The sequence below is a fragment of the Leopardus geoffroyi genome, chromosome B4 (assembly GCF_018350155.1).
Source record: "Leopardus geoffroyi isolate Oge1 chromosome B4, O.geoffroyi_Oge1_pat1.0, whole genome shotgun sequence".
Lineage (NCBI taxonomy): Eukaryota > Metazoa > Chordata > Mammalia > Carnivora > Felidae > Leopardus > Leopardus geoffroyi.
The window spans coordinates 4,415,991-4,475,334 of record NC_059341.1 but is presented as its reverse complement, the minus strand read 5'-3'; the positions used below and the strand labels follow the sequence as shown (position 1 = coordinate 4,475,334).

The 59,344-nt window shown below is 49.9% G+C and overlaps 2 protein-coding genes and 2 long non-coding RNA genes across 7 annotated transcripts; 2 read left to right on the top strand and 2 right to left on the bottom strand.

Annotated features, from left to right (window-relative positions):
* Positions 1-577: 577 nt before the first annotated feature.
* AKR1E2 (aldo-keto reductase family 1 member E2) lies at positions 578-16,015 on the bottom strand. Of its 4 annotated transcripts, none has more exons than XM_045463020.1 (11): positions 15,672-15,768; positions 15,120-15,196; positions 11,779-11,946; positions 9,877-9,993; positions 9,662-9,739; positions 7,852-7,974; positions 5,825-5,922; positions 3,848-3,920; positions 3,282-3,365; positions 2,088-2,170; positions 578-1,826 (listed from the first exon to the last, which is right to left on the bottom strand). In XM_045463020.1, exons 2-11 carry the CDS (start codon positions 15,159-15,161, stop codon positions 1,784-1,786), a joined length of 909 nt encoding a protein of 302 aa, XP_045318976.1. In that variant the 5' UTR covers positions 15,162-15,196; positions 15,672-15,768; the 3' UTR covers positions 578-1,783. The 4 variants fall into 4 exon arrangements, with proteins under 4 accessions (XP_045318976.1, XP_045318979.1, XP_045318977.1 ...); XM_045463021.1 differs by lacking the exon at positions 578-1,826 and adding an exon at positions 1,847-1,994 and having other exon boundaries at positions 15,672-16,015; XM_045463023.1 differs by lacking the exon at positions 15,120-15,196 and having other exon boundaries at positions 3,276-3,365; positions 15,672-15,802.
* Positions 16,015-18,251, top strand: LOC123590150. Its single transcript, XR_006708629.1, has 2 exons — positions 16,015-16,505; positions 17,660-18,251. It is a non-coding gene; the product is annotated as an uncharacterized LOC123590150 (long non-coding RNA).
* Positions 18,252-30,815: 12,564 nt separating this feature from the next.
* LOC123590430 lies at positions 30,816-32,725 on the bottom strand. Its single transcript, XR_006708756.1, has 2 exons — positions 32,233-32,725; positions 30,816-31,469 (listed from the first exon to the last, which is right to left on the bottom strand). It is a non-coding gene; the product is annotated as an uncharacterized LOC123590430 (long non-coding RNA).
* Positions 32,726-32,816: 91 nt separating this feature from the next.
* LOC123590429 (malignant T-cell-amplified sequence 1) lies at positions 32,817-33,674 on the top strand. Its single transcript, XM_045463610.1, has one exon. The coding sequence runs from the start codon at positions 32,967-32,969 to the stop codon at positions 33,510-33,512; it is 546 nt and encodes a 181-aa protein (XP_045319566.1). The 5' UTR covers positions 32,817-32,966; the 3' UTR covers positions 33,513-33,674.
* Positions 33,675-59,344: the final 25,670 nt, after the last annotated feature.

Sequence of the window (59,344 nt, the reverse complement as noted above, 5' to 3'; positions counted from 1 at the left end):
CGCCCCGGTGCTTTCCTGATGTTTCTCGGAGACTCAACGGAGCCTTCTAGCCACCGGAGCTGGTTTGCAGCTGAAGGAGTTCTCATTGCGTGACCACGTCCTTGACCCAGTGATTTAGGACCAGGTGTCCCTCATCTTTGCCACACTTGCTGGTGCTCTTGCTATTTCAAGTGGCTCTCGTAAAACACGACATAAAAATCTGTATTCCATGTTTCTGTAGAAAACAGAAGTGTCGGGGCGCCTGGGTGGCGCAGTCGGTTAAGCGCCCGGCTTCAGCCAGGTCACGATCTCGCGGTCCGTGAGTTCGAGCCCGGCGTCGGGCTCTGGGCTGATGGCTCAGAGCCTGGAGCCTGTTTCCGATTCTGTGTCTCCCTCTCTCTCTGCCCCTCCCCCGTTCATGCTCTGTCTCTGTCCCAAAAATAAATAAAAACGTGGAAAAAAAAAATTTTTTTTAAAAAGAAAACAGAAGTGTCTCCACCAGGCTTGAATTACACTAAGGACTCTGTAAGATGTGGAAATCAGCAGCCGAGGGAGGAAGATCGGATCATCAGTTCAAGTCCGGTAGCTTTAAAGCTTGCGACTTAAATCTTCAGTATTTATTTACTTGCTGTCTTATCAAAATGTTAAGTGAACAGGTACATGGCTGTACATCCAGTATATAGTGCATGTGCCTTTTAAAAATCAAATCACACACCATGTGTGCTGTGGGACAGGTTTTGCGAAGTGTCCGTGCACATGTGTTATATGTGTGTATGGATCACGTATTTTATGTAATTTGTTGATCTACATGGGTCATAGACATGGGCATAGATTAGAAGGACCCACTAGAAAGAGGATTCTTCTTAGATATTGCTAGTTTAGGCCATTTTTACTTGTTATAATTGAGCTTTTCTCAGTTTTCTTTACATTCTGAATCCGGTAGAATTACTTCATTAAATAGCAAAATTCGGTAAATATTAGTAGAAAGCACTATTAGCCTATATGGTGAACTTTTCTTACGTTTAACATAAACAGGGAAGCATCCTGCCATTCATTCATGAAAATGAACCTTTTTTCGTGGACCATAATAACTTGTAGCAGATTTTTAAGACAATGGCCCAAAGCATGGTGCTCGAGTGCCATCCGGTGAGCAGAGAGGACACGAGTCACACACAGCCCTGAGCGAGCCCACTGGACGGACCCCGGACGCCGAGCGCAGGAGGGCAATGACCCACATGTCCTCTCTGCTTGGGGTTCCCACAGCCATATTTAAGTAAGAAAAGCCTCGGTGTTGAACCGAGACCCTCTCCCGCCTTCACCCAGCTTGTCTCTGCACGTGTGAACGTAAAGATTTTGCTTTAAAACCATCTGGGGGGATTGAGGGAACAGAGCCACACAGATGGCGGGAGGCCGGCCCAGGGTCTCAGGCGGGGCTGGGTGACACATGAAGAGACTCGTGCTATGGTCTCGAATCCTGTATTTAAGTATTTCCATAATACAAGCTTTTTTCCGAGGGTAGAGGCCCGCCACACAGCCTGTCTGGTCAAAATCCTGTCACACTGCGCTCAAAGGAGCCGTAGGACTGGGGGGGTTCTCCACAGAGAGCGAGCACCGCTCCCAGGGCGGCTCCCTTCCCCTCACCCACCACTGGAACTGTGTGGGCCTCTCAGGGAGCGCAGCTCTGTTCCAGGCAGGAATCCGCCCAAGTCAAAGCCGGTCGCCCCCACCTCCCCGGCACAGCCCTGCCTCGGCTCGGGCCTCATGGACCCGTTGGGCCGGGCAGGGGGGAAGAGGGAGGCCGTGCTCAGTATTCTATGTTGAAAGGATAGTCCTTGTGGTTTTTAGCTCTGAAAAACAGGAAAACAAATCAAAATGAAATGTTTATTACGTTTAAGAGAAACCTTCTAAAAGTCACTGCCGTGTGTTTTCAAGCTCCCGATGTATTCAGTTAGTCTCGGGACTCATTCAGAGGCCCATCCTCCGAGGGGAAAGCCTTATGAGAAGGTTTAATTAACCTAAAATGCATACGATCAACACCTATTCGGAATCGCCTCAACCCGAATACTGTTCCCTCCCCCCTGGAACAGAGGTAAAGGAGACGTATTTACGTGGGCAAGGTGCACATTCGGAAATTCCTGTCCAGGTCGAGGATGTCGTTCATGTCCCTTTCTGATAATTCAAAGTCAAACACCTGCACCCAACACAAAACGTTCACGGTGAAGTCAGTCCAGTGAGCATCTCGTTGAGCACCTGTCGCCTGCAAAGCGCTGCGCCAGACCTGCCGGGGACACAAGATGCGGAAGAAACACTGCACGCGGCACCTGCAACTTCCCCGGATCATCAGCCTTCCTCCGTGAACCGCGGCTGTGATCCTGTGCCTGACGCTGGCTGCCCCGGGCTGGGTGACAGCCCCTGCAAAGACAGGACGTGTACTGCAGTCCCCCCCCACCCCCCAGGGGAATAAGGGACGAGCCAGAATGAAGAGGTGGGAGGTGAGCAAAGAATTTTTCCCGTCGCTCAAAAACAAAACAAAACAAAAAACACAAAAAAAGAACCCCCCCCCCCAAAATGAAAAACACCAAAAAACCCCTCCAAAACCAAATGAAAGTGAAAAACCAAAAACATTCGTGCCCCACGCCCTCCCAGCTCGGACACTGGGTCCCCGGCACCACTGGCTCTGACAGTAGCCATAACACAGTGTAATTCTTGTTTCTTTCCTCATAAAGCAGAATTCTAAGCTGCACCCCCTTTGCTCCTAATACCCGTGAGGACTATGACCCCCACTCCTGAAACACGATCTGTTCTCACAGGAGAGCCAGCCCCGGTCCCCAGCTGAGGAGCCGGGAGGGAGGGTGCAGCGACTCCCGGGAGGGGACCGGCCGGGCCCGGCCTCTACCCACAGGAGACCCTCCACCCGATCTAGCAGAAACCAAGGGCTCGGTGTCAGCAGAGGCTCTGCCTGGAGGGCGGCCTTCGGTTCTGGAAGGGCCCCACGAACCCAGGTCCGGGCAGCCAGAGGCAGCGGTCCTGAGACTTGGGGAGCGGGCACCCGGCTCGGGGGCACAGCCCTGCGAGCCTCTGGCCGGCACCCCGGCTGTTCGGGACCTCCTGTTCGCCGGCTCCCGGGCTGGGTTCGTGCCTGTCACACTCTGGGGTTCCTCGTGCTGTGGCCGCAGCTCCACCCGGCCCCTCTGCTGCGTCAAAGCCACACAACACAGGGCCTGCTTGTGCGGTGATCAGACCCCCAGCTGACTACCGTGTGATCCCAAACCCTCCGAATAAAAGAAGAAAAGAACCCTTTCCTGGATATTCTCACGGATCCGTGTTGGGGTGACAGATTTGGGGATCACGATCACATTCCTCTGGATCTGAAATCGGATCACAATCTGCAGAAAAACGGTCTCGTATCAGACAAGGGGAATCACAGATTCACACTTTACTGTGCAAAGTCCCAAAGTCAGGAGAGCCGGAACTTTTATTACAGGCTCTTCTGTCCCAAAGCCCCTCAGAACCCCAACTGGCATTTTCTGCACAGTTCCTCCAATGTGTGTAATGGCCACGACTGGTCCATGGCAAAGCTCAGAGGACCCGCCAACGCCTTAATGACAGTTCACGGAGACGCCCAGTCCCCAAACACTGGACATGAGAGCAAGGAAGTCTTTTCTGTCCCACTCAGCCGGGGGGCCCCACATTTGGAGTCCCGCCCACGGGCCTCGCAGCCTTAGTGGGTGGGAGCGGGCACCCCTGTGCTGGTGAATTGGAAGCTTGGGGCCAGAGTGAGCGAACCCTTCCTCCGTCCAGTCCCCGGCTCCGAGAGGAAGCGGGGAGACCCCCCCCCCGCCCCGAGCCTGCGGGCAGCCCCTCCTACCTGGGCGGGAGACCTCTTGTACTTCTGTGCGATCCTCTGAATCACGGGGTCATCCAGGAGGGCCACCCCCTCACTAGAGAGAGCAGGACAGGGCAGGCGGTCAGGGGGGACAAGCCTGGGTGCCTCCTGCTTTCAGACACACAATACCTCCTCCAAAACCAAGACCTAGGTTTATTTGTGTCTGATCACAATACTTGCTCCGGGTAGGAAATTCAAATGATGTATAGGAGCTCATCACCCGCATCCCACCATCTAGAGAAGACATTTCGGTGGGGACAGCTGGGCACGTTGCTTTTCCATGGACATTTGGTGTTTTCTCGAGAGCCAGGGGGCAACGTGTTCTCTGCGCTTTGGAGAGGCCCTGGGCAGGTAGGGCTGACTTCTGAGCTCTTACTGCGGGGCCTGGGGCGGGGCCTCTAGCGCTGCCGGTAAATAATTGTCGATATTCACGATGGTAATTTCAGAACAGTTCAACTCAAATACCAAAACACGAGGGGAAGCTTCAGTGCAGAGAACTGGAAGGCTGTGGCCATGGCACTATCCCTCAGGGTTTGTCCAGCAGGGACAGGCCCTGGTCACCCTGGAGAGCCATTGCTTTGGCCCCTGCCACCCACTGTGGCTCCAGTGCCCCAAGTTCAGCCACAGAACAGGACCCCGCCTTCCAGCAGCTCCCCAGCCGCTAAGAAGTTCAAACACATGTGCCCCACTCCCCACAGGAGACACACAGGCCATAAGAGTCAAGTGCTTTCAGCCCTTCCTGGGCCCCTAGTCTGTCCAGGTCCTGAGCCAGGGGCTGTTGGAGAGCCACAAGTTACACGCGGCCCCTGTACTCACGCAGCTCTGACAAGTGGGAGACTGGAAAGAAAATAATGGCAAGACAGTGTAACGAGGGTTATGGACAAAACCTCGATAAGGGAAGTCAGGAGGGCTTCCTGGAGGAGGTGATGCTGACTTGAACTGGACATTAGAAATCAGAGTTAGCCAGACTTTAAAAACACAAGATGGTAACAAGAGCTCTAGAGGGACGCCTGGTGGCTCAGTCGGTGAAGCGTCCGACCTCGGCTCAGGTCATGATCTCACTGCTCGTGAGTTTGAGCCCCGCATCGGGCTCTGTGCGGACAGCTCAGAGCCTGGAGCCTGCTTCGGATTCTGTCTCCATCTCTCTTTGCTCCTCCCCTGCTCGCTGTCTCTGTCTCTCTCTCAAATATAAAATAAACCATTAAAATATATATATATAAACAAGATCTCTAGGTAAAGAGACCAACCTATGCAAAGGCACAGGCTAGAAACAGGGCGCTCTACTCCGGGAGCCCCGCGTGGGTTCAGGTGGTGGGTGCACACCGTTTGTGGGAAGACACGAGGCCAGAATTAGGCCGAGGCCAGACCGGCTGGGGCTCCTAGGTCCTGCCAAGAACCGAAGGATTTTCAAGCAGGAGAGTGACCTGATCAGACTGAGACGGCTCCCTCGGCTCCTGCGCGGACAACGGATTGGAACCGGGCAAATCGGAGCGGACAGGCTGCTCTAATTACAGGAGAGAACTCCCACTTAACTCGGGCCGTGATGGCGAGAGCAGAGATCAACAGACAGATCCCGGGTTCTCTGGCAGAATCAGAGTGGATTCTGGGGATGGGCTGGAAAGGCAGGATTGCCGGGTGTCTGGTCTGGGGGTGCCAAGCGGGTGGGGGCTCGTGAACGGACGCAGGGCGCACAGCACACGGTTCCGGTGCTGGGGAAAGAGGACGCGTGCAGATGGAGATATCTGTGACCCATCTCGACCGGAAGGCATAGCAGCGGGCCCGACGTGCTGGTCAAGAGCTCAGACCAGGCTGTTGCCCTCCTCTGGCCGCCGGCGCCGGCCCCTCCCCCAGCCCACACGCCCCGCCCACACCTGCCTGTGTTAGGCCCTCCGCTAACTATCCAGATCCAGCAGGAGGGGGCATCTCTCCCCCCCACCCCCACCACGGACACACCCCCACCTGGAACCGCCGAGGGGCCGGTAGGCTGTCACGGTCACATCTCTGGATTGGCAAAAGTTGATCAGATTCTTCTGGGTAAGATACGGGTGGCACTCGACCTAAAAGGAGAAGCACCGCTTACCGAGAAAATTCAGGTCACCGTACACGGGGGAAGGGCACACTCTTAATGTCTCGGCTGTCGCCGATGAGCTCCGGGACCCATTTCGAGGCTCAAGCGTCCCCACCTAAAGTGAAAGCCACTGAGAACGGGCAAGAGGAACACCCCGTCGCCTGGACACTCGGATGGCACCTGCTCCGGGAGGCCCTCCCTCTGACCCTTTACTTTCCGCTCTCGCCTGCGTCACCATCTGACATCTTCCACATGGTACTTATTGGCTGTCGTCTGTCTCCCGCCGCTTGATGCGAGCTCCACAGAGGCAGGGGTCTGGGCTGACTTTGTTTTGTTCCCAGACACGCCCCCAACATCCAGAATAAGCGGGCCAGAGAACCCTCTGTCAAGGCTCCGCAGGTGCATGGAGGACGCCGGGGAGTCATGTGGGACACACGTGCTCCAGGGGACTCCAGTGGACATTTTGAGAAACTTGAGAGCGGGATTTCTGCCTGCACATTCTGTAAATTCTCACGTACAATTCCAGGTCATCAGTGGGCTGAAAATACTCCTTTACAGTGAATTAAGAGCTGCAAACAGTGCCCTCGAGGGTCAGGAACGTGCTGGGCACAGCCACCAGAAATAGCAAGGAAAACTCTTCTGAGGGGACGTTGCTGGGGGCTCAGAACCCCAATTAGGAAACAGCCCCTCAGGCCCCTCCCACCCCACAGAGGAGGCAACAGCTCTCCGCCCTCCCCACCCCCCCAGTTAAAGTGCTGCTCAACAGGAACCCTGACAGAACGGGGGCGTATATCATGCACATGAACATTCTAGGCACGCCAGGGTTTAAAGCAGGGAAGCTAAGGCATGCCTCGCGTCGGGACAGGTGCCGCTCTGAGGAAGGCGGCTAGGAGAGCTTCCAGAAGGCAGACGCTGTTGGGCTTTGGGCTCCAGGCGCCGACCAGCACGCTCCCCTGTGGAACTCGCTGAGCGATGCCCGACCTCTCCTGCATCCACGCTACACCGTGTTTATAAAAAATGGAACGTGATGCTCTATTCTCAATATCCCCAAGCGGAAACTATGCAAGTGGCCGTCGATGCTAGAGTGGGTAACGATAGTGTGGTGTGTGTGCCCAGCGGAATCCCACGCAGAAATCAGAACGACGGACGATCGTACAGGAATACAGAGGAATCCAACAGACGCGATGTTGGAAGAAGCCAGACGGGAAAGAGTACGTAATGGGTCACTTTATCTACATAAAGTTCAAGAGCCAGTGTCCGCTGTTAGTAATCGGCACACGGGCTGCCCTTTGTCGGGGGGCGGTCAACAGGAGGAAGCGTGGTGGGGCTTCGGGTGCTGGTCACGCGCGGTTTCTCGATCTGGATGTAGGCACAGAGTGAGGCTCGGTTTACGAGAATTTACTGAGCTCTACTGTCATGGGTGCACTTTTTAAATGTACATGACACCTGAGCAAATGTTTAGGTAAAAGAATGTACTGCAAAAAGGCCCTTTCTGCAAGCGAAGCCCTCTCCTCACGAGCCAGCTCTCTGCACAAAAGTCCTGGCAGAGTCCGTGAACCTGGGGTCTTTCGGCTGCCCGCCCCCCAGGGGGAGGGACGGGGAGGGGCCCAGGTGCCTTCCGAGGAAGCCGCGAGCAGCAATGTCAGGGAGGGAGGAGGGCGAGACAGGAGTGTCACCACTTCTGCACAGAGAGGACCAAGCTCAGCCCGTGGCCGACCTCCCGAGGACCCCACCTAATCGAACAAGCCTTTCCAGAAGCTCTCCAGCCTCGGCACCCGTTACTTGCCTCACCGCTCCCTAAGTCACCATTTTTGCAGCCACGGGAGAAAAATGCCTACTCTGTGCCCTTGTTTCGTTTCCAGCGTAGCCAGGGGGAACGTGACGCCTGAAAAGCCAACTCCATCTGTTAAAGCCTCACCTGGTTCGTCACTGGCTTGAACCTCAGGTTGGGTTTATTCAAAAGCCTCTCGAGCTGCTGGTGGTTGAAGTTTGACACCCCGATGGCTCTCACCAGCCCCGTGACCACCAGGTCCTCCATGGCCTAAAGACAACAAACAGTCATTCTGCTTCCCCCTCCCCCACCATCGCCCACGCCCCTCCCTCCTCTGCACACGTCGCTAAACCGGCTCCACCCGGGCTTCTAAATATCCCACCCGATGCCCCACAGGCATTTCTGCCCCCAGCGCCTCTAGTGGCCAGGGACCCTGGGCACGTTGTGTGACCACATTGAGCCTCAGTATCATCACCTGCAAATTGGGGACGAGCTTGTTCATGTCACAGGGTTGTTTTAAGGATCCCATCAAGTAACACACACAAAGCATTCAGCGCAGGGCTAGAATGTGGCCAACACTCAACACTTCAGCTGTTACTTCTCCCCTTCCTCTGAACATGTGTGCCACAGGCTTCGGCAGGGATGCCCGTCGCTCGCCGCTCTTTCTACCTAGCGTATACGCTTCCTAAGCGCAGTGACGTGCCATCGTCCTCCTGCTGGCCGTGAACTTCAGGAGGTGTCGGGCTGGCGTGGGGCACCTCGTCAACAGTAGGTCCCGGGTCCTGAGCGGCCACGGGCCGGGGACCAGTCAGCGTGCACCAGCCGCTGCCTGGAGGCACCAGCATCACCCGGAGACGCACCCGGGCTGCACGCGGCCCGGACCCCAAGCCACAGCTCTCCCGAGGGGCCATGCCGTGGGACAGAAAGCGCTAGGGCCCCTGGACGCCGGTCCTGACAGCCCAGATCCCTCATCTAATCTGTTTCGCCAATTGCCCTGTTTGAGAAATGGGGGGAGGGAGAGGGTGGCCTGACCGGTGCGCCTGCCGACTCTGCCTGGTGCTCGAAGGCCTTCTCTCGCCCATCTCCCTGGACTCAGCAGGCTCCAGCGGGAGCTCACTGCTTCCCAGGCCTCACACCCGCCCTCCTCCGTCCCACACCGTTTGCAAGATTACACGTGCCAGGTCAGCGGGGCCCCATGGGAACACTGTCCCCTTCCACACCTGCACCCCTCACCCGCGATGCCGCTGCTCGCTACTTTATTCCAGGTCTCTTCCCCCTTTTTGCCTGGAAACTTGCCACTCGGCCTCCAGCCCCACACAGGCCTGGCTGGGCTGCCACACCTCGTTCCTAGATGCTCGAGGCCCAGCGGTCCGCAGCCACACGACAGCAGTGGTAGCTTCGGCCAGGTAATGGACGGGGGGATTCTTAAATGTTCTTTCTCACACTCTTCCGTATTTCGTAAAGACCAAGTGATACTCTCTCATCAACAAAGAAGTGGACACCGGGGTGCCTGGGTGGCTCAGTCGGTCAAGCGTCCGACTTCGGCTCAGGTCATGATCTCACGGTCCGTGAGTTCGGGCCCGCGTTGGGCTCTGTGCTGACAGCTCGGAGCCCGGAGCCTGCTTCAGATTCTGTGTCTCCCTCTCTCTCTGTTCCTCCCCCGCTTGTGTTTTCTCTCTCTCTCAAAAATAAATAAACATTAAAAACAACAAAAACAAAAAGGCGACACTGAGACTAAAACGGGGGGGGGGGGGGGGTCTGACTTAGTCATCCCTGGAACTGACGTCCTGGCAGAGGAACCAGCCGGAACTAGGGCGGCAGATGGGCGGCCGGGATCAGGCGCTGGTTTCCCGCTCACAGCGCACACGAGTGTGTCGGGGGACAACCGCACCCCCACCCCCCACGCATGCACAGGACCCGCCATCACCTCGCCCAAGGCCGGCGGGACGCGCCTCACCTCCCACGTGTCCAGGAAGTCCGTGTCGCTGGGCAGCACCATGCCGTTGCGGTCCAGGGGCAGGTCTTCCTCCCCAGGCTGGGAGGCGCAGAGGCGGGGGCGGACAAGGGACCGTGGGGTCCTTGAGGAGGCCTGGGGAGAGCTCCCCGCACCCCCCGCCAGGCCTGACCAGAGGGAAGGTGCTGCCCCTGGGCTCTGCGCCTCCCGGACGGTACCTTGAAGCCCATGGGCCAGTGCATGAGGTAGAGGTCCAGGTAATCCAGCTTCAAGGCCTTGAGACTCTTGGTGCAGGCCGCCTTCACCAAGGACTTCTCGTGTCTGGTGCACCAGAGCTATGGGGGGTGCGGGGGGGAGGAGGAAGCCAGCGTCAACTTCTGCCCCTCAGTCCCCCAAGTCCGGGCGGGAGCAGGAAAACAGACGGCATCCGGGACCAGACGGCAACGAATACAGCGGGGGCAGTGACATCACCCTCAGATGGTTCCGGAACTCTCTCGGGAAGGGGTCTCCAAAAGAGGGCTCCTTCTGCCTGACTCCCACTACAGGGAGACAGGGGCACTGTGAAACATTTGGGAGGGGGCGGTCTGGTTATTTGGATTCACTAGGACCAGAAGAAACAACCAGAACCAGACCAAAGCAAACGGCTGTAAGCAGAGAGGAGGAGAACTCTGGAGAACTTGTGCGTTGCTTCCCACCTACGTCTCCTCCACGTTCAAGGGCCTCTGTTCTCAGGGCCTCGTAATCGTGCAGGTTAAATTAAGGAAGTTAACACCCACTGTCTTGTATTGATTTAGAGATTTCAAGCCACACCCCCTGTGAAGTAGAAAATTTGCCATTTTCTCCCTCCCGTTACGTCCCCTGTTACACTATTTAGTTCTGTGACGGAAGCTAATCCGAAGACTCCGTCACAGCAAGAGAAAAACCAAAAATAAATAAGTACGAGAAAGAGAATTAAAAGATATAAAAACAGACTCTCACCATAGTGTATTGATGACAAAAGAGAAGAAAAAAAAACCCTAAAAATTATCATTCACAATGGTACTCTCGAAACAGCGAGTATAAAAAAAATTGTATTTCCGTGACTTTTCCGAATTGCGGGAAGAGTGAACACACTTCCCCTGCGGACTCAGAGGGCACCAGGAGCAGCGGGCCCCGGGTGACGGGGCCGACTGAGCCATCCCGTCACCCACCTCGCCTCGCCTCGCCCTCACCAGCCCTCTGCCCTCGCTCCACAGGCACTGATGACTTACAGAAATCATCCGGAAGTGGAACAGAAGGGCAAATCTACAGAAACCACACTGAGTCCTGCAATTGTGGAAATTAGTCCTGGAAACTCCTCAGGAGATGATCGAATCCGGACCCCTGTTTTATACACGGTGGAGCTGTGTCATCCAGGGACTCTCCTGGTCCCTTGGGGTTTGTGACAGGAGGTGGGGCCGTGACAGATGGCCGGGCCATGAGAGACAGCGGGAATGACAACCCGTGGCTCCTGGCCTCAGAGTCCTAACAATCTGCTTCAAAGTCCAAGGCAGGGGAGTTCCGGAACTCTCCCGCGGTCTGGACCTGCCCCTACCGGGCCCTGAGCACCTGTCTCCCTCCTGAGCCGGCTCCCGCGGTCCCAGTCCGGCCTGTGAGTGTCCTCTGCCTCCCGCTCCAACGCCTGCTCCCTCCGGCTGCTGCAGTCACCCAGCTCTGACACAAGTCTGGCTTGTCCGGAACCCGAGCTCCCTGCTGAGAACCCGCGCCGTTGTGCGGTGTGTGCGGATGAAGAGTAAGCCCCTTGAAAGGCGTGACTTCGTCACCTGGCCTGTCCCTGCCGCAGCCGCACTTCTCATGACTGACATTTTCCGATCCAGGAGCACCGAGCTCCTTCCAGGCCCCCATCCCCCTGGTGTTGTCCCGTGCCTCGGGCCCCTGCCCATGCTGTCCCCTCTGCTTGTCGTGCTGTCCCCGACGCCTGCACCTGCACCGCATCCGGTGCGTGCACGAAGCCTCACGAGTGTCCTGGACGCACTGGTCATCAGCTCCCGTGGGACCAGAAGACCCTCCCCACGCTCGGCTACCCTGCTGACCCAGCCCGCGTGGGCTGCACCCTGCTCACCCTGCACGCCGAGTCCTACCTTACTGACGACAAACAGGTCCTGCCGGGTCACCACGCCCTCCTGGATCTTGCACTGGATCCCGGCTCCGACCTCACTCTCGTTGTGGTACAAGTAAGCGCAGTCAAAGTGCCGGAACCCCGCGTCTATCGCCACTTTCACTGCCTCCGTCACCTCGCCCGGAGCTGCCTGCAAAACGAACGTGACATAGGCGGTCCGCCCACATCAGGCCATCCCAACCTCAGCGCTGGAAAATGTAGAGTCAAACAACACATGAGCGAGGAAGCGCTAACACTGGGGAAGGTCAGGGGCAGAAAGGATTTAGATGCAACCTAAGTTCCAACACCTTTCCTTACCTGGGGGAAACCCTACAGGTATTTTAGGGCCTGCAAAGAACCGAGCGAGATGCCGCGCTTCCCGAACCAGCAAAGGAATAAATAAACGCGGGGTGAATAGGGATAGACACTGAGACGCAAGAAGGTGTAGACTCACCCTCTACCCGAGAAGATCAGGGGGCCAAGTGGGAAGGTAAGCGGGTGTCCGCTCACACGAAGACAACCCAGCACACGTGGGGCACCTCCCCAAGCCCCGAGGGGCACTACGGATTCCCTCAAGAAGGTGAGGTTCAGAAAACGCTCGCGGTGAGCTGGGTGGCTCAAGCGAGCAAAGGGACGGGACGCGGGGGCAGAGGCCTGGGGAGGACTCGGGACACAAGGCACGAGCATCCCCAAGGGCTCTGCAGCCCACACGGCACCCCCTCGCGTGAGCCTCACTAACCCCAGGCGCCGGGCCAGAAGAATGGTCCGCCTCTGACAAGCAGCACATTCTGGGGGGCCAGAAGCTAAGGAAGCGTCCACCTGAAGTTAGACAACGGTCCACCCAGGAATTAGAAGGAAAGGGAATCTGGAGACAAGGACGCACATCAAGTAAAGATATGACGCAGAAGATCAGCAGAGCCGGAGGTCAGTTCTTTGAAAGACCTTAATAAGGTGGACAATCTTCTCACAAGACTGGAAACCCGAAAACCGGTCATACAGATACAACAGAGACCCCAAATCTCAGGAAATGCTACCAGTAACTCTCAGCCGACAATTGGGAAAAACGAAAAGAATGAGGGAAATCCCTAGAAAACCTTGCTCAAGAAGAAGTAAAAGCTGACTTCCCCTATAATTATTTCTAAAATGAAGCAATTAAACACACACACAGAGTTCTGCAAAAATTTCAAGGATGTAATCGTCCCAATTTAACACAAAATCTTTCAGAGAAGAGAAAAAGAGAGAATACTCCCAACCCCTTCTACCAAACTGGCATAACCCTGGAGTTAAAAGCAGACAAAAATATTCAAAGGAAAGGCCTGCGTTCATCTCACCCATGAATAAGAGTTGCAAAAATCCTAAGTAAAATGACCTCAGAACGGATGCGACAATGTATATGAAAAACTAACATACCACACCCACAGAGCTTATCTTAGAGAGCCAAGGGTGGCTTGATATTAGAACATCCATAATAATTCACCACATTAACAGATTAAAAAAGAAATCACATCGGGGTGCTTGGGTGGCTCCGGTTGGTAGAGCATTCAACTCTGGAGCTCATCTAAGGTCATGATCCCAAGGTCGTGGGATCGAGCCCTGTGTTGGGTTCTGCCCCGAACGTGGAGCCTGCTTGGGATCCTCTCTCTCTCTCCCTCTGTCTTCCTCCCCCGCATGTGTGCTCTCTCTCTAAAATTAAAAAAATAATAATAAAAAATAAAAAATAAATCATGTCAGTCAATGTTGGATAAAATTCAACACCCATTTGTGATTTAAACTCTCAGTCAACTTGGAAAAAATGAAGCTCTTTAACCTGGTAAAGAATGTCCACATTTAAAACAATAAATATAATTAAAAAAAAAAAAAAAAAAAAAAACAAGAACAAAAGCAAGCCAAAGAACAAATGGGCAAACATCATCCTAAATGTCCAAGTATCAGAAACAGTCCCTTAAAGTCAGGAACAGAACAAGAATGGTCACTGTAGTGTAGGTCCTGGCCATCCAGAAGCAACTCAGAAAAAACAATTTGGGACTTAAGGATCAGAAAAAAAGAAATGAAAGTATCATTATTTGTAGATGATACGATCATTTATGTAGAAAGCCCAAACGAATTCATAGGCAAATTAAAAGAACTCACAAGACAATTTGGCAAAGTGGCTGAAAATGTGATGAATATACCAAAGAAGGCTTTTTTTTTTTTTTTTTTAAAGAAGGCTCCACACCCAACAGAGGGCTTGAACTCCCGACCCCAAGATCAAAAGTCCAGCATGCTCCAGCGACTGGGCCAGCCAGGCACTCGGAGATGATTGTTTTTCAATGCATCAACAGCAAACAAGCTGAAGACATAATTTCAGAGAAGTTTCATTTCCAATAGTATCGCGGACGGTCCAGGATCAGGAATGATTCCATCAAATGAAGTGTATGCTTTCTACAGGGCAAGCTGTATATACAACCAGATGACGAGAGAGAGACGCCTTCTATCCAGGACAATTCATTAACACAGAAATACACTGGGCTTGTAGAAAGCCAGATTTAGTATCATCAAGTTGCCAGTTCTCCCAGACTGATCTACAGATTTAATGTGATTCCGCAGGCCCAGAATGGGCTCTGTCCCCACCTCTGGGACCTGGGCTGCCCTGTGTTTTCTGTGGCAGAGATGTGAGCTCCAAGCCTAGGCTCCAGGATGCCCCTTGCTCTCTGGTGCCTGGGCCATCACCACGAGAATACCCCAGATTCTCCTGCTTGAGGTCCAGACTTGCGTTGAGCCACGAGCAGCCCAACAGTCCCAAGTGAGAGCGGCCAAACCCCAGACACTGAGCGAGCGGCCCGGATGCATAGAGCCCAGCTGACCACCCAACGGGCAGCAGTGATGATGCACATGCTGCTGTAAACGATGGAGCTTCTGTGATTGGTTGTGGGTGCATCGCTTCCGGAGCAACCGACAGCTGATGCTTGATCTGTGACGGTACACTGCTGGAAATAACTAAATCCAAGCAAGACTTTGTGTGGATCCAGAAGGGGTCACTAAGACTGGTCCGTGCACCTGAAGCCCAACAGCCACAAAAAGGAACCTTTGGGCCACTGAAACGGCTTCTGCAGGTTTCCCTTCCCCGTGTGCAAGGCAGTACGCCTGGACTCCCACCCCCAGCAGAAGACAGTGCATAAGAGCAGGACTGGAGGCAGGCAAGAAAGTGCGAGCATGGAACCCCCTGAGCCCCCTGAGCAGCTCCCGAAAGCACATCCAGGGCCACATGCTGAGAACCACAGTGAGTAGAGTTGCCTCCTTGGTCTTTAAGAGTTGGTAAGTACATAGAAGAAACGATTTAAATACTGTTTTGATGAGCAGGGCTTGATGACTCCAATGCCTGCTCATCTGGTAGCTTCTTAAGTGACTTCTCAAATGAACATCTTCATTGAAGACAAAGGGTACAGAGACAAAAGAAACAAGGAAGGCCTGGTTAGCGCCTGACTGAAATCACGGATAGGAGTCACAGCGGCCAAAGTGCAAGTCCCCGAGTGCCCCGCCTGGTTCTCACTGGGCGCTGCACGCTTTCCCTCTGAAACCCCACTGGCGGTGGGGGCACCTCCTTGTCTGTCCTGCGGGTGGCAAGTCCCGCCAGCCTCTGGGGAGGCGCCACCAGCCAAGACCACCAGCCCCGACCCCAGCCCTCCGGCCCTGACCCAGCCTCACCACCGTCCCCTCGGGGCTCCCGCGAACTTTTACTTCCGAACGCCCCAGGCACCGCCAGCATTTCCGGAGAACCTCCCCCTTCAAACAGGGGCGGTGGCGCCGAGGCAGGCGGCCCTGGGGGGTCCCCTCCGCGTCCCGGAGCGCCGCGGACGGGAAAGGCCCTCCCTCCCCCAGGTCGTCAGGCCACCTCACCTTCCAGGTGCCCAGGCCCAGAGCCGGGATCTTCTCCATGGTTGCCAGCACTGCCGCCGCCGCCGCACGACTCCGGGAGCGCCACTCCGCCTCTAGCTCTGCGACTGGGGACGGCGGGTGGGTGGGCGTGCGGGCGGGCGCTCCGATTGGACGCAGCGCCAAGCGGGGGGCGGTGCCGGCAGGAGGCAGCTCTGATTGGCTGGCGGCTCCAGGGTGCCGTTAGCTGGAGACGCCCCTCGGGCCAGGGGACACACCCACAAGTCTGGAAGCGGGAGAAGCTGCCGCGTCTGTGCGCCAGCGCCGGACTTTTCGGCTCTGTTCGCGCCGTCCCAGCTCGGCTCCGATCTTACAGCCACAGGTCCTGGGAGCACAGCGTCAGGAAGGGCGAGTTGCCGGACTGGTGGGCTGGTGTTTCGAGGGTCCCAGGGTCGGCAGAGCCAGGCCATCCCCAGGACGGACGGCACAGGTCTGGAGCTCTGTGTCCACCGCTCTGGGCGCCTGGCACCAGGGAAACCCCTAACACCCACCCTCACGGGGAGGGAGCTCCATCATAGAGAGGGAAGACCTTCCTCCTTTGCAGCCTGATGTGCTTGCGGCAGGAATCCCGAGGGTCCCACAGGCTTCTAGGAGTTGCCGGCCTCGGTTCTCCATCGACGACACACTAGGCTGAGCCCAGTAAATGTCTACTCCCCGTGGCCCCTAGGGACTGAAGACCTGGGTAATGCAGAATGTGGCGGGGCACTGGACTGCGCCTGCCTCCGAGGACCAAGGACCCTCCCTCCCTGCCGGAGCCTCAGGTGGAAGTGGGCGGAGTCCCTGCCCTGGAGGGGCTGAGTAGGTTCCTGGGTCAACTGGGCACCCCGGTACAGTGGTCGGGACTGGGGGATATGGAGCCTAGGTCCCACGCATTCCCCCCTGCAGCCCCCAGGTCCTAACTCCTTTGTCGCCTGGGGCCTGGGAACCCCACTGCCTTGGGGACCCCAAAGGTGTGTTAATCTCTAGTTTTCCGCCTGAGGCTGCAGTTCTGGTTCCCACCACCAGGCGGTGATCACTGGTCTACCAAGCACCTGGCCCAGGGAAGGGACACCCCCTTGCCTCTGACCCAACGTGGACCTTTTTTTATGAGCTTCTCTGAAGCGGGAGGGAGCTCCCAGACCCTCTCACTGGCTCCTTCGGCTCCTGCCTCACGCAGAGTGAGTGCTGTAAGAACCCACATGGTCCCTGCCCTCCAGGAGCTCACGGCCCAGGGTGGGGGATGGACAAAAGCATGCAAGAGATCAAGTGCTCTGCGAAAGTGAAGCAGGGTGCTTGAGGGCCAGCCAGGAGCCCCTAAGCAGGGTCTAAAAGGCCTCCAGGTGGCATTCATGCCGTGACCAGAAAGACAAGAGAAGCTGGCCCTGTACAAGTCTGGGAACAGTGTGCTGGGGGAAGGGAAGCTCACAAGTGCAGAGACCCAGAGGCAGAAGCGCATTTGGCCAGAGGGGCTGAGAAGAAGCCACTGCTGCTGGAGAGAGCTGGGGAGGGGGGAGGGAGGGAGGGAGGAGAGCAGGGCCAGATGCGGGCCTGGCAGGATATACTGCTTGTCTATGTGTGAGACACCTTACCCTGACTAGTGCTCCCAAAAGCAAACACTATCCCAGGGTCTGTGATTAGGGCCCCCGCTTAGCCCAGCTGAAGCCTGTGCCTCAAGGTGTCCCAGGAGCCTGGGCTGTGGTTTCAGCTGAGGCTGGGTTGGGGCAGGGTCCCCATCTGAGCTCATTCACAAGTTACCGGCAAGATTCTCCCTGCCCCTCTCCCCTGCTCACACTCTCTCTAAAGTAAAAAAAAAAAAAAAAAAAAAAAAAAAAAAAAAAAAAAAAAAAAAAACCCAAAAAACCTTCAGTAATATTTTGTAAAAGATTTTCACCTCCGTGGTTTGGTTCATTTGTAAGTACTTTATTCTTTTTGATGCTATTATAAATGGAGTTATGTTTCGATTTCCTTTTCAGATCATTGTTTATATGGAAATACGCCTGATTTTTGAGTGTTGATTGTGTATCCTGCAACTTGGCTGAATCCTGTTTTAGTTTTGACCGTTTTCTGGTGGATTTTTCTACTTAAATGATGTCATCTATGAACACAGACCATTTTACTTCTTCCTTTCTAGTTTAGACGCCTCCTACTTTCTTTCATTGCCTCACTGCTTTGCCTAGGACTTAAGATACTAGATTGAACAGAAGTAGCAAGAGTGGGAGACCTTGCCTTGTTCCTGACCTGACCGCGGAGGATGACATTAGACACGAGCTTTTCATAAGAGGCCTTTATTACGTTGATCTTTATGATGGAAGAGGTTGAACCTTGTCACGTGCTGTTCCTGCCTCGGCTGGGACAAGCACGGAGCTTCCTCCCACGCTCTATCCACATACACTGCACATTTTTGCGGACGAGCTCTCCTACGTTTGGCTTCGTTTGCTGTGCTCAGACCTGCGCAGCATCCGTATGGGGGCCTCTGGGCTGAACGGACACTTTGTCGTACTCTAGTTTGCATCACTACCCCACTGCCTCACTCACTGTAGCTGAACAAAAAGTCTGAATATCTGGTGTTGTATGTCCTCCAACTATGTTCTTCCAGGTTGTTCTGGTTCTTGGCCCTTTGTATTTCTGCATAAATTGTGAAGTTAGCTCATGGGTTTCCGAAAAGAAATACCTGCTGAGGTATTTTATGGGGATTGTATTTGTATCGAATCCACAAATCAAACCGGGAGCACTGACACTTTACCATTGTCCCGGGGAAAAGACACCACAACTTACAAAGGAAGAAACGATAAACTGGGAACGAATTTTTCTAACTCGTATCTCAGGCAAAGAGCCTACGCCCCCTATAAATAGAGATCCTAGAAACTGATAAGAAAAAGAACAGCCACAGGATATAAAAACGGGCAAAATACATTAAAACACAATTCACAAAAAAGAAATATAAAGAGCCTCAAACACATGATATATACTCAGTCTCGGTCATGACAAAATTCCTAAATCCAAAAGAAGCTGTGTACAAACAGGGACTTTTATTCATTGTTGACGAGAATGCACAGTGCCTTTGGATGGAGGCAGTCTGGCCACACGTATCAAAATTACGAATGTAGGGGCTCCTGGGTGGCACAGTCGGTTAAGCGTCCGACTTCAGCCAGGTCACCATCTCGCGGTCCGGGAGTTCGAGCCCCGCGTCGGGCTCTGGGCTGATGGCTCAGAGCCTGGAGCCTGTTTCCGATTCTGTGTCTCCCTCTCTCTCTCTGCCCCTCCCCCGTTCATGCTCTGTCTCTCTCTGTCCCAAAAATAAAAACGTTGAAAAAAAAAATTAAAAAAAAAATTACGAATGTAAGTCCACTTGGGTTCGACAATCCCCGTTCAGGGACTTTATCCCACGGAAACACCTCCACACTTTGACATCTGCACATGGTCCTACACTGCGGCCTTCTGCACACCAGCAAAAGATTGGAAACAAGCCACTTTCCTTCATCAGAGGTCCGTGAGATAAATGACGACCACCCACCAGATGCAACACAACGCAGGCAGGGCAGGCGAGGAAGAAACTGAGGAGCGAAGCTTCTTACCTACTGGTTTGCCGAGATCTCTCCCTGGTCCTAACTGCCCCAGGGCCTACCCCTCGCTCTTCTGTCCCTCCCACTCTGAGCTGGATGTTTGAGCACCTGAATACATGGCTTCAGTGCCAGGGTCAGCGTGGCCACTGGTGGTTAAAGCCCAGGGATCCGAGCCCCGTTTGCACCCTGGCCAGAAGGGGACCCTAGATGGTCTCTCGGAAGACATGACCCAGCTCCCTTGGTGAACTCTGGGGTTACCAGAGGGAAGACGGGTCATAGGAAGCTCTTGGTCTCACAAGATCAAGACCAACTTCGTGTAGGAACCTAAGGATGGGATTGAAGATGGCCACACCGAGGACCTCTGAAGGGAACGCTCACAGGGGCGTTCAGACCAGTAAGCCCGCCAGCCCTCCAGCCCCACCCAGATTCGTCTCGAGCTGCTGGACAAGGGCGTGTGTACAACCTGCCAATCCCGGCAGCTGCTCCCGGAAGGGCTTGGACCCACATGCCCTCGCTGGAGCCCCGCTCCCGCCAGCTCCGTGCAAGCAGGGACGGTGCCTTTCCTGTGCTTTCTTCCCAAGCCTCTAGAATAGTGCCTGGTACACAGTAGGCACTCACACGGGCATTGAATCCGTGAGATCCTCCCAATTCCCGCAGGCTGCTGTTACTTTCCAGATGTGGAAACCTGAGACGCAAAGTCATCTTGGGTTAGCTGACCGACTCATTCATTCGTTCATTCATTCATTCATGCATTCATTCACTCATGTATCCAGCACCTATGTGCCGCTCCCTTTAACGTGCGGGCATCTGGAATATAAATGTGAACCCTAGACATTCTCCCTGCCCTCGAGCTCACAGCTGAACAGGGGGGACTGTATCCACCCCACAGCCAGTAAGGGGGGCTGCAAAGCTACAGCCACGTCCAGCACAAGATCTTGCCCAGCTCTGGAGTCAGAGGCAGCTCTGGCACCAGCCGTGGAGCTCCAGGATCAGAGACCCCTCCGGCTCCCACACATGGACCAGCTCGGGGGTTAGAGCCAGCTGCGGCTCTGGAGCCAGACCGAGAGCCGGGGTCAGCTCTCGCACCAATTCTGCTACCGGGGCCAGGGTCAGAGTGTCACGTCGAGAGCCAGCTCCAGCACCAGCCCCGGTCCCGGGTCCCGCGCCAGTCCCCAAGCCAGAGCCAGGCATTGCCAGCGTGGCGCTGACTGCCATGCTGAGCCCACCCCGGCGTCTCCCCGGCATCCGCTCCTGAGCAACAACCGAGGCCACTTCTGGCACTAGCGCTGTCTCGGGATAACAGTGTTTGTTTCTAAGTGTTCTTTTTCTTTTTCCCGTACATTAAAGTTTATTACATTTTACGTTTTAAAATGCACACACAGTGGTAATTTACTTTTAATCCTTTTAAATTGTACAATTCAGTGGCATTAAGTAAATCCAATATGCTGTGCGACCATCACCACTATCTATTTCTAGAATGTTCTCGTCATGCTAAACAGAAACCCTGTATACGTTACCGCAGACATCGGACTCTGCCGGGTCCCCCAGGCCCGCTTCCAGCTCTGGGGGATTCCAGAAGCTCTTTTCAGGAGCTAGGGATACTTGGCTTTTTCTGTGGGTGCAGGGTGGGAAACACTGGCACCACCAAGGGTCCTGGTGCCCACACCGTCTGCCCCCCTGACCACCACTAATGTCCTTTCCGTTTCTGTGCATTTCCTTCTCCCGGCCTGCAGCCACGGCTGACCCTTCCTCTGTCCCTTCCCCTGCCCATCTCCCACCAACACTGAAGGTCCTGACGATGCCAACCTGCTCTACACCATGAACCCTCCCTGCCGACTGGGCCTCTGTCCTAAAGAATCAGACTTGCACCAAGAGGGCAAAGGTCAGGCATGCAGCCAGCTCAACCCACCCCCCTACAGGAAGCAGACAGGACTCAAAATTGCTGAGGGTACCTTCTCACTGGCCCCTAGCGCTGGCCGCATTCTCCCAGGGGCTAGTCAAGCAGCTACATACTTACGGACTGAGCCCCCCAGACAAACCTGCCAGCCCAGGCCACTCCCAGGGCCCAGACACCCCCCCAAAACCCATCTGTGACCAGACACGATGCCTGCCCTTCAACAGGCAGGCCCGGCCTCCCCTGTCCACTCACAGCCCTCCATGTCTTCTGTGCTCTCGGACCCAGAAGACTAGCCGACACCTGCCAAGGAGTGTGACCATGCATGCTGCCTTCCATGCACCTCCCCACCCTTGGTGAGTTCAGGTCACAGCCACGACTCGCCGCCCAGCCACGCGCTCGCCTGCTCGTGTAGAGCCCAGGATCAGGGGTGGTCCCCACTCCCAGGCCTCTAAGTCAGCAGCTGGTGGCCCACATGTTCAGCGTGCACTGGGTCACCTCCTCCAATTCCGGACAGGAGGTCACGGTGAGCATCTTCCTGGCATTACCACTGGCCAGCAAGTGACGTTTCTGCCTCGTCCGCTGCCCCACCAGCTCTTATCCTTCCCGGTCCCCCCCTCCCGGCACCGGTGTTTCCCTCTGCACCCACAGGAAGAGCCAAGCGCCCTCGGCTCCAGAACAGAGCGTCAGGAATCCCCTGGAGCAGGAGGCGGGCCTGGGCAACCCCCCCCTCCGGCAGAGTCTGGCCATCCGCTGCTCTTGGTGTCCCCCCACCATTCGGGACCCACAATCCTGTCATCCCCAAGTCTTCGGGGCACAGGTCAGCCTCCATCAGCCCCTCTTCCTCTTCAGCTTGACCACAACCACCAGCCCGCGTGGGGACATCAGCGACACGTGCAAGGGCATTCTGGTGAGCGGGCTGGGCCGAGCAAGCCCCGGTCCCCCTCAGACTTCTCCCGAGTGGCTGTTCTGAAAAGTAGCAAAACTCTGGGCTCTCCAGGCTTCATGCCCATCCCCGGGAGGAGGCAGACAGCCACCATCCCCCTCTGCACGGAGGGGGACAGGGGGGACGCCTCACCTGGAGCCCCGGCCAGCTCCGAAACCTAGTGAGGAGTCAGAGCCAGGCCAGATACGGAGCTAGAGCCAGCTCGGGCTGAAGGCAAGACTCACAGCCCCGACTCTGCATCTGTTACCAAGTTCGAGCCTGTGCCAGCCGCGCCTCCTGCCCCTGCCCCGGCACCTGCTCTCGCACCACCACCGCGAGCAGAGCCAGCTCGAACACCCACTCCAGTTAGACGCCACTTATCCCCTCTCCTGCGCCAGTTCCGGCACTGGACGTACCTCCAGAGCCAGAAGCAGCTCCAAATAGACTGCAGGTCAGGACTGGCCATCGCCAGGTTCAGAGAAAGGCTCTGGTCCAGCGCCAGCTCCGGAGCTAAGATCTGCCGCCACGCCAATTACAGAGACGGAGCCGCTGTGAGCTCCGCGGCCAGCCCCGGCTCCAGCCCCGGCTCCCACCCGCACCAGCCCCAAACCCCGAGCCGGCTCCCACCGACCGACACCTACTGCAGAGGTGGGGCGAGCAGAGAATGCACAGCAAGGGTCACTAACGCGCCACATCCAACCCCAGCTCCAGAGCGAGAAGCAGATCTGGCACCACCTCTGGGGCCCGCGCAGGAGACCCGGCTGGCAGCCGCTCCAGAAACAGAGCCTCCCCATCCCTAGTCTGCGGCCGCATCCTGTTCTTTTCTAACTGGCGCCCCCTTTTGCCATCTACTCCATGGTCACCTGTATGCTCATAAAACGTATGTTCGTGAACGTAAAATTCATGTTAAATAGTTCACATTGAAGACATTTTAACTCGTCCAAGTCAATGCCACTCATTACATTCACTATGCGTCACACCCATCACTGTTGGTTCTAGAACATGTTTATCAGCCCAAACAGAAACACCGTCCCTACTAAGCAGTGGCTCCCCACTCCCCACCCCCGCACACCGCACCCACCCAGGAGTTTTGCACCCATGTTATCACACGACACGTGGCCTTTCCCGAAGGGTCGCTCTCACTTAGCACGTTCCAAGCTTTGTCCACGTCGTGGCCTCTATCAGTGGCCCATTCTCTTTCGGGCGGAGTAATATTGCACCGTTTATCCACTCATCTCACTGCGACCTGGGTTTCCACCTTCCAGACGCGGTGGAGAGTATTGACTGCTACGAATACTTACATACAGGTACTTGTGTAAACACCTGCCTACAGTTCTTTTGGCATAGACCTCAGAGTGGAATTGCTGGGTGCTGGCTCAAACGACAATGCTACGCTCCACTTCCCGAGGAACTGCTCCCAGACTTGTACCTGTCACAGTGCCCCCAGGAACAATTGAAAATTTCTCAGCATCTTCCCCGACAGTCGTGCTTTCCTGTTTTTAAACCGTAGCCATTCTAGTGGGCGTGGCATGGCATCTCATTGTGGTTTTTTTTTTAATAATTTTATTTATTTTTGAGACAGAGAGAGACAGAGCATGAGCAGGGGAGGGGCAGAGAGAGAGGGAGATACAGGATCCCAAGCAGGCTCCAGGCTCTGAGCCATCAGCACAGAGCCCGAGGCGGGGCTCGAACTCACGTGACTGTGAGATCATGACCTGAGCTGAAGTCGGACACTCAACCGACTGAGCCACCCAGGCGCCCCCCCCCTTTTTTTTTTCATCTCATTGTGGTTTTAATTGGCGTTTCCCTAACCTCTAAAGATCTGATCGTGTTTTCATATGCTTATCGGTCATTCGTGTATCATCTGTGGCAAAATGTGTATTCAAGTCCTTCACGCGTCTTCACTGGACCATGTTCTGTTGTTGAAGTGTTAGGATTCTTTGTATGTTCTGGACACATGACCCTTATCATATTTACATATGCAAATATTTTCTCCCAGTCTGGGGTTGTCTTTTCAATCTCGAGGGTCCTTTCATGCAAAAAAAAGTATTTAATTTTGATGAAGCCCAATTTATCTGTTCTGTTGTTGTTGCCTTTGCCTTTGCCGTCACATGTAAGATGACACAGCCAGATGGTCATAAAGACTCATCCCCATGTTTTCTTCTAATAGTGTTATTTTGATTCATTGTGGGTTAATTTTTGTACATGGTGTTGGGTAAAGCTCCAGCTACACTCTTTGACATGTGGATATTTGGTTTCACAGTACCATCTGGTGAAAAGATGGTTTTTTTTCTCTCCTTTAATGATCCTAGTACCCATCTTGAAAATCAACTGACCGTACATGTATGGGTTTATTTCTCGGGTCTCAATTCTCTCTCATTGACCTTGTCGATCTTCTCTGCTAAACTCTGCTCAACATGCTTACTGGTCTAATCATTTTTCCTCCTTTATGACTTTCTACACAGAAGCGCATGGCATTTCTGAATAAAGATGCTTTTACTTTCCTTTTCAGTGTTGGTATCTTTTCTTTCTTTGTCTTGCCTCATTGCTCTGGCCTAATTTCCATTACCATGTTGAAATAAAGTGGTAAAAGCAGGTATCCTTGTCTTGTTCCCGATCTTGGAAAGAAAGCTTTCGGTCTTTCCCACTGAATATGAGGGTACAGTTGAGTTTCTCATAAGCAACTGTTATCACGCTGAGAAAGTCATCTTCTGTTTCTATTTTATTAACCGGTCTTCATACTGAAGTCTTGCACATCGTCACTCACTTTCTTTATGTCGGTTCAGATTATGTTCCATCATTCTGTTGATATGGTGTTTTATGTTAACTCTCTTCAACAACCCCTGAGCTTCCTGAAATAAATGACACTTGATCGTGATGTAAATTTCTTTCACTATAATGCTTAGTTCTGTTTGCGCATCCTACAATGAGTTAAGCGTTCCTTCTGCTTATATTTTTTGTAGGTGTTCGAGAAAGACTGAGGTCACGCCTTCTTGAATATTTGGGAGAACGCCCCAGAGAAGTCAGCTGGTTCTCTGCTTTTCTTTTTTGGGAAGGTTCTGCTAACCGATTCCACCTCGTCACTTATTCTAGCCTTATTTAGACTCTCCATTTCTTTCTCAGTCCGTCTGGGTAGTATGTGGGCTTCTACAACGCATTTGTCCATTTCATCTAGCTTAACCAATTAGCAGGCATAGACTGTTTATAGTACTCTTAGAATCCTTTTGTAGAATGTAGAGTCATTAATAATGTCCCACTGTCTCTTCTGACTCCTGCTTTTTGAGTCTTGTCTCTTTTTATTACGCTAGCTAAATATCTGTCACTTGCATAAATCTTTACAAGAAAGAACTTCTTTTTCTCAAATGCTCATCTGTTCTCCATTCCGCTTAGTTCAGCTCTAACCCTTATTATTTTCTTCCTTCTGCTAACTGTAGGGTTACTTTTCTTTTCCTAGTTCAGCAAGGTCATCTTGGAAACGGCCCCTGGCCCCAGCCGGGCACAGAGCTGGCTCCCTAGGGTCTGGGGTGTCAGGTAGGTGATCAGTCACAGACTGCAGCTGACCAGGCCACAGAGCATTTTCTGCCCCGACTGCCGGCCCACGCCACCCTCCCGTCTACTTTGACCCTGAAATTCTCCTGCTGCAGAGAAGACACACATGGAAGAAACCGGCAGTGACAGGCTGACCTGACTGCCCACAGACGGACTACTCACAGCCCTCGTGCCTTCAGCGTCCGCAGATCCAGAGGGTTTGCCAAGGCTGCCGTGATCAAGGAGCCGGGCCACCACCTGTCAGTGTTCCCTGGGCGCTTCCCCCGGTCTTCCTGGCGGTGTGCTGCCACACCACCCCCAGCACGTGTGACCACTGCAAAGCCAGCCCTCCGTTCACCACAAGGGCCCCAGGGAGGATCCCAGGCCCAGCGGCAGCTCCAAGCCCTGTGACCGTGACAGGTACACATCAGAGTGTGGGTTTTGCCACCGTGTTCAGGGAGCACTTATCAGCTCCTCCAGCTCCGAAGTGGACCAAAGCAAGAGGACCTTCATCCTGCAGTCCTCTGAAGGCCAAGGACAGCGTGCCCACCCCCGCTTCCCCATGCCAGTGCTCCCTAATCTGCACCCACAAAAAAGAGCCAAGGACCCCAGTTCCTGGAACCCCCCAAAGCTGCCTGCTAGCGTGGGTGACTGAAGAGTCTGGGGCTTCCCAGGTCGTGGGAGTCGGTCTCCACACGTCCCCAACAAGTCGGCGGGAGCCGCGCCCTCCGGCTGCAGGCACGGCCCCTCACTCTTCTCCAGTCCGCAGGAGGACCGCGTGCCTCCATCCTCGTCACCCTGACGACAGCCGCGACAGTGCAGGAGCACCTTGGCCATCTGGGTGGCACAGTGCTGCCTTGGCCCCAGACTTCGTGGGGACGGACGCATCCTGAATGGCTCCTTTGACAGGGAGCCAGCTCTGGCCCCGGCAGGCGGCGGACCTGGTCCCGCGGGAGGCAGACAACTGCCCGGCCCTCACTGTGCACGTGAGGACACGGAAGCAGGTCTCCTCAGCCCTGGCTGCTTCCTAGGGATCCATGCTTTGGCGTGCTCGAGAACGTGCCCCCTAGGCTCCCTCCAACGCCAGGATGCCGTGGCTCTGATAAGGTGGCCAGGATTGTGTCACCTGCCCGCCCGAACCTGCAGTGTCCCTGACTCTGTCCGGCATTCAGAGCCCTGGGATCTGGCCTCGTGTGTACCCCTAACAGCGTGCTCCAGCCTCCCTGGAGCCCTCCTTACCCACGAGATCCTTGCTCCCACGGAACCCCCTGCCTGCACTGCCCCTCTCCAGGACCCCCATTCACGACAGACTCATGGCCAAGGCTGAGCTCAGAGGCCACCTCCTCAGGCTCCCGTGCACGACACACCTGTGGGATCAGATGTCATAGCCCTGTGGCAGGCAAGCTTATGCGGTGACTCCTTAGAGCCTCAGTTCTGCGGGGCTTGGTCCCTCCAGTGACCTTGAGCACTGGTACCACTGCTCACCTAAAACGGGGTGAAGGCACTGAGTGCCCAGGAAGGGCTCCCTAATAACAGTGACTACCCCCAACACTGGCCCTCTGTCACTGTGGGCCCCTCCTGGCTCCCCCCATCCCCTCTTATGGCAGGGGGGATGGGCTGGACCTGTGTCCCCTGGGCCTGCCGGGAACACAAAGAAAAGAAGGTAGAGGAAGTGGGGGAAGGGGTGGGCTGACCTCCCTGCCGGAACTCAGCTTTTCCTGACCCGGCCATGGAGCAAGCTGACCTTGGGGCGGACTCTGGGGGCCAGCACAGCAGGGAAGGCAGTATTCCACGACGCCCGTGACCCCGGGTCTCCGGCCTGCCTGGCTGGAGCCGGGTGGCCTGGGGGTCGTGGGGTCTCACGGCGGCGGCCAGCAGGGACGCGCGCTACCCGTCGGGCCGGCAGCCGTTGGTGCTCCTGATGCGCGTGCGCGCAGCAAGGCGGGCTCTTGTGCACGTGCTGTCTGCGGGCAGGGGGCTGGGCCGCCCGGCGGGGTCCCCTCCAGTCTGCAGGCGGGAAGGAGGCCCTGTGCCTCCCACAGTGCACCCCACCAAACCCGCCGAGGCGCTGGGAGCCCGGGCCGCACCCACGGGGGGGGGGGGGCTTGGGAGGGGGGACGCAGGTCTGTGTCCAGCGCTCAGGAGCCAACCGGGAAACTGAGGCCAGGAGAGGCAGGGACTGGCCCGGGGCACACTAAGTATACAGAGTTTAGAGAAGCAGGGGAGGGGTGGGAGGGGTTCAGGCCACCCAGGCCAGGGCTCAACCCTCTTGCGGGGTTTTGTTTGGAATCCGAAGCCCCTAAGATTGGGGGGACGTCTGCACACCTCCCCCATGTGGGGCCCTTTCCTCTGCGCATCCCCAGGGGAGCCTGCCTTCTGCCTATTTTGTGTGCCTGGCCCGTACAGGGCACTGCTGGAGTAGACGAGAAACAGCATTACCGGGGGGTGGGGGTGGGGGTGGGAAGGGGGCAGTGAGTTGGCTGATGTAATTAAAAACATTTTGGATGTTGTGAGATTATTTTTACAACACACGGTAACTTTTTAATCTTCAAACGTCGTTCATAAATTGAAGCAATGTGGAAAGAGATATTTTTTATTTTTTAAAATTTATTAAGAAAATGTTTTTAATGTTTATTTTTGAGAGAGAAAGAGACACAGAGCGGGAGAAGGGGAGGGGCAGAGTGAGAGGGGGACACAGACTCCCAAGCAGGCTCCACGCACACAGCCCTACAGGGGGCTTGAGCTCTTGACCTGTGAGATCGTGACCTGGGTCGAAGTCAGAGGCTAACGGACTGAGCCACCCAGGCGCCCCGAAAGAGGGCTTTTTACATTGAAGCATAGTTAACTTACAGCGTGATACGAGTTTCAGGGGTACGACGTGACTCAACGGTCTTGCACATCCCTCAGTGTTCACCATGATGAAGCAGTCATTATCTGTCACCAAACGTTCTCACAATATTATCATGTATTTTATGACTGGAAGTTTGTATTTCTTTAAGAAGAGCCAATAACACGGGGTTAACATGTACTTTTTAACAGACAGCATTTCAGAAATAATCGCCTTACTGTTATTTACAGATAAATATAGAGAAAAAAAATTCACAAATTGTAGATCAAGTAGAGGACTATTTAGAATGTGCTTCGCCCGAGCTTGGGAATGTTTGGTGACTTTGTGGAGATGGATTTCTTCATTTCGGAAACAGACGTGTATGGTAAAAGTTCCCTATTAGTTGAGAATATTCCCCCCAATACGCACGGTTCCAACCTTGGAGACCCGCCTGGGGGCTTCAGTTTGGGTCTCCTGCCCTCTAGTGGCCATTCGTCAAAATGGAGACCAAGCTGTAGGGAGGAGAAAGGTTTGCAACTCTTAGGACAACCCCGTGGGTGGTGAATTGTACTCCAAATTTTGAAGGTGCGAGGAACCTGAGATATTTCCTCGTTGACTCTCCTCACTTTAATTCTGCAACATCACCACTGTGTCTCCATCACAAAGTCCCTTGAGATTCCTGATACAAAACTCAATTCTGGCATCTCTTGACTATTTGACTTAGCACCTTTATCCAAAGCTACAGAAATTTCCCATAAAAATTTTTATGTATTCACTATAATCTTAGACCTTATAAGTACCACACAAAGGGTGTTTTGCAAATAAACAAAGGAAACACTTGTAAATGTACTTGCTCTGTTTCTTACTATAAGTCATTTGTATACTGTATTTTTTTTTTTTTATTCCTCGTCACTACACCACACCTTGTGAAGTATACACTGTATTTTTTTCAGATTCCATGGGAATAAAATGACACTCAGGGAGGCTGACAGAACTTAGTAAATAGTACATCCTGGGCCTGAAAGTCTGACTTCAGGGTCTGCGCCATAACTTTCCTCCTTTTTTAAAAATGTTTTTTAAGTCTACTCACTTATTTTGAGAGAGAGAGAGAGAGTGCGAGCAGGGTAGTGGCAGAGAGAGGGAGAGAGAGAATCCCAAGCAGGCTCTGCACTTTCAGAGCTGAGCCCAATGCAGGCTCGAACTCATGAACCGTGAGATCATGACCTGAGCCAAAATCAAGCATCAGATGCTTAACTGACTGAGCCCCTCAGCTGCCCCTCTTCCTTCTTAAAAAAAATCCAGTTAATTAGTTTTTAGTTGATTTTAAATTATTTACGAGAATGAATTGGTAATGTGTTTCAATGTTTTAACCTGCTCACTTGGGAAAGCAACATCTATGTGTCGTATTTTTTCCTACGCCGATGTAAGTCAGTCTCAAAGACCTAGACTCCTCTATAAAGTTTAAGACCAGGCTCCATGATTTTTGAGAAGCGTAGATTTTAGAAAGACTTAGGATAGAGGTTTTTCATTTTTTAACTTTAACTTCTTTAATTTTTTTAAGAATTTAAGGTGAAAGTAGTGTTTAGCATCCTTTTCATGGTAGATGAACCAAAGCTAGTTGGCCAAGATCAAGTGCACCCTGGGAAAGAGTTACAGTGTACAGATTGAATGTGATTTCAGACAAGAATGATTATTAACGCGGCTTAGTCGGCTGAGCATCAGACTTTGGCTCAGGTCATGATCTCACAGCTTGTGGGTTGGAGCCCCACATCCGGCTCTGTGCTGACAGCTCAGAGCCTGGAGCCTGCTTCGGATTCTCTGTCTCCCCCTCTCTCTGTGCCTCCCCTGCTCATGCTCTGTCTCAAAAATAAATAAAACCTTAAAAAAAAAAGAATGATTATTAACTTCAAAAAGGCTTTTCGTTGCTATGGAACTTCAGAGTAAACTTTCTTAGAGTCCCTTTTCAAAAATAACTCCATTAAAAAAAAATCCCTTGGACATTCCTCAGACAGACAGTTTCAGGTCAAATAATTTCTGATTAAGCTACTAGTCATCTAAAGACAGGTCACCCAGCCACTAATGACTTTTCCTCCCCTGAATTTCTACATCTGGTTCATGCTGCTCATACGGCCACTGAACCACCCAACCCGTAAAACCCAAAGAAAAAGAATTATCCTGTCAGGTTAAGCACACAAAACCCATACATGACAGACAAGGTTAGCTGCTCATATACTAACAGAGCTGTGTCTAGAAACGTGTGACTCTTCTCGGGATCAAAGTCAGTGGAGTGAAATCTCAGGGAGGCATATCAGAGACCTGGCCATAAATGGGAAAGCTCAAGTCTGGCCAGTTATACTTTACCCTGTGTGAAGAGAGTATTACAACAGTCATGTAACTGTTTTCATGTGAATTTAATAATTATCTTAAACCCAGTTTTTCTAAGTTAAATACTTAAAACCCAGTTATTCTAAGTTCGAATTCAAGCAATTCTCACCCGATCCCTAAGAGATGGGTATTCTTGTTAACCACACTTTTGTAATGAGTAAACTGAGGCACATACACATTCAGTCACTTTCAGGATTTCAATCTAGTAAGTGACAGAGCAGGATTCCTTCCTGGCTTCTAAGGCCAGGACATGCCAACACCCTGCTATCCTGCCTCACGTGACGGTCTTAGTTGTGATGGCTGATTTTATGTGTCAACCAGACTGGTCCGCAGGGTGCCCGTATATTTGGCCAAACATTGTTCTGAGCGTTTCTATAAGGGCGTTTCTCCATAAGATTAACATTTTAGTTCACAAAGCAGATTGCCCTCCCTGAGGAGGACAGGCCTCATCCAAAGCCGGAACAGAACAAAAGGCGGTCTCTCCCTTGAGTAAGAAGGGGTTCCTCTTGCCTGATTGCCTCTGAGCTGGGCCATCGGTCTCCTCCTGCCTTTGGACTTGGACTCAGACTGAATTACAACAATGGCTCTCCCGGGTGTCCAGGTTGCTGCTCATTGAGGATGTCAGGACTTCTCAGCCTCCGTAAGTGTGTGAGCCAATTCCCTACAATAGATACATATGTCCTGTTTATATATTATTATTTATTATGTAGTAATATATATTATATATTAGTTATACCTAGATGTGTATACATATTTCCACATATTTATATATATAAATATATAATTTATAATATGATTTACCTATCCATATTGTTTCTCTGGAGAACCCAGACTAATAGATTTTTGTTCTGAGAATGGGGAGATATATATATGTGTGTGTGTTTATATATATATATATATATATACATATATAATTTATACATTAAATTATATAAGTATTAAATATATAAATATTAAGCTAATATTTATATATTAAATATATATATGTTTATAACCCTGATGTGCTGTAAGCTTCCCAAGAATGGGGAAATACGTGCTATTTTCCCACTGTATACCCAGCACCTGTTATAATTCCTGCTGCAGGATAGGCTTCCCAAATTAAGCACGTGTTCACTGGAGAGAAGTGCTAGGTCAAAGAATACAGACATAAAATACACAATTCCTGCCTTCAGGGGCCTCACACTTCTTAGGATGACAAAATCCACATGGATAAAATCTAATTAACTGGCTGGCTTCCATATTAATCCTAAATGGGTATAGACCAGATAATGGGAGTTTCAAAATATACGAATCCCAAGTTGATAGAACTGAAAAGGGAAACACATCCGCACTCGTAGCTGGAGATCTCAATACGCTGCTCGGCAATTTACAGAGTAAGTAGGCAGAAAATCAGTAAGGCTCAAGACGTGAACAACCCTACCCACCTGCGGGACACAGCACTGCACCCAAACAAAGCAGGATGCACATGGTTTACAGGAGCACGTGTGACATTGGCCAGGAGACACCATACTCTGACTAAAAATGAGCGTGGACATCTCGGAATGGATTGAAATCCTACAGGATGTGCATTCCTCCCGGCCGGAAGCCTCTCCTCTCAGGTTCAGGTGCAGGGGACTCAGAGGGAGGAGGCTGCATTCAGGGCTTTGCAAGGACAGTGTCAGAGGGCGGGGGGGAGAAGGGAGGGTGTGAGCGAGGGGAACCGGGAGTAACGACGGGGACTCGGCTCGTCGCGGTGACTCCGCGGGGCCGGACGGCCGGGCCACTCCGGCCTGCTTTCCCGGGCCGTGGCCGGGGTCACTGGAGGGACGACGATTCCGCTTACCGACAGTAAAAGTAAAAACTACCGGCCCCCCGCGCTCCTCTCTTCCGGCCACGGGAACGCCCGCTGCCCCTCCTCTGCCGCCAGCCCCGCCCCTTTACGCACCCGCCCGGCAGACGAATCTGCGGCCGCAGAACCGCCGGCGCGGGCGCGCCGCCTCCCGAGGGGCGGAAGTCGATCGCACGCAGAGCCGTAAAGCGCGCTCCCTTCCGGTTAACGACAGCCGCCGCTACCTTCCCAGCCGGCCTTCCTCCGGTGAGCGCCTGTGCGGGACCCTCGCAATTGCCGTGTTTTCCCAGCTCGGGGCTGTTCGTGTCGCCGCCCCCTGCGCCTAGGATCATGTTCAAGAAATTTGACGAGAAAGAAAATGTGTCGAACTGCATCCAGTTGAAAACCTCCGTTATTAAGGGCATTAAGAACCAGTTGATAGAGCAATTTCCAGGTATTGAACCATGGCTTAATCAGATCTTGCCTAAGAAAGATCCGGTCAAAATAGTGCGATGCCACGAACACATAGAGATCCTTACGGTAAACGGAGAGTTACTGTTCTTTAGACAAAGAGAAGGCCCTTTTTATCCGACCCTGAGGCTACTGCACAAATACCCTTTCATCCTGCCGCACCAGCAGGTCGATAAAGGAGCCATCAAGTTTGTACTCAGTGGAGCCAATATCATGTGTCCAGGCTTAACCTCTCCGGGAGCTAAGCTCTACCCGGCCGCGGTAGATACGGTTGTGGCAATCATGGCCGAGGGGAAGCAGCATGCGCTGTGTGTCGGGGTCATGAAGATGTCCGCAGAGGATATTGAGAAAGTCAACAAAGGCATCGGCATCGAGAACATCCATTACCTAAACGACGGGCTGTGGCACATGAAGACCTACAAATGAGCTGATCGGAAGGAGCGCACTCGGACTGGCTATGGACGTTGTGCTGTGTCTGTGTCTGTGTGTGACGGCACGAAGATGGTGCCTCTGGTTCTGCCTAAGTTCAACAGATGGTTATGCTACGAGAAACAGAAACTAAACGGAAGTAAAGATTTGGAACGAGTACATCTGCCTGTATGCGTGTCTTTGTGAGTGAGTGTGTAGGAGTGGGTGTCTGTGTGTGTCTGCAGAGGGGCGGTTAGTTTCGATTTGCTGCCTTATCTGCCCAAGCGGGTGTGGGTCCAAACACAGGTGGAATATCTGTGGTAGGAAAATAGATTTCCAAGTGAAGAGACCCAAAGTGGTGAGGGAAGAGCTTGGAGAAAGAAGAGGACTGGAGAGGGGCCTCCGCAACTGTCAGCAGTAGCATGTAAAGGATAAGCAGAGGGCGCCTGGGTGGCCCAGTGGGTTAAGCGACTTCGGCTCAGGTTATGATCTGCAGTTGGTGGGTTCAAGTCCTGCATCCGGCTCTGTGCTGACAGCTCAGAGCCTGGAGCCCGCTTCGGATTCTGAGTCTCCCTCTCTGCTCCTCCTCTGCTCAAGCCCGCGTGCTCTCTCTCTCTCTCAAAAATAAATAATAATAATAATAGTAATAATAATAAAGGATAAGCAGACACTCCAGTAAATAAGTGTACGGCAGGTGTTAGCGTCTGCCCAACAAGCATCACTCCCTCCCTCCTTGTGGCAGAACTGTGTCCATCCCTTTTCCACATGAAAATCCTGATTAGTCCGGGCTCATCACAGCGGTCTATTTCCCAATGAGACTGGGTCATTTATGGGTGGGCATGGGACCAAAGGCCAAATAGGATCTAACTATTTAGAAATCCTTAGGAAAATGGGGATCTTTTCTCCCACGGTTTTGATTCATTATATAGGTGGTGGACGTGACCTGTGTTAGGAGGGGCTGCTTAAAGATTTCTGGAAAAGGTTTTCAGGCTCTCAAAGAAAGATGCATGGGGAGAAACAGTCTCCCTGCTTTGGGTGGATGCAGGCATGTGTGGTTTTGTTCTTGTTACGCACATGCATGTGCACGCACACACACACAAAACCTTGATAAGCATGAAGTCTGATCACGCAAAAACTGAACAGGAAGCAACGGTGCCTTTGATGATTTATGAGCTGATGATGAACCATGGAGACTCCATATATTGGGGCCCCCTATTAAGGGATGTGGCAGTTATGTGAGATAACACATTTTCCTTATAAACTACTTCATTTTGAGTTGAGTTTTCTAAAATGTAAAGCCAATATATCTCAATTTTTATAGAACGGCCTCACAGACCCCCAACTGAAAAATTGCCGATAAAATCAGTCAGCTGGAAGCTCATTGGTGATGTCCCTGTGATCGGTTTCAGGATAATTCATACGCATTGCAGTAGATTTGCGGTGAATGGAAAGTGAAAAGGTAAACTGTGGAAATTTAGACTCCATGTTATTCCTTACGGAATTTCGGTTGTGAGTGAAAAGATACTGGATAAAAGCTACAAGAAAATTATAGTCAAGATACTGTGTTTTGGAGTTCAATTATTTTGCTGTTATTTTTATTGTTTTTGTTGCAGGTTGTTAATGGGATAGTTAATATGTTTATATGTTGGGAAAGATTCGCCAAAGGTGGAAATGCTTGATGGGGATCTAATCAGTGCAATAGAAAAGCAGGAAGGAATGGCTTCCAATGGAGACAAGGATGTCCTCAAATCTGTGCGTTTGGATTATCTCTTCACTACAGGGTTGTCCTGTAACAACCGTTAAACTCTCCTCATTAGACCATTATTTTTTCTCAAAATATTAGGGCTTTTGCCCCTTAATTCTCTACCCCAACCAACACCACCAGCTCTGGCCATTGGTGGACACCCGTGGAGGACCTGTAAACTCATGGTAATATTCTGGAGCATCGGTGACTGACGAACACTGAGGGAGGCACTCAAGGTAAGCAGCCCACGGTTCTCTTACCGTATCCCCACCAACTGTCTCCACCAAAAATTGAAAGAGGGCCCCCGGATCTATTCTAAGCCTTCTTTCAGTTTTCATTCGTGCACATGCATCCTGTCTCCCATTATTGGGTACTAATCCTTATACCGATACCAAGCCTACTAAACAACTCAAAATGGGAAGCCTGCATACACACTGGAAAGAAGGGAGGGGCCAGAGCTCTATGAACTTCCTGGAATTTCACATAAATTTTGGTGTGTATGTTCAGAGGTAGATCTGTTGGTTAAAGCGTTCTCTACATTCATATGTGTAAGGTGATCTATGAGCCAAAAGGTTATTATGAACAATTAAAGTAGAAGAGGTTCGTCTCTACTTAGTCTTGGCTAATACCAATGCCTAATTCGATGGTGAGGATACTGGCTAATGAAATACAAATAACGGTCACATCTGGCCTCAAGAGTCGCCCTGCTCAGGGGCGCCTGGGTGGCGCAGTCGGTTAAGCGTCCGACTTCAGCCAGGTCCCGATCTCGCGGTCCGTGAGTTCGAGCCCCGCGTCGGGCTCTGGGCTGATGGCTCGGAGCCTGGAGCCTGTTTCCGATTCTGTGTCTCCCTCTCTCTCTGCCCCTCCCCCGTTCATGCTCTGTCTCTCTCTGTCCCCCAAAAAATAAATAAACGTTGAAGAATCGGCCTGCTCAGTGCTATTTAACCCCAAATAGTTCAACAAACATTGGGTACATACTCTGGGGCTAGACGCTGGGTTTAGGAGTAAGATGCAGATATATAAGTATTTTTATATTTACTTGTTATACTTCCTCGTTTTTCATATTTATATTCGTTATGTTTATTCTCATATCCTGTTTTCTGGGAGCGTAGTCTCGTTAGGAAAGCAAACATGTAGAAATATAATTTTACTTTCACGTATTTGTGTGTGTGTATACACACCTATATATAGTAAATATATGAATTACCTATTAGAATACCGTGTAAATGAATGAGGGAGAATTGTCTTTGCCTAGAAAATCAAAGATTTCTTAACTAGGGGCTGTCTGAGTGAAAAAAAAACAAAAACAGGAGCTCCTGGGTGGCTCAGTCAGTTGAGCGTCTGACTTCAGCTCAGGCCATGATCTCGCGGTTGACAAGTTCGAGCCCCGCATCGGGCTCTGTGCTGACAGCTCGGAGCCTGGAGCCTGCTTCGGATTCTGTGTCTCCCTCTCTCTGCCCCTCCCCTGTTCATGGTCTGTCTCTCCCTGTCTCAAAAATAAATGTTAAAAAAAAAATTTTTTTTTAAATTTTTTTTTTAATGTTTATTTTAATTTTGAGACAGGCTCTGTCTCTCCCTGTCTCAAAACTAAATGTTAAACAATTTTTTTTTTAAATGTTTATTTTATTTTTGAGACAGGGAGAGACAGAGCATGAACAGGGGAGGGGCAGAGAGAGGGAGACACAGAATCCGAAGGAGGCTCCAGGCTCCGAGCTGTCAGGACAGAGCCCGACGCGGGGCTCGGACTTGTCAACCGCGAGATCATGGCCTGAGCCAAAGTCGGACGCTCAACTGACTGAGCCACCCAGGAGCCACTACACATAAATTTCCTATAGGACATCCCAATGGGACCACCCCACAGACATACAGGTAATAAGTCCAGGCAACGCCAGGACTTTTATACAGATTTATGAGTCATTAGTATGTAGATGGAGTAAATCCTGTGAGCCATAAAATGAGGAGGCTGAAGAAGGAATGGGCGGGAGCACCAACACTCGTGTGTGGCTGCAGGAGTATCTATCCACTTAGAAAACGAAGAGTGGGTGGGACTCTTAATCCGATGACCAACCGTGTAATTCCTGGGAAGAGTAGAGCGGCCTCCTTCAGCTCTGGAGGACTGGGTGTACCCGTAGAATCGGTGCTCTGTAGGGTCTGAAAAAGCCCTCCGAAATTTCCAGCGAGACTCATTGGGACAGAAGGAGGCCCGTCCCTACCCAAGTGGCTGATGCCCGCTGGTAGCAGAAAAGGGAGATGGGCGTTTCCCACTGGAAACGGCCAATCCCACTAGGCTCGGACCCTTCATGTTCCTAATTCTGGCCACCCACCTTGCAAATCTATGTCATTCTTAAGATTTAGAGAAAGAATTGTGCTGGGGGCGGGGCAGCCACCACGGCGCTGAGGACGTGGCGGGACCGCAGGGCTCTGACCACTGGGTCATTTTCAGGGCCGTGTAGGCAGACACTGGCCGTGACGGAGGGGATGGTGTCTTCCTCCGGAGAAGGAGCGGCCCTGCCTCTGCGGACCGCGCCCGCAAGCTAGAATCCTCCCCCTGCAGCATGCCCCCGGTCCAGACGACAGTCCAGATGCCCGAGGCTGGACTCTCCGCTCGCGGGCTTTTGGCTTCTGTAACCTTGTTTGCCCCTGTGCCCACCAACTGCCCGGAACGCCACTGATAAGGGCGCCCTCCCCTTTTCCTTTTGCGCCCCAGCCCCCTGCCATCCCAGCCATAAAAGGAGGCCGCTGCCAAGGGTCAGGCGGGACTCAGCCTTTGGAGGTGACTCCGCGGCGCCGGCACCGGGGCTGATTCCCCGAGTGGGGGAGGCGTGGCTCATTCCAGGCGCCGAGTGTTTGCCGCAGCACCGCCTGCATTCATGCTGATGACATGTGAAGTGGGGTTCGCGAGCAAATGGCCAAGAAAGAATGCTTGAGATGTCTGTGGTGCAAAAAGGTGATTTTTTAAATTATTTTATTTATTATTATTTTTTAAGTTTAATGTAATTTATTGTCAAATTGGTTTCCATACGACACCCAGTGCTCATCCCAATCGGGGCCCTCCTCCATGCCCGTCACCCACTTTCCCCTCCCCCCCCATCCACCCTTTTTGTTCTCAGTATTTAAGAGTCTCTTGTGGTTTGCCTTCTCCCTCTCTGTAACTTTTTTTTTCCCCCTTCCCCTCCCCCCTGGTCTTCTGTTAAGTTTCTCAGGATCCACATAAGAGTGAAAACATATGGTATCTGTCTTTCTCTGCCTCACTGATTTCACTTAGCATAAGGCCCTCCATTTCCATCCACGTTGCTACAAATGGCCAGATTTCATTCTTTCTCATTGCCAAGTGGTATATTCCATTGTATGTATAAGCCACAACTTCCTTATCCATTTATCAATTGATGGACAATAGGCTCTTTCCATAATTTGGCTATTGTTGAAAGTGCTGCTATAAATATTGGGGTACAAGTGCCCCTGTGCATCAGTACTCCTGGATCCCTCGGGTAAATTCCTAGCAGTGCTATTGCTGGGTCATAGGGTAGATCTATCTTTAAATTTTTGAGGAACCTCCACGCTGTTTTCCAGAGCGGCCGCACCAGTTTGCATTCCCACCGACAGTGCAAGAGGGTTCCCGTTTCTCCACACCCTGTTTCTCCACTACAGGCAGCATCTGTAGTTTCCTGATTTGTTCATTTTAGCCACCCTGATTGGCGTGAAGTGGTATCTCAGTGTGGTTTTGATTTGTATTTCCCTGATGAGGAGCGGCGTTGAGCATCTGCAAAAAGGCGGTTTTATTACAGCCCGGCGACAGGACCCTGGGCAGGGAGAGCTGCACAGGGGTTGTGGGGAGCGACTGATTACATAGATATACTTTCGAGTATGTGGAGGGAGGGAGGTATAGATACCGTAAGTCTCCAAGGAATTTCTGGATGCTGAAGATTTAGCTGTCGTCCAGATAAGGTTGCTTTTAGTTTGTACGGAAGTGTGAACGTGAAGGCATTAAAGCAGCATAAACGTCTAGGGGCGTGTTACACGCCGCAGGTCCCTGCCACCTGTCACTGGGCTGCAGGAGGGAAGGGAATTTCATTTAAACTACGTTTCTCTTGCCTTTGCTTCCCTCATCAGTGACACACGTTAGCTTGTTAGTTTGCAAGTAGGATAGAACCTGAGACCCTGCACATTTTCTGACCGTCCTGGTGATGAGGACGGGATGCTGACTGAGACGTGGCTTCTGGAAGAGAGAAAGTGAGGACCCCACAGGCTAGGCATCGGAAGGCATTAGAGGGCATTAGAAGATCTCAGGACGCCGTGTAATGCAGGCCCTTGTCCTACTGGTGGGTGAGAAGCGGGAGGCAGGAGACGCCCCTCCCCTAGCTGTTCAGGAAGTTTCGAGGCTAAGCAGCAAGAGGTAGGATTGGGACCAGCCTCTCAAAGGGTACCTGGGTTGTCATTCATTTTCTTCCGAATGAAAGAAGAGAGGGATGGGGTCACTACCGAGGGCAGGCCAGGACTCAACCTGACAGGTGATATGGTCTTGACTGCTGAGTCAAGGGGTCTCCAGTGCTGAATTAAATGCCGTCTCTAAGGGGATATAAGGTTCTGGAGAGAAGAGTTTGTTTATCGAGCTGAATGGGCAGCCTCTGGAAACCAAAAGTAAATGATGCAAAACCTTACTTCCTGGCGAGAGGCTACTCTTTGCTGAGGCCCTAACACCTCCCTCCTTGCTTCTCCTGCCTCTGCTGCTTTAGGAGCAAAGCCGGATGATTTAGCCCCTGATGTACATACAGGTGTGGGGGGCACCTGGGTGGCTCAGCCGGTTAAGCATCCGACTCCTGATTTCGGCTCAGGTCGATGAGAGGCCATAGGGCAAGCTGAGGGCCCAGCACAAGCTAGCACGCCCCTCCCTGCTGTGGGACATGTGTCATTATTCCTCAAGCTCTCCTGCTGCCCAAGGACAAAGGAGAGGAAAGGAAACAAATGGTTAATTTACCGAGATCACAGACTCAGGACTGAGTCTCCATCAGTTTACAAATGTCTGGGTAAATCACAAGACAAAAGGCAATCTTATCAACAGCCCAATCTCGGTTTCCTGGAGCCCCAACATCACCCCTCCATAGTGATGTGGGGAACAAAGGTAGAAGGAAATGGCAGATAAACTTCAATTTCCTCATTAACCTGCAGCCCACTGACAAATACTCGAGGCCAATCCAGAGAACATTTCTCCAGGAACCCCCTACCGTCCTAATGGTGATGCCTCACTAGAGGGAAAACCACCTTAGCTTGACAACAGCAAGGCCTCAGGTATCTTAGAAGTCCTCTTTAGCACATCACAGTCCCTCTGGAGGCCCCCCTTTTGACTTCATCTCCCCCAACTCCATAGTATATAACAAGCCATCGGCCCAACCCCAGTGTCACTCTTCCTGCCCATGGGTCCTGTCCCCATGGTTTAATCAAACTGCCTTTTTGCACCAAAGTGTCTTCAAGATTTCTTTCTTGGCTGTTGGCTCCGGACCACCCCCATCACCCCAAAACCTCATCAAGGTCATGGTCTCACGGTTTGTGAACTCGAGCCCTGCATCAGGCTCTGCCCCTCCCCTGCTCACACTCGGTCTCAAAATAAATAAACGTTAAACATTAATTAATTACACATCCTTGATCCCTGTTACCGTTCTGGGGGTTGTTGTGGGGAGTGGCATCTGAATTCAACTGGCAAGGTCTCAGAAAACTCACGAAGAAAAAAAGAACCGTAACCAAGTACCAGCTCACTTAAGAAATGCGTAGCTAGAATAGTGCTGTTGTGCAGGAACGATTTCACTTCTGCCCCTCTGGCTTCTGTGGCTGGTCAATTACAACGACATAAGACAGGTTAAGAGGAGAAAACCAAATTTGGTTATGTACGGGAGCCCCGCAAAGATAGGAAGACTCAAAAGGCAGCTGGGCAGTCGAAGCTTATAGAATATCCTGAGTGAAGGAGACGTGTGGGGGTAGGGAAGGAAGGCCAGTCACAGGAAGGTGGAGGAGAGGTTGGGAGAACAAAGGCTTCCCTGTTATCCAGGTAAGTTTCTTAGGTAAACCGGTTATCTCTGGTCATAGCTCTCTTCCTGGTACAAGGCCTCCTTTCCAATGTAAATTTAGGCAGTTGAAAGAAAGGTAAAGAGCTTTTCCTGAATCTGCTGGGTTTTGATCGCCTTTAGCTCAAAATAATCTTCATACCAATGTGGCTTATATCCAGGGTACTCCTGAAACTGTTAGTTCTAAAGCTATTGCAGTAGTTAAATTTGTAGTTAAGGTATTTCAAACAAAGAAAACTCCAGACCCAGGAAGTCTCGCTGGTGAATTCCACTAACCGTGCAAGGGGGAAATAGTAAAAATTTTACAGAATTTTTTTCTCTAATAAAGAAGTTTAGGGGACGCTTCCCAATTCAATTTACAAAGCTGGTGTTACTCAACAATCCAAACCAAAGGCATGACAAGAAAATAAAGTCACAGACCAATATCCTTCATGAACAGAAACACAAATATCCTAAAAAAAATATTAGCAAAGTTAGCCAGAAATATGTACAAATGGCAAAACATGGGGTTTATTCTGGAGTATTCAATATTCAGAGATTCATGTAATGAACTGTATTAACAGATTAAAGAAGAAAAAGCATATGCTTATTTTATTAGATGCAGAAAAAATTTGATATAATTCAATATTAACTCATTCAATACAACAATTGCCTCAATCTGGTAAAAGAGATCTACTGTATACATGCAGCTCACATTGTATTTATTGGTGAAAGACTGAATGCTTTCCTCGTAAAATCAAGAACACGACAGAGATGTCTCCTATCAGTCATTCTACATAGTGCAATAAGGGAAGAAAAAGAAATAAAAAACATACAGCTTGTAAATAAAAAATAAAACTGTCTACTCACAGATACTATGATTGTCTAAGAAAATCCAAAAGAACCTACAAAAACGTTTCTAGAACAGCTATATGAGATTAGCAAATCGATTGATCTAAGAATCAATTGCATGTCAATATGCTAGCAATGAGTAGTTGGAAATTGAAATGGAAAAACAGACCGCTTTCAGTAGCATGGAAACCTTGAAGTAATTATGTATCAATCTAACAGAGCACATGCACCATCTGTATGCCAAAACCACGCTAAGGAAAGGAGCCCAGATTAAAGGAAACTTCAGCAAACAGAGAGGTATGCTCTCTGTTCAGGAACTGTAAGACTCGATAAGGTGGTCATGTCAGTTCTCCCCCAATAAATGTATACATTTAATATAATTGGGGTCAAAGTCACACGAGGTTTTTTATAAGAACCGACAAACTATTTCTAAAAATTTAATGGCAATTCAGAGGCACGGAATAGCCCAAACCATTTTGAAAAGGGGAGAACAATAAACTTGGAGGGCCCACACCACCTGTCTCCTGGGCCTACTATACAGCTATAATAGGGGTGCCTGGGTGGCTCAGTCGGTTAAGCATCCGATTTGGGCTCAGGTCATGATCTCGCGGTTTGTGAGTTCGAGCCCACATTGGGCTCTGTGCTGACAGCTGGGAGCCTGGAGTCTGCTTGGGATTCTGTGTCTCCCTCTTTCTCTGCCCCTCCCCTGCTTGTGCTCAGTCTCTCTGTCTCTCTCTCAAAAATAAACATTAAAAAAGCTACAATAGGCAAAAGGACAGACACTTGAATCAATGGAACTGACAAGAGAGTCCAGAAACAGACCTGCACTGTCAGCGGGGGTTTTTGTTGTTTGTTTGTTTGTTTGTTTTTACAAAGTTGCAGGGGTAGTAGAGTTGAGGAAAAACAGTCTTTGCAATAAATGGTACTGGGAATGCAGAAATACCGGACTTCAGGTTATACTTTGCAATGTATCAGGAGGTAACTCGAAATGGATTATAGACCTAAACGGTGAAGTGTATTGAATTTCTAGAAGTAAACATAGGAGAAAACCCTGTTGACCTTGAGACCAACGATTTCATAGACCTAACAGCAAAAGTGCTACCCTTCAATGAAAAGATAGAATGAATCGAAATTAAGAATTTCTGAGTTTTGGAAGACCGTTAAGAAAATGAAAAGACCAATATACTAAAAGAAAATGATAGCAAAACATGTGTTTAATAAATAATTAGCCTTCAGAACATAACAAACTCTCCAAATTCAATGGCGAAAAAGCAGAAGCATTAAAAAACCGGACAAAAGATTTGAACAGACCCTTTACTAAATAGGATATACACACTTTAACCATGAGAGACGTTCACATCAAACCACAGTGATATCTGCAAAACACTGCATATCTGCTAGAATGAGGGACAACAGCAAAAGACTGACCATGTCAAGTGGTGGGGAAAATGCTGAGTCATAGGAATCCAGCCGTTGCTGGTGGGAAAGCAGGTGGTATAGTCACTTTGCAAAGGAAATGTTTACGTGGGTTTATTTGTAACCTTCTCAAATCAGAAACACAGGAAGGAACGTTCCTACCATTGCCGGCTCTCAGTCTGTGTTTTACTAGGAATCTTTTAATGGGAAACCATACCAATAATGGCCAGTAAGGATTCTGAATATTACAGATGGAGGTTTTCAAATTTCGCGGATTAGCGATAATGTACACGTTGGCACATTTTTCTTTTACTTCTATGCACTTTCTCATTTAAAAAAAAAAAAATCAAAGTCTACGTTAACTGTGGCGCCCCACTGCCTTCATTTCATCCTCCCGTGATAAACTCCAGGAAAACTTTAAAACGTTTACAAAGAACATGATTGCAATTCTTGCATGCTCTTTCAGCAGAGCTAAATTCAGGATATAATTATTTTCTTTAAAAATTCAGTTGGCTCAACATATTTTCAAAAGAGGAAATTCCAAGGCTTTGAAAAGCACATCTGTGTTACAGAGAAAACATTTTCTAAGCAGGAAAAGTCTTTCTGACTATGCAAAATATCAGATTTTCAATCACATGTTTTGGGGTTATTTCTATCCAAAGAGTTGTTTTTTTTTTTTTCCTTTTGGTCAGAGTGACTTAGAAATGTGGGCAAGCAAGTCATGGTAATGTCAGAAGCTTAGCCAAGCAAGCGTGAATACTATATTAAGTGATTTTCTTAGGGCAAAATAGAGGCTTTTTAAAGTAAGCTGTATATTTCCGGTGTGTTGAGAAGTGGGTGCCTGAAGGCAACCGTGTCTTTCAAAAGCATGAAAATATGCAGATCCTCCGTGGGCTCTGTGTGCGCGCACACACACACACACACACACACACACACCGGCCATTGGTAATTATGTCTGTCTTCCTTTGAGGTCAAATGTCAGTTGATTCCCTTAAGTTTGTATTTATCTCCCCAACTCCTTAAAAATCTACACCTGGGTGGCTCAGTCGGTTAAGCCTCCACCTTCAGCTCAGGTCATGATCTCATGGTTCGTGGGTTCAAGCTCCGCGTGGAGCTCTGTGCTGACAGCTCGGAGCCTGGAGGCTGCTTCGGATTCTGTGTCTTCCTCTCTCTCTGCCCCCTTCCCTCCTTGCGCTCTGTCTCTCTCACTCAAAAATAAATAAATATTTTAAAAAATCTATAAGAAGGTCAAGTAGAATGAAAAGGTTAGATGGAAATTCTCCCTTTCACAGTAACATGGGTGAACCTGGCCCTCCGTTATGCCCAGGGATGTTAGACAGAGAAAGGCAGATACTGGAGGGGTTTCACTTATACGTGGAATCTGAAAAAGACAGATTCACTGATACAGAAAGCAGATTGCTGCTTGCCAGGGGCTGGGGATGAAGGAAATAGGGAGATTGGGAGTCCAAGGGAACCCACTTTCAGTTATAAGATGAGTAAGTTCTGAGGATCTCATGCACAGCATGGTGACTCTAATTAATGACACAGGAGTATATATTGTGCTTGAAATTTGTGAAGAGAGCAGATGTTAAGCATTTGCAGAAAAAAAGGTTAATTATGTGAGGTGATGGGTATGTTAGCTCGACTGTGGCTCTTGTTTCAATCGTCCCGGTGTATACCTTTGCTATATGATCATTTTATTTATCAACTATACCTCAGTAGAGCTGGAAAAGAGGAATAGTGAGTGAGATGAAAACCTGATGTGGACAGTCTATGGTTGAAACTTTGGAGTGTGACGCTTCCCCCTGCTGGTCACTGGTGTTCATTACATTTCCCCGCCCTTTACGGAAGGACGTGTGGCCCACAGGCCGAACCCATGGGTGGCCCTTGTGTTCCCTGATAGGGGGGCCAAGAGATAGTCCAGTCCCCTAGTCTGTGTGTCCTGTTCCTTGTCCACTCCTCAGAAGGGACCAGAACCCAGAGCTGTGGCATCACAGCTGGGCCTACGCAGCACAACTCTGTGACTCTGCAATAGCCAGTTTTGAAAAAGTGCTGCTCATCGTTTTTGCCAAGAAAAATGTACTTACACTTGTGCCTTGTTGCAAGATGCTGGAGATGATCTCCCTTCATTGAGAGAAAGAGAATACTGAACCACGGGAAGGTGAACAAACTCCGTCCCAGGTTTGGATACCCTGAGCTGCGGAACCTTCTGGAACCATCGGGTTAGCTGCTGATTAGCTCTTCAAAGCCGCTACCACCATTCTCAAGCCTTCCTTTCCTGCTGCTCCTTCTCCAAAACCTACACAGCCTCTCCTCTGCAGCTCCCCTCTCTCCCCCAATACCCCTAAAAACATCCAGAATTTATGAGAAAACCCCTCTCATAAAGGTGATAGAGTCAGCACCTTTTTGGTGATGACAGACTTGAGGCCCAGAGTGGCTGAGCTAACCACCCAAGGTCACAGCACCTGCGAGTGGTGCCGATGCGATTATTTCCAGAATCGGAGTGCTAGCCTCTGCAAGACATCGCAGAATCGCCTCTACTGATCCGACTTGTTATTTCACTCGTTAACTCACCCCCAGAGATGTGCGAGAACTTCCATTGGATTCTCGTTGCTTACTGGGGAAAAAAAAAAGTCCTAAAGTCTTAGTTTTCAATATGCTTATCTGGAAAAGCTGACCTGCTCCAGTCCCCCCAGCCTCCCTTCCTCCCTCCTTCTCTGCACTTTGTGTGGACGCTTTGGAGTCTGTTTGATTCAAGTTAGTCTTTTATCTTGAGTTTGCTATTCCCTCCTGGCCTAATTACATTGTTACTTGTCTTCAAAAACTCAGTGAAAGTCCTACCCGTTTTCTATTAGATTCTCTTGCATGATTTCATGCACCCAAAATAAAATCTCCTGAAATCTTGGTAGAACAGAATGTCTGTGTATCTCATTGTATCACATCGGCCTCAAGGAATCAAATAAAAGCGGCATCGATTGTTATCTAGTTGGAAAACCTCAGTGCTGGGTATGATCAGGTTAGCAAACCCGCTAGAACTGTGTCCTTGCGCTCAGCAAATTTATACACACGAAGGAAGAAGACAAATATATATATATATATATACATATATATATATTTGACCACGAAACCCGGACGGCATAAAGGTGCATCTTTTGGGCAGAAGTGGAATGTCAGAATGGAACAGGTGGATTAAAACCACACAGGGGTGAACTTGGAGTTCCCAGTCACTGAGTTCACTGAAGGCAAGAGCTCACCTGTTCTGCTCCCACCGAGGGAGCGGTTATTGTGGGTTATTGTGAAGGCGCTTCAGGAGGGATAGGGATAGAAAACTCCAGGTGCCAAACGGGGGCGGAGCCACGGAGGGCTGGGGCCCTGGGGGCCGGGAGGGAGAGGGACAGGGAAGAGGGGGGACAAAGTGATGGCTAGGAGTTACCCACACACGGCTGTGCACGCGGGAGTGTGTGCGTGTGTGTGCACGCACATGTGTGCGCCCGAGGGCACACGTGCTTTAGCAGCAAATATCTGAGAGTGGCACAGGACAGCTCCCTCCAGAATCCCCAAATAATTGGTGATTCAGTAGGAATAATAAAGTCTGTTCTCTGACCTCATCTCTCCCAGAAAGAACTACTCGGTGGAGACATTCTTTGCTCCGTCACCTGAGGGGCTGAGGGTGTCCCCTAGTATCTGGACCGTGTCTTTTTACCCCATTCTATACTGGGCACTGGAAAGAGCACCACCCATATGACTAGGGAACAATTTGTTTGCGTGTTCTTTTCCTTTAAAAAAAATTTTTTTTAACGTTTGTTTATTTTTGAGAGCGAGACAGACTGAGGGGCACAGAGAGAGAGGGAGAGCTCTGAGCTGTCAGCCCAGAGCCCATTGTGGGGCCCCAACTCACGAACTGTGAGATCATGACCTGCTCCAAAGTCGGGCGCTCAACTGACTGAGCCGCCCAGGCGCCCCTCTTTTTCTTTTTTTAAAGGCAATGTGAACTGCAAAAGTCTAGATCCTTCTAGCATTAGGAACACGAGGGATTTAGAACATGTGATTGAGTTCAGGTAAAATAAAATTAATGCAGAAATATGACTGTGAAAAACAATAGCAGAGAAAATACCATATGATGTGCAGTGTTTACCCCATAAAACTCTAGTTCAGGGACTATGATACATACGTTCATATATTTTAATACCTAAAAATTAAGAAATATAGGACATAAAATGTTCACAGAAGCTACAACATAAAATTATGGTAGAATGGGTGTGTACTATAGTTTATTCCCTTAGAATACTTCAAAATCTGAATTTAATAATGCACTAAATTACTAATCATAAAACAATTTTATAAAATTGTTTAATACACAATTTTAATACACAATGCAACAATCCAATAATGGAGAAGTCCCCAGCACTTCTTATAGCTTTTAAAAATTATCATCCTTGGGGCGCCTGGGTGGCGCAGTCGGTTAAGCGTCCGACTTCAGCCAGGTCACGATCTCGCGGTCCGTGAGTTCGAGCCCCACGTCGGGCTCTGGGCTGATGGCTCAGAGCCTGGAGCCTGTTTCCGATTCTGTGTCTCCCTCTCTCTCTGCCCCTCCCCCGTTCGTGCTCTGTCTCTCTCTGTCCCAAAAATAAATAAACGTTGAAAAAAAATTAAAAAAAAAAATTATCATCCTTCATTTTACATCTATAGGCAGATCTGTAAATAAGAAGTAACTATTTAAAATTTTTTTTTAACATTCATTTTTGAGAGACAGAGTGTGAGTGGGGGAGGGGCAGAGAGAGAGAGGGAGACACCGAATCCGAAACAGGCTCCAGGCTCTGAGCTGTCAGCACAGAGCCCGATGCGGGGCCTGAACGCGTGAACTTGGAGATCATGACCTGAGACCAAGTCGGATGCTTAACCGACTGAGCCGCCCAGGCGCCCCCCAAATTAGCTATTTTAAACATTAGAAGATACAATTTTAAGTACTTCATGTTGGATACTTCTTTGCCTAGTGAGTTATGCAGGAAAGGACCCTTGCTCCCCCCACACAACATACTACACAAACTGAGTCTTTCCATTTAAAACAAGTCTTTTGAGGGGAGCCTGGGTGGCTCAGTCGGTTAAGAGCCCGACTTCGGCTCATGTCATGATCTTGTGGTCCGTGGGTTCAAGACCCACGTTGGGCTCTGTGATGACAGCTCAGAGCCTGGAGCCTGCTTCTGATTCTGTTCTCTCTCTCTCTGCCCCTCCCCAAACAAGCTCTGTCTCTCCCTCTCAAAAATAAATAAACATTAAAAAAAAAACAAAACACCTTTCGAGCAAGGTAATCACAATAGTACACGAAAGACAAATTGCTCCTTTGGGGGGAGGAGAGGATGGAATTAGGAAAGAAAATGTAATCAACAGATTTAGATAATGAGTTGGAAGAAATCATCAAAAGCCTTATGTTGGTAATGAAAATTTCAAAACTCACCTGAAGTCATTGGCTTAATTTATGCATTCATTTATTCTTACATTAATTCATTTAATAACTATTAATTAACACCCACTAGGAAATGGAAATTAAAACACTTAGGCAAGTCTTCTTGGTTGCAGTTAACAAGGCCCCACTGCTCTAGTAGGAGCAAAACACTGGGGGGCTGTTTTAAAGGTCTGAGGCATCTAAAGGAAGGCACGGGAGGACAGGGGGTGCTGGTTGTCACCGGGGACCATACCTGCACATCTGTCTTGACCCAAGGTGACAGGAGTCTCTCCCTCTCTTGTCTGTTTTGTTGTGTTCTCTCCTAGCAACCCAACCTGCTCTGATTTTGGTGTGCAGGATCAAAAGTACCAGACCATTCCCCTGAACAGGCATGGGTACCGGCCCACACCCACGGACAGTGACTGGCATCTGAAATCAAAATCCAAATTCCAGGAAGAACGGATAGAGTTGGCCCTGCTCTGCTCTCATTACCTCAGACTCATCAATTACAGTTAGGAGCAGAGTCATGCAGTGTAAACAGTGCCCCAGGATCCTAGCCCCAAAGATGAGTCGTGGGTAGTTCTCAGAACAAGAACTGAGGTGGAGTCCAGGGGCTGTAAGACCTTAGAAACCTGAGGTTTTGGGTGCTATCACCAATACCCTCCTTTATGAGCTTCATACAGAACCCGCAGATTATGTTATGTAGCCAGAAAGATGGCTTTTCAATTTTATTCTTTCTTTCTTCTTATTATTTATTTTGAGAGAGAGCATGAGCATGAGCAGGGGAGGGGCAGAGAGAGAGGGAGAGAGAGAGAATCCCAAGCAGGTTCCATGCTGTCAGCACAGAGCCTGACATGGGGCTCGATCCCACAAATTGTGAGGTCATGGCCTGAGCCGAGATCAAGAGTTGGGCACCTAACCCACTCAGCCACCCGGGTGCCCCCAGAAAGATGGCCTTCAAAAGTCAATATACTGCCCTATATTATAATGTAGAGGAAAAGAAAAGGAAGGCAATTTAAGACGAAATGGTATGCTTTGACCACTTAAATACCTTGCAAGTATGAAGACATGAGCAGGTACTGCGACCCTTATACAATACACACAAAATTACTGTGAGTGTGGTAGTTACCGACAGTTCGAACGCAGGCGAGTTACAGTGAATCCTCAACTCAAATGCTGCAACTAACAGCGTTCCCTGGGATGTATCTTTCTGAAGTGTGGAGAGTTTGGGGTACATTTCTGAAGCAAACTACATCTTCTCTTGATTTGCACATTAATTGAATTTCTATAAAATTGAGTGTGTGTTGGAACCATGCAGAAATGTGTGTGTGTGTGTGTGTGTGTTATTTACACTTGGATGGGCTCAGAAAAACAGAGTTTTCACTTGTAAGAGCGTCCAGCAGCACCCCAGAAATCTGCGTAGGACGAAGAAGGCTGAAGAAGGTTCTATGTGGTGCCCGAGGCTCCCTGTGCACTGTGAGACGTCCAGATCCTCTGGCAGAGTCTGCGAAATGCCAGTCGCACCGCAACAGTTGTGACAACCCAAAGCTTCTCCGTGAATCCCAGACGACAGCTCACATTAGAGGTCATGGGCTTAGGAATGTATTTCTTGAAAGAGTTCAGATGTACAATTCCATTTGCTCATCTGCTGAACTTTAGTTCTCAAAGTCCGCACTCTTTTCACAGTGACCAACGCATGCGTGAAATCCACTGGCAATGTTCAGCCATCACTGTGTTTGGCCTGTTATCGCTCTGCCCAAACCCAAGCAATTCTTCTTCGGACCTCCTCTTTTTAGGGTTGGTGCTCCTCAGATCTCCTTCTCATTCCACATCCTGCTTGGAGAGTCTGTCCACTCCCAGACCTTCTGGAATGAACTCCAGGCTGATGGTTCTAGTAGTTATACCTTTGGTGCAGAGCTCTCCTTAGAAATTCAGAACAAGGGTGCCTGGGGGGCTCAGTCGGTTAAGCATCCGACTTTGGTCGTGATCTCACGGCTCCTGAGTTCGAGCCCCGAGTGCTGACAGCTTGGAGACTGGAGCCTGCTTTGGATTCTGTGCTCCCACTCTCTCTGTCCCTTCCCCACTCATGCGCTCTCTCTCTCTCTCAAAAATAAATACACATTAAAAAAGAAATTCAGGACATGTTCTACTGTCAGCTGAACTGGCCCTCGGACAGTCCCATGGGGAAACTAAATGCGACATGGACAAAACCAACCTTACGATTCCCTACCACCCTTCCTCTCCCCAGTGCTGACTGGTGACCTTACCGTGGTTTCATGCGGCAGATAGCAGACGCCTGTAACTAAGATGCCACTTGGGGGGTAGATGGTCACGTTACAGCACAGTTATCTTTGATTTTCTCATTCATCTCAGTGGTTCTCTGGGTTATTTAGACGTTAAGACTAGTAGAGACCCAGGCCCGGAGTATAGATGATACTACGGTCTTCTGGGTACAGCAGAATGCGTATGCACACGGTTTTAGGAAAAGCTGAGTTTCCCTGTGGTGTGCAGAGCCCTTGGGGGGGGGCAGTGTGGGTAAGAGGCAAGGGGGACCTGCAGGGAAGGCCTTGACATTCCCCCCCTTCTCCCCATGATGGATGAACAGGCACCGGGAGGGTCAACCTTGGGTCGGCCCTGCTCCTCGAGCTGATCAGTACAGCTCGTGCTTCCCAGCATCCTCTTATCCCCGTGACTAAATGTAAGCCTCCGGACAGAGCAGAGATGTCTGCACATCTGGCCACCCCGACGTCAGAGCTCACTGCTGCGGACTTTCTTGTCTCTCCCAACGTGGGGCGCGGGCATGGCCGTGACCTGGAGTCCAGACCGCCACACAGAACGAGCCTGTGGAGTAGAGATGCCTACCCCAGGTTCCCAAGACCTGGTCGTGGAAAAACAGTTACGGTTTTGTTTTCACAAACTTCTACGAAATTTACCATTTCTCTACGTATGACTCAGAAAAAGCCCACGACAGCATTAACAGTATCTCCGTCCCTGTTACCAATGGCAACCACGGAGAGTTTCAAACTTTATCACAGTAATTAGCGACATCTGACAGTGAGCGCATTGTCTATGCGCCTTGCTGCTCGGATGATGGTGCTGATAGGTCTTCCTCTGGACTGAGTTTTTGAATGTTTAATTAAGGGCACACAAATATTACCGTATGCATACCGTGCTCCAGCGGCCGTAACAAAATAGCACAGACTTGGGGGCCTAACCAACTGGACATTTAGTTTCTCAGTTCAGGACGCGGGAAGTCCCAGATCAGGGTCCTAGCTCATTTGGTTTTTGGTGAGGCCTCCCTTCCCGGCTCACAGATGGTTGCCTTCTTGCTTCTGTGTTTAGGCAGCCTTTCCTTGGTGAGTGCACACGCAGAGAGAGAGAAAGAGAGAGAGAGAGGAAAAGAGAGGGGGAGTGAGAGAGCAGAGAAAGCGAGCCAGGGCTTTGGTGTTTCCTTTTGTAAGGGCACTAATACTATGAGATGGGTCTCCACCCTTATGACCCCATTTGACCTTAATTATTTCTTTTTTTTTTTTTTAAGTGTATTTATGTTGAGAGAGAGAGAGACAGAGAGACAGCATCAGCAGGGGAGGGGCAGAGAGAGAGGGAGGGAGAGAATCCCAAGCAGGCTCGATGCTGTCAGCACAGAGCCCGACACGGGGCTCAATCTCACGAACCATGAGATTATGACCTGAGCCAAAATCAAGAGTCAGATGCTTAACCGACTGAGCCACCTGGGAGCCCCCGTCCCCCCTTAATGACTTCTTTCCTCAAAATACAGTCACACTGAAGGTTAAGGCTTCAATGTATGAATTTTGTTGGTCGGGGGCAGGGGGTGTGGGTTGTGTGCAGATCATAACATTTAGCCCATAACACTACACTGCAATTTCACAACATGTTTTGTTTTTGCAGCTTATAATTTGATAACTGTATTCATATATCGTGTCCTTTTTAGTCTTCCATATTTCATGATTCACACTTAAAATAATTTTTGAGGAGCCTATAGTTCTTGTCACGCTGACGCGGCGGAAGACTGTATAAAACAAAGTAAGGACCCTGTCTAGAGCATGATTGTAAAATACGACAGGAAGAACTGTAGTCTCTCAGTGACTCCATGGATCCAAAGGCACCATGCCCCCTGCCTTTGGGTTTAATTTCTCTGTTCTTTCTGCATGGAACACACTCCCTGACTTTGGGGGCGAACTCTTACCCCTCCTTCTGCGTTAATTGCAGACTTTCCAATCCCAAGCCTGAGCTGATTGCACCCCACCCGCCTCGCCCCAGGCACCACTGCTCGGCAGCTCTGGACATTTGTACAGTCGTTGTCTGTTCACATGTTTGCATAATCCATGAAAACTTGTTTTCACCTATGGCATACTGGGTTCTCAATTAATATTGATTGAATAGGTAAATAGTCAAACAAATGGATTCCATAATAGGATAATGAGATTCCCAGAAGGGAAGCAGACCTGAGTATCGACTGCCCCTCGTGCCCCCCCCCCCGCCCATGCTAGGCAAACTAACTATGGAGGAATAGTGTTGTTTAAGGGAAATAAACTGATGATTTCAACTCAGAAGAAAACAGGGTGGGTGTGAGAAGTAAGGGAGAGGAATCGTTTTCAGAAATACCAAATAAAAGCTGCACTGTCTAATTAACAGGTTGTAAAAACCTATTGGAAATATGTACAAACCGCCCTCCCCCAAATGGAGTCCCGAACCCTTAGACACTTCACTTCCTGGTTCTTTTTCCCCTTTCTGTTTTTAGGGCTTATTTTCACAGGCTTTGCAATGAGCAGGTGCCAAAGAACAAAGGGAGGAGGGACTGAAAGTCTCTGCCTCCCTCCAGGGAAGGTACGGTTGTTCCAATCAGACTACTGTTTGCCTTACATGGGCACAGGCTACATCCAGGTGAGGCTGTAAGCTCTGTAGTACCAGCCAATGAGGAGCCAGGGGAGGGACTTGTGTGCTAGGAGCCAATGAAGAATCAGAGGAGGGGTTTGTGTGTTAGGAGCCAATGAGGAAGCAGGGGAAGGACTTGCGTGCTAGGAGATAAATTGTCTGCTGTAACTGCCCCGAGTGTACCTGTCCATCAGACACCCGCTCTTGCAAGAATGTTGATTAAAGCCTCCCTTCACCATGCTCCAAGTCTCCATGTCCCTCCTTTGATTGGGTTGGTGGGCTTATTTGTTACAGTGGGTGATAGAAAACAGAGGGTTAACTGTAATGTGGTAGGCGTTTGAAAAATACCGTGTCTAATCCTGGTTCTTCGTTAACTCATTGTGAAAAATTAGTCAAATCACTTATACTACAGTCAGTTTACTCAAGGGTAAAATATGGCAGACTCACCAACATCTCAGGGTTATTATAAAATTTAAGTCAAATGACATAAGTATTTAGACGTTGTAAAGAGATCTTCCTAAATAGTACAAAGTCTAACACACACTTATTACTTTAATCCATATCAATCAATAATATAACAAGTCCAGGGCGCCTGGGTGGCGCAGTCGGTTAAGCGTCCGACTTCAGCCAGGTCACGATCTCGCGGTCCGTGAGTTCGAGCCCCGCGTCGGGCTCTGGGCTGATGGCTCAGAGCCTGGAGCCTGCTTCCGATTCTGTGTCTCCCTCTCTCTCTGACCCTCCCCCGTTCATGCTGTGTCTCTCTCTGTCTCAAAAATAAATAAAAACATTAAAAAAAAATAATATAACAAGTCCAGGGAACCTGGATGGCTCAGTCAATAAAGCATTTAAGCCTCTGACTTTGGGTCAGGTCATGATCTCACAGTTCATGAGTTTGAGTCCTGGTTTGGGCTCTGTGCTGACAGCTCAGAGCCTGGAGCCTGCTTTGGATTTTGTGTCTCCCTTTCTCTTGTCCCTCCCCTGCTGGTGCTCTGTCTCTCTCTCTCTCTCTCAAAAATAAATAAACATTAAAAAATTAAATAATATACCAAGTCTAAAGGGTACCTGAATAACTTGGAGATCGATATTGATGTAACACCTAAGGTATTATTAGATCTTTTCTTGGAATTCCTGTGCTCAGAAAGCCAGTCTCATGCTTGTTCTGTGTGGTGACAATCAATACACGTTTTCCCCATTCCTACTCTGCATTGGGAATCAACTGAGAGACAGACAAACAAATCAGGCAGATGGGGATTCAAATATTTATTACCGCAGAAGCTGTGAGCAAACATGGCTTAGTTGTGTGGCAACAGCATTCTTACTAATACTATGACAAACCCACAAAATATACTGCCAACTGTTGAAATTAAGGCTTTGAAACTTCTTAGCTCAAGTTACATCCTTGTGTGCACCTTGATTTCATTATCTGTAAGTAGAAAGAAATGTAATACCAACCTACACATAGCTTGTAGTTTTGTGTGTGTGTGTGTGTGTGTGTGTGTGTGAACCACATCAAATGTGAATATATTACAGGTACTTCTAAATGGTGTAAACATTTTGTTAATTGAACACCAAAACAGAAATAATAAATAGTAATACTTCTGAGATGATAGATTTTGTAACTCAAGAGACGGAGGGGTGCTGGCTCTAGGGCATTTTTTTGCACTAGGCTCTCTCTCAGTGTATACTTCCTGTGACAAATTTATAGTTCCAGAATTTGTAACTTGAATACTTTCAGGGGCATAAGCATCCGACTTTGGCTCAGGTTGTGATCTCAAGGTCCGGGAGTTCCAGCCCCGCGTCGGGCTCTGTGCTGACAGCTCAGAGCCTGGAGCCTGCTTCGGATTCTGTGTCTCCCTCTCTCTCTGTCCCTTCCCCACTCACACTCTGTCTCTGTCTCTCTCTCTCTCAAAATTAAAATAAACATTAAAAAAATAAACGAATATTTTTATGTGTATTTGCTCATTTATCTTCAATCTTTTAGTCAATCATACATTTGAGCGTCTTTTTTTCTAGTTCTATCATTTTATCATATTGTATAAAGGTAATTCACTTAGATTGACTTCAGTTTGTTTTTTCAAAATATGACCTAAATTCATTCGCTGAGCTAGAAAATCTTTTATTGTTCTTGTAAGTACTCTCTCTGCCTACATCACTCATTTCCTCTTCTTTCGTATTTATTCTGAGCTCTAGATTACTGACTAGTTAGGTAAAGTCTGACTTCAGACTTCCCTTGTTCTTCCCCTGGTCCAAAACCAAAAAAGTTTCAACCTGTAGTCAGTGAGTTTAGAAAGAGGGAAATTCAGAAAGCAAATGAGTGAGTGAGAAGTTCAGTGTCTCTCTGGGACCTGGTGCTTTCTAGAGAATCATGGATATAAAAGGTGCTTTGTCTTCCTACATCCCCCAACCCCTTTGGCTCTTGAATGAGAAAAGGTGACAGGATGGCCTTAAACCCTGATTCTCAAGCACTGAATAAACCAAACTCCAGCAGCAGGTGTCATGAGTGTACGATATTCACAATCAGAGACACAGAGATTGTGGTGAACAATTTGCGAATCCACCAAAAAGAGAAGCAGTCGCGTACTTTTTATAGAGAAAGTATATAGTTTATAAACATTCGACACCTACAGAGGCTTGTAGCTTCTATAAATAAACTGTTGCTTGAATTATAGAATAATCTTGTGAGGGCAGTGAGCCTAAATGATGCTCTAAACCCAGCACTCCTCACCACCAACTTCCACAATGAGGCCTCTGCTGAAATCCAGCCTAGGAAAGTAGAGTGACACATCCTTACTCACAGATGTGTGGCCCTTCAATCCAGGGCAAACTCCAACACAGAACATCATGATTTGGCCAAGATTGTTCTCAAATAGCCCAAATCTATAGGATTCTGAAGTCTCGTTTTGGTTATGGACACTGGAGAGGGTTCTTCTTTCTGGATTCAGTGTTGTCATTCCAGGAAGGGATTGCTTTCAAAGCCCAAACTGAGATTCTTGTGGCCAACTGGCATATTTTTATTTATACATGCATGTGTTTGCACGTGAATAGCTATAGAAGTAAGAAAGTCTACTAATCTTTTAATCTTTTTAAATGTTTATTTTTGAGAGAGAGAGAGAGACAGAGTGAGCGGAGAAGGGGCAGAGAGAGAAGGAGACACAGAATCCGAAGCAGGCTCCAGGCTCTGAGCCATCAGCACAGAGCCTGACGCGGGGCTCGAACTCACGGACCGTGAGACCATGACCTGAGCCGAAGTTGGACGCCTAACCGGCGGAGCCACCCAGGCACCCCGAAAGTCTACTAGTCTTGAGAAGGAATGACTCTCCTAGGGAGACTTTCATCATGCACATTAGGGCAAGTAAAACATAACTCCCAGAGCAGTTATTACGTAAGAAAAACATTAAGCAGAATTTGTCACGATTAGGTATTTTATTTCTCCTCTCTCTTCATTCTGATCATATAAGTGCAGTTTATTTGCGAATTTCCTTGAAGTTTTTTTTTTCTCCATTTATGAAAACCAAGGCTATTTTACTCAGAAGAATCTTCCGAAAATTTTCTTGGGTGGTGGCCCCAAAAGGTAAAACCACAGGGAAGCTCAGAATGTGACCTGGGGAGTAGGGTCTTTGCAGACGTCATCAAGAGGGCAAGACTTTGTGGACACACAGGCAGCGATTGGACTGTGGCATCCACGAGCCAAGGAATTACACGGATGGTTGAGTCCCTGGAAACTGAATGGGTGGCATGGACCAGACCCTGCCTCCAGAGGGAACCGGCTCTGCTAACGCCTTGATTTTGGACTTCTGGCTCCTTAAAGAAAAAATTTATGTCACTGTAAGCCACATTTGTGGTAATCTGTTACAGCAGCCGTTGCTACTAGAGTAGCTACTCATAAATTTCAAAACACGATTTTATTTAGGTCATTCCCTATCGACTTTCATGAAGATCACTAAAAAAAGAAATCGTCATTAAAAACAACAACAACAAAAAAACACCAGACAACAATTTCCTGTCCTTGGATCTTGTTTTTGCATTTTTGAAATTTATGTTCTGTATTTTTAAAATTTCTGTTTTGTTTCAAGCACATCTAGGTTAGTTAGGGTTGATAGCTTATCATCATGTAAATTATGAGTTGGAAAGGGGCCCTTGGGTGGCTCAGTTCGTTGAGCGTCCGACTTTGGCTCAGGTCATGATCTCACGGTTTGTGGGTTTGAGCCCTGTGTTGGGCTCTGTGCTGACACCTCGGAACCTGGAGCCTGCTTTGGATTCTGTGTCTCTCTCTTTCTCTCTGCCCCTCCCCCACTCAGACTCTGTCTCTCTCTCTCTCTCTCTCTTTCAAAAATAAATAAACAGGGGTGCCTGGGTGGCTCAGTCAGTTAAGCGTCCGACTTCAGCTCAGGTCACGATCTCGCGGTCCGTGAGTTCAAGTCCCGTGTCGGGCTCTGGGCTGATGGCTCAGAGCCTGGAGCCTGCTTCTGGTTCTGTGTCTCCCTCTCTCTCTGCCCCTCCCCCGTTCATGCTCTGTCTCTCTCTGTCTCAAAAATAAATAAACGTTAAAAAAAAACATAAAAAGGGGCGCCTGGGTGGCGCAGTCGGTTAAGCATCCGACTTCAGCCAGGTCACGATCTCGCGGTCCGTGAGTTCGAGCCCCGCGTCGGGCTCTGGGCTGATGGCTCAGAGCCTGGAGCCTGTTTCCGATTCTGTGTCTCCCTCTCTCTCTGACCCTTCCCCGTTCATGCTCTGTCTCTCTCTGTCCCAAAAATAAATAAACGTTGAAAAAAAAAAAAGTAAAAAAAAAACCATAAAAAAACACAAAAATAAACATTAAAAAATTAAATTATGAGTTGGAAAAAGTAACTAATAAAAGATCCTTGAATAGTGAAGAAGGGTCACTTGAACTTGGCCTTCTGAGTTTGTTGGGCAATAAAGTATAAAGCTATTACATTCCTTTTGAGAACCTGTAATGTAATTTTGATGATCTCAACATGTAGGCAGCCATCTGGAAAGAAGAACTTCGGGGGTGTCTGGTGGAAAAAGCCACCAGAAATGGAAGAATTTGCTGTCATAATCAACATCTTCATTATCATCAAAACCTTATTACTGAGGTCATATCACTGAAGTAGGTTCTAGAGAGTCTGATAGAAGGTTCTGTCCTCAAGATGGACACATCTCAGAGAATGAGAGATAAATAAATTTGACTTGTCTGAGTCTTGCATGAGACTTGTTTGCAGGCGTCCCAGTGGAAGGCAGGACCCACGGAACTTAATCATCAAACGTGGATGGACTGCAAATAAATTGAGGGAAATGCAAGTCAATCACATGTGTCCTGAGTCGCTGAGAGAGAACGGTATGGCCAATCTTGTCGCTGAGACAGAGGATTCTGGAGGATTCTGCGGCCAGTGCCTACGGGGGTGGAATGTGCTCTTTGGTAGACATGCTGAGTGGAGGGAATAATGAGAAGCTATAATCTGCC

Bases quoted from the DNA above. Each gene is read 5' to 3' on its own strand.
- AKR1E2 (XM_045463021.1), bottom strand. From the start codon at position 15,161: ATGAGCAGGCATTGGAGTCATCAAGCCCTGCTCATCAAAACA. The intron at 7,975-9,661 runs GTGAGGCGCGTC...TGTTGTCTTTAG, and splicing joins ACTTCCTGGACACGTGGGAG to GCCATGGAGGACCTGGTGGT. The intron at 3,921-5,824 runs GTGGGGGTGTGT...TGCTCTCTCTAG, and splicing joins CGGCCCCTCGGCGGTTCCAG to TGAGGGGGTGGCCCTCCTGG.
- LOC123590429 (XM_045463610.1), top strand. From the start codon at position 32,967: ATGTTCAAGAAATTTGACGAGAAAGAAAATGTGTCGAACTGCATCCAG.